At 42.3% G+C, this 51,859-nt stretch overlaps 1 protein-coding gene across 1 annotated transcript; it reads right to left on the bottom strand.

Moving 5' to 3' along the window:
• Positions 1-1,414: 1,414 nt before the first annotated feature.
• LOC127014477 (lutropin-choriogonadotropic hormone receptor) lies at positions 1,415-27,009 on the bottom strand. The gene is made up of 11 exons (XM_050893889.1): positions 26,831-27,009; positions 19,302-19,373; positions 16,328-16,402; positions 14,366-14,440; positions 13,737-13,811; positions 13,564-13,641; positions 10,775-10,843; positions 10,023-10,097; positions 8,629-8,814; positions 5,907-5,987; positions 1,415-2,679 (listed from the first exon to the last, which is right to left on the bottom strand). The coding sequence occupies exons 1-11, from the start codon at positions 27,007-27,009 to the stop codon at positions 1,521-1,523; spliced, it is 2,124 nt and encodes a 707-aa protein (XP_050749846.1). The 3' UTR covers positions 1,415-1,520.
• Between the last annotated feature and the right edge of the window lie 24,850 nt (positions 27,010-51,859).

Below are 51,859 nucleotides of genomic sequence, written 5' to 3'. Positions count from 1 at the left end.
TTTGCTTTACCTTCTGTGAACCATAAACTGCCACATGTAGGTCTCGTGCTACCATATTGGTTTGATGAAACGCAAGCACTCACGTGTTCCTCCCGTCAGAGGCAATGTAACCAACCTGTCAAGAATAAGCAACCTAAGAAGAGGCTTGATCTGCAGTCCACAGCTTTTGCATCTGTTTTTGCCCCCAGGACTGTGAACTTTCCAATAACTAAGCCACTCATTTTCAGAAGACCGGGCAGAGCAGAACGTAACCTCCCTAGGATGTGCCTGGGGCAGACTCCCGCAGGGATCCTGCCTGGCATTCAATGCAATCTGCAGCTTGTCACCCAGTACAGATTGTTTGGCCCATACAATGCAGGTAAGAGCTTATACATCTGAATCTCCAACTTCAGTACAGCGTGGCGTTGGCTCATGGGCAAGTGAACTGTGTAAGGGTGACAGCTTATTTGCTGCAATAACAAAGGAATGCTCAATTCTTACTTAAATTAGGAACGCAGCCACAATTCTGGATCTCCTTAGCATCAGGCAATGCATGGTGAAAGAAAAGATAGATTTTTATGGGAAAACAGTCACTAAAAAGTAACTACTCTGCTTTGTCAGCTGGGAATGGAGTTGGACTGTGAGTGCTGAGGAGTCCCCAGTACATCCTGAATGCCACTGGCACTGCTGATGCCAGAGTGGGCAGACCAAAATAATTCATGAGACTGTCCCTGGAGAGAAAACAAGGCAGCACTTACTTGCCTGTGCAGGAAGCAGCTATCCTGCTGCTGAGAGGGAGCCTTTACAGCTTATGTGATTTGTGTGTGTGCACATACGATACACAAAATACAGTCCTCTGTGCAGCAGGTGGGGTTTTACAGCTGTTGCATTTCCTGTGTTTTCCAGATCATACATGGCTGTGTATGGGTTAATTTTTTTAAGTAAATTACCTACCAGCTCAGACTAAGATCTAATGTAAACTGCAAAATTGCTAGTAACAAAGGTTCAGCAGGTCAACTCTTCTCCTTGGTGACATCTTTACAACCTACCACTTGACTGCTTTTCTTTAACCGGGTGTAGGTGGCTGTGTAATTGGAAGTTTCTGTTGATGAAATGAAGGGAGGCATCTAGTTTAGTGCCCCTTTCTTTAACCCAACAATGCCAGCACAGCTGATAGAAATGGAAAAAGAAGGCATGAAAGGTAGCAGACAGGCTTTAAATACTCCAGGGAAGCAGATCTGGAGAACAAGGAGCCAGACTGCAATCACTGCAGTACCTGTTAACTTCAGGAGCACCTTGACTCCTCCTGGGCTCCTCTGGTTCCCCCCAAAGAAGAGTTTTGCCTAATTGTCACCTTCCACGCCTATCGCTACAAAAAGAGAAAAGGGAAAATATCACTTTGACCGTCAGAACAGTTACGCTGCATTATCGATTGGCATTTTTATTTATTGTGAAACGTTCAAGGTATTATAAAATAATCCCTAGTCACTAGAATAATTACAACTGGCCTTGCAAAGTGCCGCATCTATTGGCACTCCGGTTTAATTTTCGTTGTAACATGTCTTGTCTCGTACTGCAGGATATGGCTTCTCTAACGCCGACAACAGCAGCAGCGCTTGCGAGGCTTTGCTGGGGGCTGTGGCTGAGCTGCCGTTCTTGCAGTTGGAGGTATAAGCAGAGAAATAGTTCATCCTGTAAAGCTCTGCTCGGCTCTTACAGCAACCAAGCTTGCTCATCAGCAGAAAGAAATCCCTTCGAAATGCTTTGGTGAAGATTGCGTAGAGAAACGGGTTTGCACAGGAGTTGACAGGGTAAAATAAAACCAGCAAGATCTTGGAGTTTGTCACTGTGATGAGAGGTACTTTAAAGGCAGCGGATATGGCAAAAAAGGAGATGGGGGCCATGCAGGTAAAATCTGTGAAGATCAGTATCGCCATTCTCTTGGCGACCTTGGTATCTTTATTGGCAGCTACTAGCTCTGGATTCTGAACAGCTATGTAAATCTTAATGTAGCAAGCACAAATGACAATGAAGGCGACAACATTTAGCACTAAGATCAGCAGTATGTAGGCTTGGGAAAGACCTGTTTCAATATCCATGGGTAAACAAATGCTGACCTTCATGTAACTGCTGACCCCTAAGAGAGGCAGCACTGCTATTAAAATGGAGAATATCCAGCCACCGAGCATGATCGGTACGGCATGCCTCAGTCGTAGCTTTCGATCCAGCTGCATGGCATAGGTGATCGTATGCCACCTTTCTATAGTGATCACTGTTAGCGTGTACACTGAGAGCTCACTTGCAAACACGGTGAAAAAGCCGGCGGTACTGCAGCCGCTGCCTGTTTGCCAGTCTATTGCGTGGTTGTAGTACTGACCGCTTGTCTGGGCGTCAACAGAAGCAATGAGCAGCAGATAAAGTCCCATGCAAAAATCAGCAAAGGAGAGGTTGCACATGAGGAAGCGAGGAACAGTGAGCTTGTAATGGCTAGTTATGAGAACGAGGAGTACAGTGAAATTGCCAGCAATGGCAAGGATGTTTATAAACCAGATCAGGACTCTGAGAAAGCTGTATCCCAGGATGTCTTCGCAAGGATTAAATGCATCTGGTTCCGGAGTGCATGTGAGTATTTTAGGCTGACAAAAGTCATACTCAAAGTCGAAGCCGGTCATTTCACTGTCATCGAAAATGGCTGAGTAGCTGTAAGGAGAGGTTTCTTCATCTGTTGCAAATGGGTACATGTTCTTTTCTGCTGACCACAGCGATGTGTTGTAAGAGTCGTCTCTGTTAACAATTAAAAAAACCAACCCCCCACAAATAGCAGTGAACTATTTGTTACATGCTGCTTGCACTGTTTTGTAAAATACAACAGATAACAGTTGTTTTAAAACAGCTGCTTCCTACATGTGGTTCTACATGGTGTTTACATATAATGAAGCCTTGTAAGGATGCCTTTTGTTTGGGTAGCAGCCTTGGAGAGCAGCAGACATAGTCACATTCATGGGAATGCTTTCTTATACAACTTACTTATTTGTAAGTACTTTATCTTGATTGCTTTGTAAGTGAGCCATCGTCCTCATGCTGCCAGTAGACTGCAGTTCAACCTACAGTAACGCTCAAGTTGGTGGATTATAGGTTTGATGCATATAGGTTTATCAGACAGTCATAGAAGCCAAACTAAAATAACCTAAGGATTTTAACTGTGCACCCTTACCTCCCTTAGGAAATGCGCTTACCGAACAAAGTCCTGAGACTACATATGACTTGAAGTGCTGAGGAATTTGATGTAAGCAGTATTATAAAGTGAGGAGTAGAAGTGCATGGTTAACTAGATAATGCTGATGGCTAGGAATATATTAAGTTTAGACTGGACCCAATGCCTAATTATAGATGTTTTAGGTGTTTAAAATAGACCTCTCTAATCTCTAGGTCATCAATAGTGTGGGGATAAGCCTACCAAAGATGAAACATTTTAAAAGCAAACGCTGTCTCTTCTGATTCCCTGCCAGAACAGGTACCTATTTCACAACTACACAATCATCCTGACCATGGGTGTTTGGTGGGCAAACACTCACTCCACAGTGTGAGACCTAGAAAGCATCTCTTTTGAGGACAACTGTTCCGAAAACTGGTAGCTTTGGGATAACTTCAATACACACGTAAACTTTCACATCTACCAAAGCATGTACATTACACTATTTTTCTGGAGCAGGGTCTTAACTGGCAAATGAAGCTGAGCTGCTTTTCAGCTATTCCTCTTGGGCAAATAACTTCCCAGTCTTGTTATCCTAACTCTTCTCTCCTTACATGAAAAACTGCCCAATGTCTTGCTTTTACTTGCCTGGCTTAAATGGGAAGAGCAGAGAATATGTTTGACTCTATTTATTAATAAAAAATGATTGTGATTTCCTGAGAGGCCATGTAAACATGCTGCCATGTGCAAGCTGGCTTTTTTTTCTAATAAAAGCTTGGGACTTTCAGCCGATTTCTGCTGTAGTTCCCTGTCCTGGTTTCGGCTGGGACAGAGTTAACTTTCTTTTTAGTAGCTGGTACAGTGCTGTGTTTTGGATTTAGTGTGAAAATAATGTTGATAACACTCTGATGTTTTAGTTGTTGCTAAGTAGCGCTTATCTTAAGCCAAGGACTTTTCAGTTTCCCGTGCTCTGCCAGCAAGCAGGTGTGCAAGAAGCTGGGAGGGAGCACAGCCGGGGCAGCTGACCTGAACTAGCCAAAGGGGTATTCCATACCATGGAACGTCATGCCCAGTATATAAACAGGGGGCAGTTGGCCGGGAGGCACGGATCGCGGTTCGGGAACTAACTGGGCATGGGTCAGCGGGTGGTGAGCAATTGCATTGTGTATCACTGGTTTTTTTTCTTCCCCCTCCCTTCCTTTTTTTGTTATATTCCTTTTCATTACTATTATTATTATATTTCATTATTACTATTGTTAGTATTATATTTTACTTTAGTTATTAAACTGTTCTTATCTCAACCCACAAGTTTTACTTTTTTTTTTTTTTTTTTCCCCCCTTTCCTCTTCCTCACCCCACTGTGAGGGGGCAGGGGGAAACAGCTGCGTGGTGCTGAGTTGCTGGCTGGGGTTAAACCACGACATTCCCAAACTTTGCAACTTGCAGCCGTTCAGCCCATGATTCATGACCTTACTTCCATTTGCTTAATGTAAGACTGGGCAGACTACTTAATGCACAGTAGGAGTGCAACAGATGCTAATCGGAAGCAGGGGGATTACTCTGGCATAGGCACTGGTGATTTGTGTGATCATATTCCTCACTGGCGTGTCACTTCACTTGCCTTTATAATGTGATCTAATGCTCTGGGTTTACCTCCTTGCCTCACCTTGTGTCTCCCCAAAGCCAATTGCCTGATAAAGGCAATATATTCTTGGTCTTGTTGACTGCCTGGACTTTGCCTTTTTGTAGTCCTGAAGTGCTTCAGTTTTGCAGTTAGGAGTGGACAGGACTGACTAAGCGAGGCACTCAAAGATGCTGCAGGCAGGCAGCAAATGAGAAGTGGTGACAAGAGAATCAAGGCAGCTGTTTCTTTACAAAAGGCCGAATAAAACCAAAGGGCAAGCGTAGGAGGCCTCACCAACTAGCAAACAAGATAATGTCCAAGGAAGTCAGTATCCCAATGAATCAGTTGCATTTCAGCTGTATTTAGCTGTTGGAATTTTGTGGCCATAACCTTGTTTCTTCTAGACTTTACAATGCTCTGACCCCATGTCAGGGCTGATGAGAAGTCCCGAGGTCTCCCATTTAGCTGTAGAGGGATGAATAGTAGGAAATCCTTAAACTTCTCCATTAAATAGTGGTTTAGAGCCTGTGTCATCCAGCATGGCCAACATAACAGTTTTGATGTTAGCCTTTCTCCTTATCCCACTGAACACTGTCAAACAGAACTGTGATGATGTGGAAAGAAACATTTAGAAGAGGTAAAGCAACTGCATGGGGTCATCACACTTCTAACTCAGGGACTCTATTTCTACCATGGAAAACTACTGACATACAGATTTCTAATTATCCTTTCTATAGGCAAAAAAAATGTTAACAGTAGCAGCTCTTCTTTGAATCACACAAAAAACTGCAGTTATCTCAGGGCATGAAAAGTCTCCATGTAGGCCATTAACTTTCTTAAATATTTAATCACTGTTTTGAAAGTCTTTCAAGAATTCAGAAGAGAAGCTGGAGTGAGTAAAGCTCATGAAATTATGGTTTTTTTTCCTTTCCTTTTGAACATCAAAGTCACAAATATTGGTTTAATGATAGTAAAATTACCACTGTGCAACTTGTAAGGGTGACTGAATTGGCAGCAAAAGACATGCTGTTCTGGAAAAAACACATGAACAGCAGGAGGGGGAGGTCCATACTTGCTACTTCCAGTATCTGTATGCAGAGAAGTACTTACAACACTTCATTAGTTGGTTTCCTCATGGTGCTTTCACACTCTTTGGAGAAGTTGTCAAAAATGGAAAGCAAGGAATTTTGTCTGAAAGAAGGATGAAAAGAAAGTTGAGTTTCAGTCTGTATTTTGGCCAAATTCTCATCTTCTCTGCAAGTGATCTTCACAGACACGTAAGGTAAGCTAGAGTTGGCCTCATGGCAGTGTGAACGTTCATGTAGACCTCTGGAAGTGGGGAGGAGAAGGCTTCAAATATTGCGACAGTAGGCAGTACCTCATGGGGGTACAAGGATAGTCTTTCAGCTCCGTTATTGTTTATGATGTATTTTTTATAGTGAAATAACTTGAGCTGGAATTAAAAGATGTGTTTTGCCTTATGAAATATTGTGTTGAAGTGGGCCAGATTCGCCACCAGTATGAACAGTAGCAGTTATGCTGGCTTTTAGAGAAGTGCTTGTTAAGAAATGCTGGGAAGCTGGCCTGATACTCTATTTTAAAAACTGTTTGGGATCTGGAGGTAGACTTTACCTGCTGGAAGTAAAGCAATTTGAAAAGTACAAGTTGAAAGATGACATATTTGGCAAAATCTCTGGTTTTGAGGCTTTGAAAGTATGGGTCAGGTACTCTACCAGTGTGAATGGAAATGGCTTTGTCTGACCTCATTGCTGCGACAGTAGAAAGAGCCAGCAAAACCACTAAGCTCTTCTGTGTACTCTTAAGAGATTCAGACACCTGGAAGCTTATATAAAGTTTTATATATAATGAGAGAAATAAGATACCAATCTAAGCCCCTATGTGATGCTTATAAATAATAGAATGGCAACAGAAGTTGTTTTTTCTTGTAACTTTTTGAAGATGTGGTATAACCTGCTTTTTTGGTTTTTTCCCCCCCCACATTCAGGCCAGTGGAAGAAAGTCTAGGGAACTGAATGCTACCTTCCACCTCTCTTACACGGCTCAGGGAATGAGCACACCACAACTGTACCCCAGAAATCTCAAGAATATTTAGTCTGAGGACTTTATGTCCCTAATGTCTGTGATGCTGACTTAAGTGAACCTGCTTGCCCAGTCAGAGGTATGTAAGACCGTGTCACCATATGTCACTGATCAGAGAGTGCAGTCTATAGGTGCTAAGGAATGGAATATGGGGCAGGGGTAGTGAAAACTAGGTGGGATGACTGTATGTAGAGTACAGGACAACAGAAGGGGGTAGAAGGAGACAGAAACAGGCTGCAGTTGCGTGACCATGAGAATACATAACCACGCAAAGACTCTTCCCTGTGTAACCTGGGAAGGTCTTGGGAGGTCTCAGTCTCCGTGGTCTTCTGCTGTCATCAGTAGATGGCAAGGAAAACAGCCAGAGATCTGCCTCTCATTCCTTGGTAGTAGCTGGTCATGTGGAAGATAACAGCCTGTTGCTTGTACAGGTTTTTCCAGCAGCCAGGGCTGTGCAGATAGGTAACGTATCACCACTGCTCTGAACCCTGCTGATGCTCCAGTTAGGAGGGCAGTCTAGTTTCCTGATTTGCAGTTGTTTTTTTTTTTTTTTCCCAGTTTACTAAGAAAACAGTCACTAAATATAAGAAAGTGACTTACTAAAGCACCCCTGTTTTTATAAAGCATGATCGGGTTGCAAAGTCAAGGACCTGAAAATTAATACAATATCAGAAACGTAGTTATCTTCATCAGAATGAATGAAATATTATTTTTTTGTCCCAGAATTGCTTCTGCATTCAATACACTCAGAGACTTGATCTGGGACTGAATCAGAGTTCGGTAGCAATGGAAACCCTTGACTGTAGAATCTTTGCTCTATTCTTGCAGAAGCAGGAACCACTTAGTAAAATGAAGTAGGCAGACAAAGCATAGTATCACCCCTAATTTTACCCTAAAGAATTGCGTTCTACTCCTGCCTTTGCAACACAGTCCTGATGCGATGGCATCCAAGTCACACAGATCAGGCTTCTCACAAATGACTGCTCAGTACATCTTTTCTGTAGCCTTCATTTGAGACAGACAAGGAGTGAGGCATCCTCATAGCTTCAGCTACACTCATTTGGAGTTGCTTTGGCTGCCTAAAGCCAACCGAGGGTTGATTTCTTTGAAACAAAAATGCTGAAAAATTAGCTCCAGTTATCTCAGATTGACTGCCCCGAATTAGCAGATGCAAAGCTCTCACTGCGCCATGGTTTCCAGTTGTGGGGAGAACGATACTGTCTCTTGTTATCCGAAATGACTGGAACTAAACTGGGTAACCTCCTTCTGTAGGCTTGCATCAGGTCCTTATTTCAGTGGGTAATTGAAAGCCTGCCTTTTCTACTAGGTCATCATATCACCTGCATTAAATAAGCTACATAGCTAAAGGCTACAGGGGGTTCTTTTTTTTTTTTTTTAGGGCAACATGCTGTTGATGGAGATCTATCTTCCATGTGCCAGTAGGCTTTTTAATTGAGATACCAAGAAAAATATAAGCTTTAAGCAAGTTAGAATAATGTTCCTGCTGGCAGATCCTGGGCACAGGATGGGATCCATTTCTGTTCTAAAATAAATGGAGATAATTGTCCTGGCTTTAGCAGAGATCTGTTGTTTCATGTGAGGCCTTGCTACATACCACAGCTTCCTTGTAACTGGAATAAGGATAATCAAACCTCGTGAGCTGAATAAAGCAGAATTGCCATTTTGGAGCTTCTGAAGTACTGAAATACAATAATGTGCTATTCGGACTTACTTTTCTGTCCTTAGATTTCGAAAAGCACAGCAGTGGCTGGGATACGTTAGAGCAGCTTCTAGAAGACTGCTGAATTTATCCAGCGGTGGCAGTCTCTTTAACGAGTAAGATGACGTTGCATTTAAGACTTGAATGGCCTCGAGCCCATAACTAGGCAGGGACTCCAGTGCTGTTGAAGAAATATCCCTGTGAAATAAAGAGCATTCTCGTTTCTTTTCATGCATATAAAAATACCGCCAAAGCACGACGGTAGGTAACAGCAACTCGATTTTTCACAAAGGTCTAAATCTGCAAAGCCACTTCAGCACCTGATACCCAGCTCAGAAACATGGTCTGTGAAACTACAGAGCAGCGGGGTAAGAGCATCCCCGTGGCCCAGGAGCCCCAGTGAGGCAAGGAGCTCACTTTGTGCTGGGGAAACCGAAACTCACTGCTCCAGGGGCTGTGCCCTGACCTCTCTGTTTGAAAGCCACTGTGCATGGAGTGAGGGATGGCTCTTTAGGCCAGAGAAAGGGAGAGAAAGTGGGCGAATGTGACTCTCCAGCCAGCTAACAGGTAGGACACCCTCCTGGCTCTCTGCTTGGCTCTGAAGGGCTGTTCTAGGTGTTTTAATTAAATGGTTATTAATTAAAACACATAAAAGAATCCATCATTCTTGCCAAGACAAACTTAAGCAGTTTGGCTTAGAGTAACTTCAGAGGGGCTGTCTGTGTGAGGAAAGGCCATCAACGTGACTATGGATTTTCAGAGTCAGGCCATTAAACAGGGGAAAAAAGGCTACAATTGTGAAAGTGATATTAGTAATGCGATGTAAAGTGCCAATAAAAGGAACAAAATGGCACGTGCGACACAGAGTACTATTTACAGAACCACCCATTGTGTTTTATTGCATGGAGTTACAGCCAGCGCCTCCTTCCAGTAAGTACTTGATTAATAAGGCATGAGGATGATGATAATGTGTTTTATTCAGCACAGGCTTATAGCATGCAATCAGCTAGTTCACTTTTATAACCAAATTCTAAAATAATACACTGTAAAAACATACTCATCCTACCAAAAGACAAGTTAGTTTGCAATGTCAGAATATAAGGCACAGGAATAGGATCAGGGGGATCTGACACAAATAAAGCAAAGGCCGAAACATCTAAGAAGCGGAGGTCAATGCCAATGCTCGAACTGGCTGAAATGCATTTGTCAAGGTGCAAACCGAGCCTTCCACCCTGTAATTTCATGGCATCTCATTGACATGTTTCCATTTTACAAGCAGAGGGTAAGAGATCAAGTCTCCTTCCACACTCAAAGCCTGTGTTTGCTGAGATGACGCAGCCCATGTAGCACAGCGCAGTTCCCGTGGGACACCTATAAACCCAGGCAATGGAGTGGTGGATACTTACAGGACATCTGGCCCTGTGGCCCCTCTCAGAGCGTCGTTGTGTATCCACCTGAGGTTCTTATTGTCCTTCAGGATTCTGTGGAATCAAACATTAACTCTCTTTACATCTGTGTTTTAAACTAATCCTCTTTTGGTTTCTTCTTCTTGTCTATTTCAATCCTTTCTCCCACCACAACGGTTATTGTTGCAATATCTGGCCTGGGAGTGCTTGTATTTCTCATGCGACCTTCCCCTCCACTGATGCCATCAGATCATTATCATCTACACTTAATTCTGATCATTTCCAACTTCTGACTTAAACCAGGAACAACCAGTCTGGTTCCTTCACTGCAGTAGCAGTGTACAAAAATGCAGCAAAAGTTTTGCCCAAACCAAGAGGCTAGTCCCAGAGCATATGAGAGTGATTTAAAAACTATTGATGTTTCCAGACATAAAATCTATGTTCCTCAGTTTGGGCTACAGTTTCAAGCTTTGCACTATTGCTGCTAAGTTTAAGAATTTATTAAATTTTATTAAAAATGATGAGCTTTTCTCATTAAAACTGCAGCATTCTAAAGGATGGTGTTTCAGGAAAAGCAGTAAGTGCTGCAGGATTAACAACTGAGTTGCGGTGACACTGAAACACACAGTTTTCCAATGGGTATCAGGAAATGCAAGACATAGCCCGTTAAGCTGAAGGAAGAGCCTTTGACTGTATTTGAACTATTATTTACTGTTTAAAAACAATACTGAGGAGGGGAAACATATACTCACAATTGATTCAGCTTTGTCCCATTGAAGGCATGACTGTGGATATCTTCAAATCCATTTTTATACAATTTGCTGGGGATTAAAAAAAACATGTAAGGGAAAAAGTTTTGGAAAAGACAAGATTATGTTATGTGTTACAGGTTTCAAATCTTAATGCTGCATTCACTTTAATGATTAGAGGGTCTGCTTATAAAGAACAAAGGTAACTATTGCATGACATATGTTAACTCTAAAATTAAGATAAAATTGCAGCTTAAATTCCCTAAGCACCTTCCTGTTTAGCTGTTGAAGAGAACTTTGGCTTGCGTACGGATCCTCCCCGCTTCAAGGGGCTCACCTGTGCCTACCTTGGGCTGAGATCCAGGAACAAGACATTAGTCTAGGTAAGCTCCTGGCACACAGACAACAACCTGGAGGCAAAAGACCTGGATTTTGTGGTGTCAGCACGTGTAAATGGAAGACTGCAAGGGTTAGAGAAGTGTCAGATGGAAAGCAACGCTAAAGCCCAGAGGGTGCTGCTGGATTGCAGATCCTCTGATGACAGACAAATCCTCCAGCAGCCCAAGAGACAGCTTTGCAGAGAGGCAGGGGTGAGTTGTGCATCATCCAGTGGTCAGTGAGCTATCGGCTCCTCCAAAGTACTGCTGCCAGGCTTGATTTGTGCTGTGGAAACCTTGCTGTTCCCTGTGCTGCACAGGAACACTTGGTGCTACCCTGGGTTCTTGATTCCCCACCCTGGGGCCAGATACCTACAGGCTGGGCTCTGCTGCACCTGAAGTCCAGCTCTTTTCCTTCATTAGGAGATCTAACCTATGGGTCTGATTTCACTGAGAAAAATCCATTTGTGATATTAAGTTCATGTTTCCAATATAATTTCAATATAATAATTTGTATATAGTATTTTTTCTTTAATATTAAGCTCTAATAGAAAATTTGGTGCAGTTTATAAATTAAACAAAATTTCTGTTGTTCCTTTTCCACTTGTTTTTGGGAGAGCAGAAACTGGGGCTGTGGAACCTGCTCCCAAGAAAAGCTGAAGTGTGGGGAGCGCCTGGCTGCATGTGATAGGAGAAGGGGCTCTATCTCAGCACAATGCTAAAATTAGTGATTTCCTTAAAAACCACAATATGTAGGATTGATTTCCCCATCCACATGAAACTCTGTTGGAAAGACTAAATTAGCTATTTGTAGTGTGAAGTATTACTGCAGGCTGACTTTACACCTTCATAGATTACTTGTGTTTCACCAGACCATGCTGCAACAACAGGAATTACTTCAGCTAATTACAGTTAACTGCACGGGGTGGAGTTACTGTGTAGCTCTACAATTAGGAAGCTGCTGATAAGATAATTCTATTCTTCTTGTGGGGAGATCCCTATCACAAAAGGATGGGAGAAAAGTGATCGTTGGCTGTTTCCTGACTGACTTGGACTCCCTCCCATTTAATACACTTTAGGGTTACAGTAAAAATTTTAAGCACCTTTCTCCATCTCTTGTATGTTCATCTTCTTGCACCATTAACAGAATCATAATTTTGCTGAAGTTATTTTGAGAACTTGTTGGTAGGAAAAAGGCTCATAAGACGAACTGATGCCCTAATCTAAGCAATTGCTCCTCTTTAACATCGTGTAGGAGTAGTCTTCAGTCACATTTATGCTCAGTTCCTCTAATGGTTTCAGAAGGTATTGGTCAATTTATAAAATCTGTGTCAAAGTTACTGTCATGCCAGCACATCAGCCTGATGAAGGGCCCAATCCAGTCAACTGCAGTTCTTGCTCATGTGCACAGCTCATTTGCAGGTGCAAATATTCATGGAGTTCTGTGCGGGGGTTTTGGTACACGCTCGTCTCAAGGCAAGGCTCCCCATTTGGATGTGTACTGCATTTTGAAAATCAGCCTGGTCCGAAAAGGTTGGCTTTACTGGCCTCCAAACTGGTGTTTGTGGCTACAACACAAAGTAGGTGGCCTGTTGCTGCCCTCTATTGCTCGGCTGGTCCTTCCTCCGGAGACCTGTATTTCGGCCACGTCCTGCAGAGAGGCTCAGTCTGTGATTTTTCCTATTTCAGCACTTCTTTGTGGAAGTTTTTGTGAGGACAAGGCTGCTGCGAAATCCATACATGATTCTTGCTGTGCTGGCAGATGACACCTCACCTTGGCTTTCTGCTGCTTTTTGAGTTCCTTGGGTGGGGCATCTCACTTAGCATCAAACCCACCCGTCTCACAGATGGCTGCAGCAAGGAATCCACAGTTTGCTAAGAGGAAAGTCTTGGGTGTGGAGACTTATGGGAATCAACGTAAGCTGAGTCAAAAGAAATCAGGGTAAGAACAAGCAGTGGTACTTCGTACCAATTTCTTCTCTCCCTCCTCTTCAGAGGGACCCTGTGCAGCTGAAGCTCAGCAGCGTTAGATCAGTAGTATCAGCCTGGTCGGTCCCTGAAAGCACTATTTCAAGAAACTGCATCCTTGAGGGAAGAAGAGAGACTTTGGCCTCTGGAGCAGCTTTTGGAGTTTATGTTCTGTTGATGGTATTTTTAAAATAACGTTGCATGGAAGATGAGGATTTGGATTCCTCCTCCTATTTTCTTTCCTAAGTGAAGTTAGCTTTTGAATAAACCCCTGCTCTTCAGCTTGAAAAACACTCCTCTATTTCCTAAGCATTTCAAATTTAACTCACAATACAGACATATATTGTATGGGGCTTAATTTCAAGATTTTTATAAAGTCAACCTGCTTTCCTCAAGCAGAAGTGTAATCCTTGTAGAAGGAACTGGAGCTAGGATTATTTTACTCACAGTGTCAGCGATTCATTGTTCATCCCCTGGAAAGCATTTTGTGGTATAGTTGTCATACGCAAGTTATCACAGAGCTCCCTTTGGGAGGGGGGAAAAAAAAAGGTATTTTTGTCAGTGATCCAGGAACAAGATGGAAAAGACTTACAGCTGGGTTAGGTTGGGTCTCTACTTACAAAATAAAATGAGCTTCTAATGAGAAGATCTGTGTCAGGTCTGGAAACTGTCTTATTCCGGTGTTACAAATGCTCCTAGAGAAAAGCATAATTCCTACTTACAGGAGAAAAGATTACCAGAGTGGATGTAACAAGAAGCCAACTCGATAGGTACGAGTTTAACAATGCATGAAAAGGTGACATATATCATAACTTTTAATTAGTCTCCAATTGCGTTTGTAAAACCTGTAAAAAATAAGTTTTGTAACATCCTCAAGCAGTGTCCTGGAGAAGCAGCATATGTTCTCTCTACATTAAGCACAAGGAAGAGATTTTAGTTACCCCTTTTGCATAGTACCTTGTCAATCTGAAAGTTTTATTCTAGAAATAAGCACTTAGCAGAACTAATTTGCAGGCTTTACTACTGTTTTGTCCATTACTGCCCTGCCCTGGGTTACTTTATTTTCTTGCCTATTGAAAGACCTCACTATTGGTTAAGTGCACATTAAAGCTACTGTAAATGATGTATGTACTTCTAGTGTACTGTAATGCAGGAAAAACTTTTTTTCCTTATACTCCTTTCTGTAATTTGTCTCCTCCTTTAGAGAAAGGAAAAAAGCAAACAGAAAAGAAACAGAACTCTTTCTTACAAGTATTTTAGCCTTGGAAGGTTTCTGAACGCTCCGTCCTCGATGTGCAACAGATTTTTCGTGTTCAGGATTAATCTGTAATGAGGGAAAAATATTTCAGTATTATAATTGTTATACATTTGGGAGGGTCCTGAATTTTGCTTGTGATTGACCTTGTCAGAAAAAAGTCAAGTGCAGAATATGGCAGAAGGCTCTCCTGCTGTGAACAAACTTTCTACAAATATACCACGAGTGCATTTCGAAGCACTATTGGTAATAAAAATGGCCTGTAATTGTTAGGTAGCCGACAAGAGATAACAGCTCCTGAATTCTCACAGTTCACTGAGCTGAGATGATCTGGCTTGGATATCCTGGTCACTGGCGGGAGTTAGCATTTTGCTGTCGTCTGCCGGTTCTTTGGGATATGCGTTCTGGGGTGGTGGCGTGCCTAACGCAGTGAGCTTCTGCTTTACCGCAGGGGTTCAGGGGCATGAGCATGCTGCAGTCACAATGACTGTGCCTCCAACAGGTGGTCTTGGAGGTCGGGCTGAGCAAGGAGCCCGAGCTCTGTGCATGTGTGTGTGTGCCTGGTCCGTGCCCCGCAATCAGATCCCTTTGCATCATCCCGTGTTTCCATTCTATTACTGATGCTCTGCCTAGCCATGAAAGGCAGTTCCTCAGATGGTTTAACCCCTTAGAGCACCATGGACTTCCTTAGAGCAGTGGCTAGTAGCACCAGACGCCTGCTTAGATCTGCAGAAACTGGGAGATGGAGATATGTGTGTGAGAAATACTGTTTGCTAGTGGTCGCTCAAAAAATGGGCAGACCCTCTCAATCAAGGAGCACTTTCTGCAGCTATATTATGTCGTAAACCTATGTTTGCATAAAAGCCCAATAGCTGTAGCCCAGCTCCCTCCCTATGCATGATTTACAAAATTCAAAGGTTTTAGCATATGAAATTGCAACAAGAGTTCAAATTCAAGAATGCCATTGAACCCACCTGCCCTGATCTTGTGGTCTTGAGTGCAGCTTGGGACATCAAGCCCTTGCAATGTGAGGCATGTAGAGCATTCAAGATTCAAACACGTTTTCTTGCTAGCCTCTTTAATGGTCTTGCTTAGCTTTTTGGTTTTGGAAGACAGGAAAATGACAAGCTATCCATAAACTGTAGGTGAATGCATGGGGTCAAATCTTTTATTCCTTCCCTAAACCCACCATTGATTCTAGTGGAAGTTGGACCCAATCAGAGGTGGACAAATCTGTTATCTCTTGCCTATGTGAGTAACTGGCTTCAATGGAGTTCACATATAAGGAAAAAAAAAAAGAGATGGATTTGTCCTCACTCAGTTGCACCACTTTTAAGCCACTCGCTGATCATGCTATGTGAAAAAGGCAGTAATGAGATATTGAATCAGATTTATAGTTTCCAATTTCACTAAACATTTCAGAGCATTCTCCTAGTCATTGCTTTTAACTCACTCTCTCTCTCAGATGCCTGTGCTATGCAGGTCAAGTTTAAAATCAGTACATATTCGGTTTGAGTAATATTTTAGCGCTCAAAAGAAGAGCTATGCATACTAAGCAGCTGTATTTAAATACTGCAGGGCTTTGAAAACCACATCTTCAAAAAAGAAGATTTTTCTCATCTGTTGTCATCTCAAATTATTTCCCCGCTTAGAAAGCTTGACAGTGCCGGCAGAAGTAGACACAGAGCTCTGCTCCTGCCATTGAACCCACTGAAAGCAGTGGGACTTTCTACGCATGGATGTCTTTGCATGATTTAGATCTCCAAGGCTAGACCTTACAGACTGCTCACTATTTTATATGGTACTTTGAAGAGAAATGTTTCTCATCATAGATCTAATCCAAAGCCAACCAAGGTAACAGAGAAAGATTTGGTCCAAGAATACTTCTCTGCAGACTGTCTACTCCTTGATGATCCTAAATCATGACATGGATGCCTTTTTCTAACTGATGCTTACATTTCAGACAAAGTGGGAAGGCTGTCAAATGCGCTCGCTTCTATTCTCTCCAGGGAGTCGCTCTGAGAGATTTCACTATAATGAAAAAGGCAGACACAAAGCAATACATTAACAGAAAAGATACCAGAAATCAGCTTTCCACTTTGTATTTCCCTCTTTTATACATAGTTGTTCAAACCCCCCTACCAACTCTTGTTTGGCAGCAGTGTCCATGCCTCACCTCAGACACCCTGAGAGCCCATGCCAGTAGGGTTTGAGAGAGACCAGCCTTTTGCTGTCTTGGCAAAAGGGAATGCCAACCCTTTGGAATAAGTATCTCTGTAACAGCCAATCTCCATTTGCTCAGTAAATTGTAGGTAAGGTAGCAACTAAGGGCCAGAACTAATGTAAACAGAGTCAGCCCAAGCCTGTGAACCTTTTGCTCCTATCGTTGGTCTTGCTTAGTGAATTTATTTGCACGGGCAAGGATGTAGATAATGTTCACGGTGCTTCATACACTATTATTAAGTCAGGATGATGGTCATCTAATCCACAGATGTAGAAATACACAAATATGCATTCAGTGTACTTAATGAATAATTTCTTGATTTAAATGCCATTTTCATTACATGCATGCAAACTGAAAGGAAGTGGTTCTTTTTCATCATTACACCAACCAACATGACTGGTTTTGTAGGCACTGTTGGATTTTGAGGTACTGATGCTCCTATTCCGCACATATACTTAAGAATAACCAATGCTGAATATAGAGAAAAAAAATCCACTCATTTGATGCTTGTTAAATGCCTGCTAGATTAAGATTTATGAGGCTACACAAAATTGACTCCTAAAAGTAAGTAAAGTAGTACATATTGATGCATATACAGGGGAAAGGTCTTCAAAACAGTGTTTTCTCTCAACAGAATTGACTGGAAGGGCACACAAACTAAACCTAAGATTATACACTGTCAAGAAAAAAAAAATATTTTCTAAACAACTGGAACGCATCTACAAAATCAGAGTCAGTATTGTCACAGTCCTGAGAGTTATCTTATTTCCATTACAATTACGAGAAAACAATTCCTGTTGGTGTTGATATAAAAACCCTTAGACCAGAATGAATTTTTTCATTTGTAGTGGCAAAGGGGGATGCACATTAGACATCATATATTAAACATGTATGTATTTCTCACAGAAATATTCATGATATTTTCCATAATCAGAATTCAGTGAGATGATTGCTATTTTTGGTATTGCACTAGTTACTCATAAATGAAAGATGGATGTAGAACAAGTGGCCTGCTGGGTGCCTGATCCTCAGAGACTCATGGGCTGGGAGGGATCAGTGCCTGCTCGCAGAAGTTGAAGACTCTTTCAGGTCTGGGGTCTGAAACATGGTCCTTCCATGGGATCCCTCCTGTCTGCCACTGGCTTACCATTTACATATGTTCGAATGACTTATGGCAGTGAGAATAATTTATCATCTGATTTGCAGATGGTGATGAGTTGCCAAATAGATGATTTAGAGATTTATAATTTAAAAATATGCATTTTTCAAAGGAACACTAAATCTCAGTAAAATTATGAAATGTTCTATAGATTCACTTCAGACAAATACATCGATTTCTATCCTGTTAATTTGGAGAGATACATTAAAAGGACAAAAAGAAATCAATTAAATTCTCTCTGTGGAAGGGAAAATGTCAATGAAAAAAACATGCTCTGTGAAGAATAGGATATGCATACAGTTTGGGAAAGTTTAGCCTCAAATCATACAGGCAGGAGAAACTTTGTAGATTTAAAGTTGGTCTCCCATCTGAAAATGGTAAGTTCTCTTTAATCATTCAGATGCAAGTGAATGCAAGAATACAGCGCCATTGGATTGTACTATAATACTTTATTGCAGTGGAATATATGCAGCAGAGTTTAGCTTACTTTCTACTTGCTAGAGCTACAGGAACACACAAGTTTATAATTAGGCCAAAATTGTTTAATGAATGAGCACTAAAAGCTAAGCTAGTCCAGTTCAGTCTATTCAGGCACTTGCATTACCCTCATCCTTCAAGTCTTTGCCTTCAAGAATGCACCACGAAAGGGTTTCCTACTTTCTCTTTTTGTTTCCTTGAAAATAAATTATGTAACATCTAATATATATTTTAATATATGAAGCACTATGTGCTTTTCATAGGTGAAGAGAAGCATAAAAAGTGCACCTTGAAAAGAAAGTGGCATCATTTGTGCTGCTGCTTAGGTTCTGGGGGAGGTCATTCCCCTGTTCTGCCTTGCACTGGTGTGTCATCAACTTTGTCCTTTAGAGACCACTCAATGCAGATAAAATAAAAGATAATAAATAATGGAGAACCAAGCCTGCCATCTTTCAGCTGGAATAACAACAGAAATAATGGCAAAAGTGGTCAGATGAGCCTTATGGTCTGAGACCTTGATATAAAATAGGTACAAAGCCAAGGGAGGGGAAGCAACACAGACCCGGTGTGCAAAATTACAGCACTTGTAAACTGAAAGATCCAAGAAAGGGTTCAGTCCTACTGATCCCCTGCCAAGCTTATCTCTTGGTGCAAAACGCCAAAGAAATATCTTATTTGGGTGCTACATAAATGTATAATCACAGAATGCCATAGCTATCACGGGAGTGATAACATTTTATGATAGAAATCTATATCTCCTCTGCCAATCAAAAGCACCTATCATCAGTTATTAAGCTGTATCCAGTTCTCTCCAACATGATTAATATTTCATTGTATGATCTGTTAAACAACTGTTGAAAATCATACCTTTTCAAAGAATCTTTTATATACTGCTTATAAGAAAAGAAATGCTATGTTTATCCTTCCCCAGTGGGGTTTTTTCACCAATAGTATGTTTTAGCAACACATTTTCATGTTATTGTAAAAAGATGTTATTTGGGATGGAGGTTTATGATAGAATTTCTAGCAAGAAACTAAGGAAAAGCCTATGAAAAATTTTGTCAACTTACATGATGAAGGCATCTCTAAGCCCTTCAAATGCGTGTGATGGGATTACTTTTACAGGCAGGTGAGTAAATGATCTGAAAAAAGAAGAGAGGGAGGAAAGGATTGTAAGGCATGGGGTTTCCTTGTTTACAGATTGTACCATTATTGTGGGCAGAAAACCAAAAAAGCATAAAGCCACTTTATTTCGCCTGCAGTTCTCCGTACCTCTGGGGCCTGATCCATTTACCATTGATCTCAGTTAAATGGAATTCAAAGGATATTGGGTCAGTTCCTCAACAGCATAAATTTGAGACTAATCACCATCAAATCAATAATAATCATAACCTATTAAGTAAATTTATAGTCTGATGGAAGTGGTCTGCTACATTCACAGTCAAAGGAAGCTATAGGCTATTTAAAGTTAGTTCCTCAGAAAAAGTGGCTTTCATGTAAAGCTTTTTCTCTATAAAACAGTATCTTTGCATTCTCTGGACCACGTTCTTTCAGCAGTATCCCTGTAATGTTGCAGCATGGCACCCTGAATTCACTGGCAATGCTCTGGCTGCGTACAAGCGTAGAAGAGATCCAAATCTGGCCTGATGTGGTGGATTTTTGGTTTTATTTCTGTGGGTTTTTGGTTTTTTTTAATAATAAATTGCATCAGTGTGGTTAGTTGATTAAAAGCAAGTGTATATTTTCCTTTTTAATTTTTTAATTACTCTGACTGAGAAGTTAATCATAATGTGGGAGAAAGATCTGCATTTTACCATTCTACTCCACATCTGAATCACAGGACTTTTACCAGCCAATTTATCTAGCCATGACCACACTCTCCCTGACAATGGCCATAGGAAAATATTTAACATATTTCAAGATGTTATCTCTGTGCAAACAGATAATTGCTCTATTTTGCTTTTTAATTACAAATATCTAGTCAGAGACATTTGTTTCCCATCCTTAAAAACCGTCTCTCAAGTTTTTTGACTGAAATGTTTCTGTGCTATTCATAAAACCTGCTTTTTTTCTTTGTTGTCATAATCTTGTATATGAAGACAATTAAAAATATTTATCAACTTTTACATATATGTATATTTTATATATATACACACACGTCGTGTCCATACAATATAGTGGCAGGCTGTCACACATATGTATGTCTTGGCGTTAGCAGATGTACTCAGGAGCCTGGCAGTCAATTCCTAGCTATGTTCCAAACAGTCTGTATGATCTTTGGCAAATAATTTCGTTTCCTTGCACCTTGTCTCCCTGTCAGTAAACTGGGAATAACAATGCTTCCCTACCTAATAGGGATGTTGTAAGGATATATATGGTTTTGACGCCACTGTGATTGGGTCATACCGGTCTCTACATGGATGCTGGCATGTTGTGTTGTGTGTGAGGTTTGGTTAAATCAGAAATGAAAATAAGTAAAAGTCATGTGTCTTGAAAAATGTATTTGCCCCTGCGGGGACAGAAGGGTAGAGATAATCCTGTAGTAGGGCTCAATAGTCTGAGCCAAAAGGAAAACAACTTCAGGAAGAAGTAAAAAGTAGAAGCTGAGAAATTCCTGCTCTATAACCCTGGCAGCAGGAACCTCTTCATAACTGCACCATCAGCTGGGGCTGCTTGCAAAAGAAAACATACCTTTTGTGAAACTGTTTGCAAAAAATATTATCATTTACAGAAGAAATAGAAATGTGCCTCAAAGTGCAAAAAATAAAAGCAGATCTTGGCTTTTAAATACATCAAAATCTTCAGCCAAAGAACCTCCTACCTCCCTGAGATGTGCCGGTGAGCAGTGTGGTTGTTGTAAATTCCTGTAATGCATAGCTCGGAGTGACCCGCTCCCCCTGCCTGCAGAAAACCTTTGGCAATGGTGCGCCGAGCTTAGCCACCTCAGCTATGCGATTAAATTTAAGTGGGATGACCCAGCACCTTTAATACGTACTGTAGTTAAACTGCATGATGGCACTTAATCCATTCTGTATTTCAACTTCATTGGTTTTTGTTTTTTAACGCTCCTGAGTTCACCTTGATAGCTGGAACTGTGAACTCATCTGCGTTGACATTACCTCGTCCCATTAAGCATCTCACAAAACAGCAAGAACAAAGGAAAAAGGCAATTCATAATCAGCCTTCTCTCTTAATCCTCAAAATACTGGTGTAGCACGCATAGACAGGTCCACATCAATAAAGACATCTTAAATTCACCAAAAAGGTGAATGTTCCCATCCCTATTCTTGTCCGCTTTACCTTTGTGGTTTGTATCTCAAACTCTGCCTGTGTTAAAGGGAAACATGTTCATTTAGATGTCTCTTTCTCCACTCACAACATTTTGAACAAGATCCTTTAGCTTGCAAAGCACAATCCAGCCTGTGTATATGTATAAGCATTTAGGTTAATTGAGTTTTGAACTGCTTGTTGCAGGCTTAATTCTTTCCAAAGTGCCGAGTAAAGCGAGGCTTTATCGTATGTGTTGAAGTCTCTGCTGTTGAACATGACTGATGTCTTTGATAGCACACAATGAAACTCAAGCAGGTACTGACAGGAATTAAATATTGATTTCTTTCTGATAGCACTCAGATTGTGACACTCAGATGTGACCAGTTATTCACCTCTCAGAGCTGAGGAAGCTTTTGACAAAAAAAAGTACGTACAAACTGGGTTTTACAAAGCTACAAAGCTTTTATATGTCTAACTTGCCCATGCTACTAGCCTGACTTCTATAGCTCATGAAAGGAGGGACACATTCATCTTTAATACAAGTTACCAATACCGGTTTGAAAGAGTGTTGTTAGTTAAAGGATGAACTTCTGCACTTTTAAGAAAAACTGTAATGTTTCTTTCATAGTTAATACATCACAACTTGTATGCTTCTACTGACTCCTGCCATTCAGCAGCTGACAATACTGTGGCTCCAGATAATTGCGGGACTTTTCATCCTTGGAGAAATGATGGACAGAAAGGAGTGGGGAGCCAGCCAGCCTTCTTGGCATTCACCAGCCCTTAGCGTTTCTATAAATCAAGCTTGGTTTTCAAGGTACATCATTCTAGGCAGTAAGGTTTCAAATGGCCAGGCTAAATACATGTAAGACTATCCAAGAACATTGGGAGACACAGGAACAGCACCTAGATTGACCAAATCCTGTCCTTGCCTGGTAGCTAAAATACTGTCCTTCTCTCTTCAGCTAGCATTTATTTCCTCTATTTTTGTTTTGAAATAATCATAAATTTAGAGTGGATTTTTCACAGGGATGGTTATCTTCCTGTTACTAGGATTACTGGGGCCAGTAGGACCACAAGAGCAAACCACCTTCTGCTTCCCCTGTTGTGAATGTATAGATGGAACAGTAAGAGCTCTTCAGAAAATGTTCATGGGGTGGTCTGTCCCAAGGATACAGTGACATAAAACCACTACCGTCCTTTTTTTTGCATCTGGAATATAGCACAGACAACTTGACTCAACTTGACAACAATTTTTATCTGCTAAAAGATAAGCTTTGCTCCTGCACTACCACATAGACTCAAGCTCCAAGAGAAGCTTTTGAGAGGTCTAGATGCCCAAAGACCTCAGGACCACTCGCAGTCCTGTTGATGAGGAATCAAAGCCCAAGCCCACTCACACCACTGGAGAAAATCTCTGTATTACAGAATTCACCTTTTGCAAAAAGTGATTATTTGAACAGATAATAAATAAAAAAAAAGAACACAGGCCCTATAGCAATAGGTATGAATGTGTTACTGTAGCTGGGTTGGCTGTTGTATTTTAGTGTGTCTCTATTTTATAGGATTACTCATATTTCTAATGCCCAAAAGGTGATTGCATAAGGTGGACTCTTGCTAGGAGTGGCAAACATTTTATTCTGTGGTGTCCTTGGACTTACCTCAGAAGGATTGGGAATATTGACTGAAACTAAGACTGAAACCCCACCATTTTCCTAGGATTTTTATCAGCTTCTGGGGGCAATGTAAAGTGTTGGCATGATTTTTAAAGCCCTGTATATTGAGCATTATCTACCTGAAATGCGAACTATGATGCTGGATATATCACACAAGCAGCCAAAGAGTACTTTCCGCTAGGTGATGATGGGTGATGATACATTATCTCGTATGAAAGAGACTCTGGCCCTGAAACTGAATCCCTCTGTCAATTCAAGAGAGCGAAATATGCCCTTAGTGAAGACATGGTAGAACTGTCTACTTGTTCAGGCTTTTGCCACAAAGTTTTGGATTTGGTGCCTGGTAATTTGGTGCCTAATCACGTGCCACTCACCGTACTGCAGAAGCCCTGTATACAGGGGCACACACTCAGGCACAGCAAAGTGAACCTCACTCTGAAATGAGGTTTTGGAAGGGGCAGAAAGGTATTAGGTATCCAATGCCCATTACTGTACAGCTGGAGTTGGGTGCCTATCCATTTAGACTTTGCTAAAAACCCCAAAAGTACATACGAGACTTCAAAAGAAGGAAAATCATGTTTTGTTTCAAAATATAATGGTGTATTAAAGATTATTTTTCTGCTGAGACTAAGAAGATGCATAGCTGCTATAGCCAAAATGGCATACAAAGGTGTCTAGATAATGGAGTTTCTATAGTGTTTGTGTAATGTCCAAATTAAAAACAGGAGCCTGAGAAAAATATGGTCAATTCAGGACTGTATAAAACACATCATTCTTCAACCTGTCGGAAGTCTAATCATTTTGAAAACTCTTCCAGCAATAATATGACATGGCAAGAATAACTTGGGTAACAAAAAATGGCTGAAATTTCCCTACAGGATATATACTTGGGATATAACAAATTATCAAAAGTAGATTTGGAAGCGCAGCTCATTACAGCATCAGGGCTCGAAGTACTTAGGTATAGCTGGAGTTACATATTGGTGTTTATTTTCTTGACTGACCATACTAGTAAGAAGGACTTTACTGAGGTCTGGTTTCTGTGTTATAGTGGCACCAGTGGAAGGACGTGGGCACCCCAGGAACTGTGTTGGAACAATCTGGAGCAGCATTTTTTTCCCAAATTATTAGTGCGTTTGCAAGCACTACACTGCAATTCCTCTGGCGCACACAGGTACAGATGTGACTCTGAAGGGACAAAAGTAACTTTCTCTTGCTTTGTCTCTCATACACAGAGCTGTGCAGGCGGAGAAGAAAGCTAAAAAGATTGGTAAAGTATGGAAAGAGAGGGAGTCAGTACTCACAAAGCTGGAAAAGTTTTGAGCAAGAGAGGGGAAAGAGTAAGAGAGGGGAAGACAACAGCTAAGCAGATAAGAAGACACTAGTATGAAAATCAAAGGAAGAGGTGAAAGGAAAGTAAAAGAGGTTGAATAAGAACTGAAAAAAAGAGCAAGAATACGTGTACACCTGTAGGGTTAGAGACTACGTTCATCAGTACAGCTTTGTAACTGTATGATGAATGTAAGCTTTCTATTAAAAAAACAAAAAATACAAAGAAATAGTTCCAGGTTCAATATAAATCAGGTTGGACGTGGCCTGGAAGTAGAAGGAGCTGGACATGTCTGCAAATGCAGACTGAAAGACAGGGATTTCTTTGACATCTGAGTGTAAATATTTTTTCTGTAGGAGTATTGAGCGGAATCTTGATTGAACTCTTTTCTGACTGTAAAGTTGGTTCCTACAGCCAGCCTAACTGCTGGACTTTGTGTATAATCATAAAGATTAAATGTTATATTAAAGGCTGAAGGGAAAAATTCTTCTCTTATTTTTACCCATCATCTAGCCCTGTTGATCTGAGTGAAGCATAACTGGCAGCAGCCATAAGCCCATTATCTGTCTTAACGTGATCATTGAGGTTGGGATGTGGTTTCTTCTTGGGCTGATAGATGGAAAAAGGAAAAATAAAATAAACCAAAAAAAGAAAGAAAAAATCACATAAGTTTAGAGCTTTTGATAACTTCTCTTGGCTGTGATGTGCATTGTCCTAACAAACACGATAAATCCCTGCAAAAACTAACCTCCCCATTTGTTTCTGCTGCTGCAGGGATCCTTCATGTGACCGATCCACTGCCGGCTCTGCATGTGGTACAAACACCAGGGAAGAAACATGCTTGTTGCAATAACTATGGAGAGTCTCCCCAGTCATCCATGGGCTCTGCTTTCTCTGACACTAAGGTAACAGAGGGAAATGGGGAGGAAACAAATTCAGGACAGAGATTTTTCTAAAAACTGACTTTGGAGGAATGATTCGCATGGCTCAAGATTAATACAAATTAGTATTTCTTGCTCCTATCAATTCTCGAGCTAGGGAGAAAGAAAAGAGGAGATCAGGGATAGTATCATCCCTGGGGAATTTCAAGAGCATGTTAAATTTACAAACAAATCAGATGAAAATGGAAAACACAGGCTTTGTTACCAACAGGGGCATAATAAGAAAACCCCAGCTCAATTCATGCACAGATAACCAAGGGATCCTAGAAACGGCAACTATGCTATCTGTTGGTCGTCTAATCCCATATTTTGACGCCACGATTGTTTAGATCAGTGCTGTAATTGAGCCCGTAAACAACACAACAACACTTGAATACCTATGTATATCAAGTATTTGATATAGATCATGAGCTTGGAGTATGGTGTGGGAGTTGGGTAAGGGAATGCCTGTGATTCCCTGTTGTTATAATTTAATCCTAATTCCGAGAGGAGCATTAGGCAGAAAGGTATGATGGACCACGCTACAGAGGTCCAAACAGCTGTCAAAACTCACAGCAGCTTTTTTACTACCAGAGAGGGAAAAAATATTAGCCACTAACTTGTCAATGAGTTGGACCTTGAAAAGAGGCAACGAGCACGGCTAAGAGGATTTTGATGCTTTAATATAGGGGTCATTGAATTGCACAAGCTTTGGGAGAAGAGGTTGTGAGAAGTCAGTCAGATTTGTGAAAGAAAAAACAAACAAACCCCAGAACTGACATAAGGTTTAAGACCAAATATCAACCTTTTAATCAGGTTTCTTTAAAGCTAACTATGCCACTACACATGTTCTTGAAATAGGAAAGGCAGCTTTTGCCTCCTGCCACGGTGAGAGAGGACAGAAAGTTCAGACAACTGTACCACTTCTTTCTGTCATTGAGGCTGGTGGCATACGGCATGCAGTTTTGAGAGTGCGACATTTTGCCCATTGAGAAAACGTCCCGAAAGGATGTGCACCTTCTTCCTAAGGAGAAAACTCTGCCTCCGGGTTCTCGCCAGGCTTTCAATGCTCAGGCGGCGCACGGCAAGCTTCAAAACCCAAGTAAAACTTCAGGCCCAAGTACACCACCAGATCTGCTCACCGATGCCCAAAAACTACCGCCCCGCCGGGAGAGCGCACGGCCGGCGCTCCTCAACGCGCAGGGGCGATGGGAAAGGCGCCGCTGTTCCGCGGGGCGCGTACTCCCTCCCGACCCGCGGAGCAGGCGCGCACCCTCGCCGCGGGGCTTCCCCCGCGCCCCGGCCCCCCCGCCCGCTCCCCCTCGCATGGGGCGAAGCGGTAACAGCAGCCATCCCCCCCACCCCCGCCGCCTCCGCCGTCCAAGGCGCCCCGCGGTACTTACGCGCGGGCGGGCGCGGGGAGCGCCCCCTGCGGCGGCGGCGGCGGCGGCGGGCAGCGCAGGGCGGCCTGGCTGCAGGCGCAGCGGGGCGGGCAGCGGCCGCCCGCCGCGGCGGGCAGGAGCGGCGGCGGCAGCAGCAGCAGCAGCAGCAGCAGCAGGAGGGGCAGCAGCGTGGGCACCATGGCCGGCGGCGCCTCGCCTCTGGCTTCTCGCCTCTGGCCGCCCGCGGGCCGCGGCCGGCGCCCCCCGGCTCCTCCCGCCCCCGCCCCGGGGCGGGCTCGCCGCCCTCAGCCCTCCGCCCCGGGGGAGCCGCACCCCGGCCCCCGGGGCTTTCCTTCCTCAGCGTGCTGTTAGTGGTAAAGTTGGATGCAAAGCCTGCGGGTGGCAAGCGGAAGCTTTCGTTTGATTTTTCGTGAGTTCTGTGACCAGCTCAGGCCCCAGGGTCCCCTCTTAGGAGGACTGGGAGCACAAGTGATGCTCTCCATTCCTAGAGGTGTCACTTGGCCAGTGGTGTCGGTGCAAAGCACGCACTCAACTCTGCATCAGACTGCATTGTGTGAAAGCTGAGATGGTGGAAGTGTGGGCCCTGAAAACTCCCATTTGTCTGGCTATTAGCTGCTTTGAGAATTTGTGTCTGGGGGAAAATATGTCGCAGTTCCCTTAACGGGGTAAAAGCTTATTGTGCAGATATAGCAGCCTCGTTAGTGGATGGGAATGGTTGGGATACAAATGTCCCTGTCAAACGCTCTCTTATGGCTCCACGCACAGTTACTGTATCGCTGATGAAGGATTGTAATTTGCCTGCTGTGTCATCAAAGAGAGGCATTTCAGGGTGCGCGACTTATTACTTTATGATCAATTATACCCTTTGCGTGGAAGAAGTAATCATGTTCTCAGGACTACTTATCTTCACAAAGGTCCATTCATTTTGTAAGGGACTGTTTTCCACGTAACTATCATTATTGCTGCCGTTGTTATTTATTACTACAACTATACCTTCTAGAAGCTATAGTTAGAAATCAGGACCCTATTTATGGTGAGCGATGGAGCAAACCACCAAAAAAGATAATCGCTCCCCAGAGCAGGATTTGCAAACTAAGTAGAAGTGTATGGGTACATAATCAAAAGCTACCTCTGTCTTCAAGTGTATCCAGGAAAACGTCAAAGAGTAAAGGAGGGAATGACCCAGCACAACATGGGTTTTGCCTGAGACGATTCTTCCAGTTGTTGCTTTGAACTCATGGAATCAAATAATAAAGCCTTTTACAGGTTTCGGTGTTTAGGACTAAAATGTGCGACAGGAATGCGGCATGTGAGACGTGCCGGGTCCAGGGGCATCTCTGTATTCCCAGCGGGGGCTAGGAGGTGGAGATAGCAAGTGCTAAGCAACTCCCCTGGACTGGCCTCAACAGCATGACCAGTGTCCATCTGGATCGGGAACTGGAACCAAATCTTGCGCAGGAGGGTAGGATGGCAAAGCCCTGCTTTGTTGTCCCTCTCGAGAGCGCTACCATCCTCTCAACCTTCTTCCTTCAGCATCATCCGCTCCACTTTAACTGATAGTGATGTTAGCTTTTATTCTGACCTTGCAATGGTTATGAGGTGCACTCCATCACTTTATTCTGCTATGCTTGGCATACCCTTTTTCTCCACCACTACAGCAGGGTTATTCTGATGGATGGTCTACCTAATTCCAGCTAGCATGTGCCTTTATATTGATCTGTCCCCCTCCTCCCCACCTCCCCATCACCTTTGAAATCAAGGAAAGTGATGGGGTTGTGAAAGCGAGGGACCAACTGAACCGTGCCAGCTGACAAACGTAGGATAACATTGTGCCCTTGCTGGTGGCCTGCTGAAGACCTGCTCATGTGAAGTGCAGTTTCCTTGAGGTCTGTCCGTATGGTACTGCTGACCCTTTCCCAACATTCAGCTGCTGGTGTCATGAGCAGTAGCAGGTTTCTGGGGTCCTGCAGCTTGGTTTCCTATGGGAGGAGCAATCAGTGAGGAAAAATCTGGGTATATTCTTGTGTTATTTACACGTGTTCATATACATTGATTTCGGAAGGAGACAGCCAGAGGGCAAGCAAGAAAGTCCGTTCTCGAGACTCCTCCTGCCAAGCCGCTGGTTCCCAAGGAGCACTTTCGTTCCTGAATCGGCTGCATGCACGCTTTACGCCAGGAAGCAAACTCGCTGCTGCCAGATAGCTTGTCTGTCCACAAAGCTGCCTATACTCCCACAGTCAGGCAAAACAGTGCATCTTAAAAAAAAAAAAAATATTAAAAAGAAAATTCGTTTGACAAGCCATCTTGGAAGAGTATGGGGAGCAGCACCGCCAAGTGACACCTGCTGTCACTCTTTGCCTGGCAGGTGCCACGGGTTGCCCCCATTATCTGCAACATTTGGTGGTCTGCAGGATTTCGCTGATGCTCAGATGCTTTCGAGGATATTATTAACAAGGGTGTTGGAGCAGCGTGTGGTGTTTGAGGACATGACTACTCTTCTCAGTGCAGTGCCTGCCAGGAGCGCCGGGGCGGTGGCACTGCTCTGCCTGTGTCACGCACAGGCGGCTGGTCGCGCCTGGGGGGGCACGGCACTGCCAACGGCCCCTGTGGCCTTCTGGGCTTGCTGCGCTCCGGTCAGGTTGTGATGGCGAATTGTACGGATGGCCTGAACTAGCTTAGATCTAGCCATTTTGGGTAAAGGTAGTTTGCTAGGCAGTGGTGGTTGCGGGGCAGTATTCAGCCTGCCGTGAGATGCGTGCTGCAGTTGTACTGGAGCCGGCTAGCTCAAGCTAGTTTGGGTATGAGCTGCAGTCTCATCTTTGGCAGCAAGGCCAACATGCCACAGGCTATAGGGGCATTTCTCTTTCCTTACCTGCTTGGCTTTTGCCTTCAGTATTTTGACCTCCAAGTAAAGTGCCAGCGGCTGTGAGGTGTTTTGTGACTTCAGGCTCACCAAGGGCTGGATTTGTGCTGATAACAAGACATACTAGATCTCTGAGCCTTCCCTTCCCCCTTTCAGCAAGTTTGTCAGAGGACAGGAGAGTGTCGCAATTAGCCATGTAATTATAAATCAGTTTGTTATTTATGCGCCTTTATGCTCATATGTGTACAGAGTATATATCTTGCGATCAACTGCAAAAACCATTTAATAATTTGTCACAATCATACATCCTTAATTGCATTCAGCCCATTGATCTGCATTCAGCCCACTAATTCACCTAGACTGTCATAGGGAATCTTGTACATGTTGTAGGGTGAAGCAAATTTACCCCCCCGAAAGTGCACCTATCACTGAAAATCCCTCCCCAGAAACTATCATTGAAAGATGTTAGCTGTATATATAAAAACATTTTGATGCTGTATTATTTTTAACATACCTAGATTAGAATTGTAAGCAAAAAACTTTATTTCTGATGGAAAGACATGATCATTAGGCAGTCTTGCACATCTGGTCCTGAGTTAACATCTATCCAAAATGAAGTAGTAATTATGCATAAGTATACGCATATATGCACATGGTGTTAACCTAAATTCACAGATGCAGGAGTAACAGCAGTTCATATACAGAGGAGCCTTATACAGCTCTGTAACTACACATACAAGTAGTTTTACACCTACATTCATACACAGCTATATAATCATAATGAATGGCACTACATATATTTTACAGTTCAGGGAACCATCTTTATTCTGGCAGTACTTAAGCGGGAGCTTAACTTTGATGGGTTGAAGTTTCACTGAAGTCGCAGGGAATTAAAGATATGCCTGATGTTATTCTTCTGCTCGAGCGCCGGCATATGCAGGGATTGCTTTACACGTGTTGGAGTGCTTTCCTGAATCCTTGCCTCAAGGCCACTGGGCAGAAGTGTACGTGAGCCCTTCTGCACGCAGAAATTGCAGGAGTGATAACAGCCGCCGGGGCTGCAGCTGTAGGTTGTAGGTTTGTTCTGCATGGGCGAAAAATGTAAACAGGAAAACCCTGCAGTCCTTACTCCATCGGATCTCCCACTGATCTGAAATGTGGGGTTGATGGAGCAAGGACTGAGAGATCTGGCTCGGAGGAGCTGGTACAAGGTTTCTGACTCTGACATCTAACAGCAGGGCTGCAACCTGTCGGCCCACTTTGCTCGGGAGCAACCCAGAACTTGCAGTCATTGTAGACCCAGTTTAGGCCAGTTATTCTAATTTACTATCTATCCCTCTCTTTCTCCATTTGTTAACCTTAACATGCCTTTTTACAGTTCCTTGGAGAAGTAGTGCCAGTGGAATACTCGTGTGTAGAAAAAATTGCTTTTGAGATACAGAACACAGCTAATTACAGCGTTAAAATCAGCTGAATGCCCTTAACAGAGTCCGAGGGGGGAAATCATAGTGCAGCATCTGCTACAACATATGCTTTTCTAGTTTCCGGAAGATAACAGTGGGCATGTATGCTGCCATGGATTGTGCTTTCTGCCTGAAGAGCAGAGCAGCCCACAGATGCTCCAGTATTTCTTCCACCTGAACTCCGTTAGAAATGTCTGATGCTGCATACGTCTGTCATGATGAATTATGCTTTCTTGGCGTCAGACTCCTTCATGCAGACAGACTTAAAATGATGCAATGGTAATTTATATCCCATTGTTCCTGAGTGCATACTTCATCCTAAGGGTAGGTGTCGTACCAAGAGCGGTGTAGAGGTAACAGGCAGTATGGCATCGCACGAGTTTGTGCTCAGCTCTGAGGTGCTTCTCATTGTTCACTGAATTACCGTATAAAACAAATGAACTGCTTCTTTCTGTGTGGGTTTTTTTTTCACTGTGGTATTGGAAAACTGAAGTGCTCTTCTGTGTACTGTTTAGTGAACTAAACCTAAAATGGCTCATTATTGTCTATCCTATAGATTAACTTTGCCTTGTCCAAAACATCCCAGAATAGTTGTTGTAGCCCTGCTAAAATACTGCTCAACATGCTGAATTATGGTAATTACAGTTGAATTAGAGCTGACAATGATTGAGCCAGCTTAGTCAAATACTGCTTCAAATTTAACACAAACCTTCTGCTCCTTTCTATTACTTTATTTTTTTATCACATTTTTAACGTTTCACTGTCTTTTACCTTAACCAGGCCCAGAACTCCAAAAAGAAATGCATTGGTAAAGACATTATTAAAAAATCTCACTATAGTCACAAAGCAGCAAGTAGTAACTAACTTTGGACCACATCCATCCTCCTAAGTACCGATTAATAGGAGAGTTTGTTTATAGAATGCGGGTCTCTCTTATTTAGCAAATTACTTAATTATTGATTCTCTCTTCTCAGTTTGTTTGGCAGTCTTGCACTATGATCTGTGGCAGCACCTGACAAAAAAAAATTTATTAAATTCTTGGGAAGGGCTTTGGCCAGGGCATATAAACCTGTGATTTACCTCCAGTAGAGCCCAGAGGAAGGATGCTGAGAGAGAAAGAAGCCTGTAGCTCCTCCATAAGCAATTGGAAAAGAGTCTGGCTCTGGTCATGTGTTTGTACGACTGTAACTCTGACCCAGCGCTTTACTGTGCATGCTTTCAACGTAGTGCTAGAGCTGTTGGTTCTTTATGAATATGATGTCGTATGGTTAGTGCACGCACCTTTATGAATTAGAGGACTGTGACCATCTTGTGAGTGTTACGTGTCCTTATGTGGAGGCTGTGAGTGCAATGGGGAGTTAACCCTGGGATCTCGGTGGTGGGACCAGAGCTGCCATGGAGGGTAAGAGTAAATTAGGGGAGCTGAGGGAGTGGAGGTTTTTCTTACTTGGGCCATAGTATTAGTTCTCTGACTGATGCATCAGTTACGTCTTACTTATTTATAACTGTACATGAGCATACGTTTGCAGGTGTTAAATGAGGCTAGTGGGGCTCCTTGTTTGCAGGAACGCCTGCGTGCCTGGAAGGGGCACTGAGCTGAAAAGGCAGGCCGTGAATTTATACATGTACCCGTTATACAGCAAAAGCCTAAAGGCTGGATAAGGTTTGAAGTAGGATGAGTTGTAAGCTTTATTCACTAGATGGCAAAACCCCTGGTCTTTGATCCAGTAATCCGTATGTCAGTTGGATCATAAATCCAATAATTAAGTACAGTGTAGTTTTTCAGTCCCTCTTCCGAACACTTTCTTTCACATTCTTATTTATCTTTTGGCTGTTGTCTCAAAATGTCAAAAGAGGGTGGTACAGCCATTCGCAATCAGGTCTGAGCCTGATTCCTCTGTCACTTTTAGCATGTATTATGCACTGATTTAGAAACTATTTTAAAATACATTAAAGCCATCATGAGAAATGAAGGAAGCCTTGCACTTCTGAGTGCATGTTTGATGCTTACCTCGTTGAATTCAGGAAGAAGGGGTTATTAAAGACATAAAAGCTATCTCTTTACCAGGAGCTTAAAAACACTCCAAGGGAAACAAAATCTGTTGTGCTTAGCTGCTGTAATTTAAGAGCCAAATCCTGCTCTCATTTATAACGGCATAAATTTGAATTTGATTGAGCTCTGGATTAACATCACTGCAAATGAGATCAAAATGTGACTTCAGAAGTTCATAAGGTAAGAAGCAGTTTTGCACCTGACCTCGTTCATTTTAACTATGTGTATGCTCTTACCAACTCTGTGCTTTGGCATGTCACCCTGCAAAAAAAAAAATCTATGGCACATTTGCTCTTTTTTTAATGGTCCTAGTCAGAAAGGGTATTTTTGATTCTAACGCTAGATGTGGCCAGATTGGTAAAGTTCCACTGGGGTTTCTACACTTTGCCATTCCCATGATGTTTGAATACTGCGTGAAAAAATAATGGCATGCTGCCTAGATCCTGAGATTTTGGTTCAAGTATTTCATGGACTTTCAGGTTCAAAAGGGCTGCAACTACATCGAGTTTCACTTGCTACATAATGCAGGCCAGCTTGTGTGATTCTGACAATGCAGAGATGGATAGGAGAGAGTCTAAAAAGACTGCAGTAATTTCAATAATTAAATATTGGTTTAATAGTTAATACAAGTTCATTATATAAAAATGATAGCTCACAATCTGTTGATAAAAAATCAGAACTGCCCATACTATATTGATTAAAAAAATACTATTTTTTTGGTAAACATTATGAAGTGGATTGGAAAGCAGTTAATACTTTTTTTTCTTGGAGTTCATTAAAGTAGAAGTTCTTGAATTAGACAAATATATGTAGACTTATAAGGGAAAATAATTCCAAATCTTAGCGTTCATTTAAAAAAGGAATAGTGTTAGCCATCCTCAGCTTGTTCACTTTCTTACCTCTTCCACTGACATCCAGTAGGGTTACATTATTTCAAGGTCAGTATTTCCTAGGGTGATTCTCTCCAAGGGTGCAGGACGTTGTGTAATTGGCCATTGGTCAGAAAATGCGTTAATACTGATAAAGCATGTAGGAATGTTTTCTGCTTGTCCTTACATGACTTACAAAGTATACAGCTTTTTTTTTTTCCCAACTCAACATCAAATTAATGGAGTTTGTCAGCTGCTTAGGTAATGAGCTAGAGCAGACATTATGTTTTTGGAGGAGATGCGTGTGTGTTGCATTATGAGGCCAAAATCCAGAAAGATGAATGTTTTCAACCATCTTGACAACCAGACTATCTCCCTGAATATACAGTGCCTAGTAGCCTTAAAGAAAGATTATTTTGTAAAACCTTTTAATGATTACTGGCAGAAATACAAGAAAAATGAAAGACATTTTGATTTACACCAACATGAAGTGAGATCAGAATCAAGTTCTAAATGACAGACACTTTCAGTTTATTTGTGATTAACCTCATACTCCTCTTTTTTTTTCTCGGTAGTGCTTCACTGGTGTGGATAAGGAATTAGTGCAATGCTTGGCAACAGGCCCAGGAAGTGACTGACCCCAATTCTTCCATGTCTTACCTGGGGTTCAGCTGTGACGTGTTTTTGCAAAAGCCAATAGTATGACCTGAGGTTGAAGAGCTGGAGCCGATACCAAACTTCTCTGCCTAGCTTTTACCTATCCAACCACTGCAGCAGCATCCGTCTCCAAAGTTTGGTCTGTAAGCTTCTTGTAGAGCTCATGGAAGAAATTAGACACCTCCAAAAAAGCGATCCCAAATTATGCAAACTGTATAAAGAGCCATCCAGAGCAAGCCAGGGTGCTCTGGGCAGAGGCATGAATATGAAGCCCAGCTCACACTAGAGCGGGGTTCCTGGAGGCAAACAGCTGCATCCGTTCAGGATCCAGAGTAGCAAATCCCTACATCTATCATTTGGGAGGAAGAAACCCTTGCAAACTCGTTCTTGTCTTTTAAAGAGTTTCCACAGGGGGAAGAAATGCTGCTGCCTATAAGTGGAAGGGAGCCTGGGTCTGGCCCCTTTCCTGCTCTAAGTATTTGTGCCTCCCACCTTCCAGATGAGTGGTGCAGCTCTTGGTTGGGGCTTAAGCACCTATAAGCTGCTGCCTTGCATAAAGAAAGGTAAGAGGTAATTTTTCTTCTGTGGTTTAGGTTGCCATAACTTTTGCCTGCTCTTATTTTTCTCTGTATTTTCTGATTCAGATTAGCTGAGGAGTCTTTGCTGATGTGGTGTTATTGCCATTCCCTGTATTTATTATTGCTAACGTCCTTCTAAGATCTGTAGTCCGCCAGTTATCTCTGGAACACTTCTCTGCAAGTTTTTTGTGTGGCTGAAAGGGGAATTCTAGGTATTTGTTGATTTAAGGATGAAAAAAGCTTTCACTTAAATCCCTGCGCTCTCTTCTCCAGCTGACTTCACTGTTTCCTTTAGTTTCTCAGTTTGCACACTTGGAAGTCAGGACTTGTGGTATGGACCTTCTTTCCTTCCTCTAGGTTAGCGCCAAATGAGAGCCTGATCACTTGCTCCAGGGCTATGTTCTGTGAATGACCCTCACAGAACTGCCTCCCCTAATTAGCAGGGAGATGGCGTGCCAGGTAGGTGCTGCGTGGGCATCCAAAGGGTTTCGATTCTCAGCCCCTTGGAAGGCAATGGAAAAACTTGCCTGGTACAAGCTTGCTGTAGCCGTAGAGTAATATGGTAACAGCTCCTTAATTAGCTCTTTACTGGCATTGGTACTATTCCCAAAATATTTGTGTTTACTAGATATCTGCTAGAAAGCTAGGGCAAGCTGCTTGATGTTGGTGTTTGAAGGGGGTGTTTGAAGGGTGGCGAGTGCCCAGCTGGAAGGGCGGTGGGTGCCACTAGAGGGTGCTCGGGCCGTGGGAGTCACCACCCCACTCCCAGGCACAGCAGATGCCACAAGGTCACAAGGCGCTTGACTACTTATTTTCTCGTCAGGCTACACTCTTACTTGTTCTTCCACTAAGTCTAGCCTGCTGTGGATGAAAGGAACTTTTTTTCAGGCTCATCGGGGCCAGAGTCTTCTTTGAATACCAGCCAAAAAAGGATAAAAGCGAGTCCTTGGGTGATGGCTCGCATCACCAAAGCCCAGTGAAGTGGGGAAGGGCCACAGATGACATCTTGGTGCAGCATTTCTGAATATTTATTTATTTATTTATTTGTTTGTTTGGATTGGGATTCATTGTCTACTTTTATGTATCAATTTGGGATGTCCCACTGCCCTTCTTGATCTCTCTTCTCCCATGTACAACCTCTCAGGTACACCTTCTCTGATGTGCCCCAGATCCTGTTTCTTGGCCTCCTCTGAGTTGTAAGAAGTAACTGTTCCCCTCCCAAAGGCGATCCTTGCATTTGTGCCAGCAAAGCTTGCCTTGGCACGCTTCAGCTCGGTCCAGTCTTGTTGTTCCTCCCCTGGCCCTGCCAGCCCAAGATGCCCAGAAGAGCAGGTCTCTGAGGCCAGTGGGGCTCTCCCAGTATGCTCGCTGCCTGGCCAGCTGCAATTGGGCGCTGCTACCCCACATCCTTGGCATCCATAGGTGTTTTTTTCTCAGTATTTCCAGCTCCTGCACAGCCTCCTTTCTTATTCCTTTCAGTGCTAGTTTCCTCTGCCTGTGCTCACCTACCTTCCTCTACCTTGACACACAAGCCCAAGAAGCCAAGGGCAGCGCCAGCTGTAGGTCTGATGCAGTCCTGCCGTGCCTCTTGCTGGCTCACCCTTGCACAGATGAAGCATGTGTGGGTGTGAAGGGGAACTGGAAAGAGCTCTGGCTTAGCCAGCCAGCAGTTGCTGCATGCCCAGATCACACAGCAAGTGCCCTTTAGCTCAACTCTCCTGTCTCCACCTCGTTCCTTTTGGCTCAGAATAAGTGTTGGACTGTACATGTGGCTGCCAGAGAGGAGAGCATTTTCCAGATAAAAAATGAAGGAGAAGAATATGGACGAGAGAAATATCAGAAAGACATTTCATGGAGCTTTCCCTTTTTCTCCTTGCTTTCTTAGGTGTGTTATGTCCCTTCCCAAGGGCAGGCTGGCCACAGGATCCTAATCTTTCTTTGCTGTCATGAGGGCACCTCTTCGTGTGGCTGCTGAATATGGGGCCAGGTGATATCAGTGTGGAATGCTGGTTGCTTTAAGCCTATACTTTGGCTGCTTTGGGTTAAAATAAACAGGAACGGGGTGCACTGCTTGTGAGTTCTTATCTAATTGCTGCAGCCCCGCAGATGAAATTCATTCAACACATCTCTTGTTTGTGAAAAAAGTAGAGGTCAAGATAGTCCCTTTTCACACCTTTCCTCATTATTTTTGAGTTGTGTGTTGTTTAGATGAGTAACTGAGAAACTGCAAAAAAAAGTAGTGAATAGTCTCTTAAAAAAAAAAAAGCTTTGTTGCTTTGATCTTAAATAAATAAATAAATAAATGATTGACCAAATCCTAAAAGACGGAGAAAGCATTCAATACTCCTTATGTATCCATGAGCCCTTTGTACAGATTTGTATTCTGCTAAAGTGAGTAAGGGGCTCAGAATGAAAATAAATGTGAATAATTTGTGATGAATAAAAACTAAAGGAGAGGAGTGATTTCAATTCTAAACTATTTAAATTTATGAATATTTGCTAAGAGAGGAGTACTGTACCAACGAGAAATGATTGCCTTTTTTATTCATCCCTGATGTCTGGGATGTCTTTCAGTTATTGAAATTGCATGGATGTGAGCAATCTCATGAAAAACAAGTTCAGTGCGCTCACAGGACTGAAGTTAGTTAAATGTATTAATCCCACTGAGTTTAAGGGGATGAATGGTGTAAGTACAGCTACTTCTGTGTCTGTGGATCCATGGAGTAATAGATCCTGTCTTGCAAAGATCTGCTAAAGAAGTGAATACTTGCTGAAGCTGCTACATGAGGTGGGTGTATCTCTCATCTTCCATCTCCCCAGATGAAGCAGTCAAATCCAACTTTTATAACCCAGTCCATTTGTCTAAGTTCAGTCACTCCAAGTTCATATAGCTGTGGCAGGGTGGAACTTGTCCCAGGGTGTAGTCATACATCACTCTTTAGATGTGATTTTACTTCTATATAATAACTGACACAATTTAAATGTGCGAAAGAAACCTGTTTGAATTACGGGTGGTCAAGGAAACTTCCTTTTGAGCAGTCACTTTTTCAGAGAGTACTGGTTTAATCACCAGGCTTGGTGCCAACCCATATCTAACCAGATTGTCCTCATGCCAAAGTCAAGGCAGATGGCTTGTGAGAAACGGCTTGCAGGAACGGAAAAGAACAGCAGGAAGTTTTCACTGGTTTGGAAAGGCTCAGTCTTGATTCAGAAATTGTGTTCCAGAAGAGAAGCACAAGCTGCTTTGGGAGAGGAAGATAGGTCTGAGGCTCTCCCGTCCACTCTGCCTAATGCCTTGGGGTGTCATGGGAGAGCTGCACCTCAACACAGGGGACCCAAATGTGGTATTGTTTCACTTGTTCTGCATACCAAAGGTGCAAAGGGAAGACCCTTCTGTCATCTCTCAAATTCAGGTAATGTAGACCTAACTTGATCCATTTCCCAAAGAACCATTTCATGGGAGAGCATAATTAGTGTAGATGATGAGTCATTACAGATGGCAGTATGGTCAAATCTGTGGATTGACTGGAGGATGTAACTCCTTGTACGTCCAGTCATGGTCTGACTGTGATGAGTGAGAGGCACCTGAAAAAATGCCAAGCGTAGTTCGTTCTCACTGACATCAACAGCATTTGATAGGCCAAGATAGAGGTTTATCTGAAACGGAAGAATTTTTTGAAGTCCCATAACAGTTAAAGTACATCAAATGAAAATTAGGTCTAAATTCAATACCTAATTTCCCCTGCCCTTTCTTCACTCATCAACCCTGAAACTGTACAATAACGTACTAACTCTGGCTTGGGGCCAGTCTTTAGATATGTTTAGCTTTTCAAAGAGTGAGAAATGCACAGGGCAGAAATGTGAAGACATGACGTAAAATATGAATAACTAACTTCTAATAACTTGCACCATTCACTGTCTCTAAATGATGTTTGTGATCCTGTTGCCATTCAAATCAGCAGTCACAGGACTGACAGTAAGGATCCCATTTCCATAGCTAGAACAGCACGGTGTTCCTGAAAATAGCTCTTCCAAATGTGGATCTACTGTTTCCACAATGCTATTGGGATAAATCCAACATCGCCAATGCCTAAATAGATGGCAAAACAATAGCAAACTTTACATAGTGCTTTTACATTTAGTACTTCTAGTACTTTCCAGTCCTTAAAGCATCCCTCTTCGTAGGACAGTGTTATTGAAAATGAAGAGCTGAGACATCTAGAAGCCAAGTCACTTGTCAAAGGCACACAGGGAATTCAAGTTATGATGATTTAATCACTGGTCATTCCTTCCTTCTTTTACAGGGGTAAATAGTGATTTCTGGGTGAGCTGGTACTTTGGGTGCTCAACTCTCCACCTGCAGGCCCAGATATGATTCAACAAGGAGCACATCAACAGCTGAATCTGCTGCAGTCCATTTAAGTCTTCAGAGTAGCCCATTGATTCGTCTGGTTCTCACATACTCAACTTCCCAGTTTGCTTTCTGGATTAAGAACCTGGTATTTAGATAATCTCCAATAATTTCCTCCCCAGTAGGTCATGTTCTCAAATCCCTACTTGACGACATTGATATTTGTGTTTTTGCACAGGCAAAACATCCACTGACGCAAAGAAAGCATGTGCCCAAATAAGCTTAAAGGAGTGGCCAACTCTGAATATTTGTCTACAGTAGTAATTTCTTGCAAACTATCTTCTGTCTGTACATCTGCATATTCTGTAAGGAATAATTCTGCACCTTAGCATCCTCAGTTGTCTTAAGTGAGTTTGCTTCACACTTTCAACTGAAATACTTTGGAGTTAAGGCAAAAGTGAGATCACGCTTATACACTATGATGTAGTGTTACTACTCTTGCAGTAAGAAAAACTCAACACAGTGATCTTGTGAGACAACGTTTATGATGTATCTAAATTTAAATACATCTAAATCTATTCTAAATTCTGCTAAGGGGGAAGTTGTGATTTCTTGTGTCTCCTTGACTTACTTGATTTTTTCCTTTTGCCTTCAGATCTTGTCATAATATGGAAGTTGCAAATGAAGGCACAAGTTTAACAGTTTTGTCTTTTTAGATTTTTTTTTTTTGCATAGATACACCACACTGTAACATGCCTTAATTAATGGAAAGCAAGAATGGATCGCATAAACTCCTGATGAATATTGTCTTAGCAAATTAAATCTGATTTACTCCTTTAAGCCAAAGAAATATTTGCATAGCTAATGAAACTGATTAACTTAGAATTAATTTGCAATGTTTAGTCATACAGCTTAAAACTAAAGTAATGTTAGTAATGTGTTGATTATTATTAGTACTCAAGATAATCAGGCTTGCTAGATGATTAAATGTAAATACATAGTAAAAAAATTGGTTCAGGTTAACAAACAGTTTCAAATAGGAAAATACCCCATGATGATAAAGTGAAATCAAGGAGTGTTAATTGTACAAGCAGAAGTTAAGAAGTGTGGGGAAAGCACAAGTTCCCTCTTGTCTGCTGAAAGCCGGTGAAAAGCTGCTTCTTTTTAACTTCCCTTTGATTTGCTAATGATTTCTTTGTGATCTGTGTTACACTTGTGCCTGGGAACAGTCAGTATGGGCCACGGACCCAACGTACCCAAGTGCTGTACAAACAGATCTCGGTGAGCTCGTGGAAGTGTGGACGGGAACTAATGGGTAGAGGCATCGGGCAGAGGAGATCATTTGTGGGTCAGTGCCTATGTGCATGGACAGCAGGGACCTTGGTTCACCAGCAGCTTAACCATAGCTGTGACTTTTTTTAGTTTAGTTCTGCAAGCCTTGTAGAGAAGTTTTGGGATGGGGTTGCAAGGAGGACCATGTAGTGACTTTCGGAGATGTATAGGAAATTCCCTCATTAAGACAAGGTTAAACCTTCCATAAACCATGGAAGTTGCGTACTTAAAAATGAAGTGGTCGTGGTGCTAAGAGGTGGTATCACTGACTTGTAAGGATGCAGAGCTTGCCGGTCAGTAACCTAAAAGAGATAGTAGATAAATAACCTCGGCGTAGGAAGCAAAGAGCATGGAAAGCAAAGACAAGCAGTTAGCGTTTAATAGGATAGAGAGGCACCTCATAAAGTACCTGTTCTTATCCCGTTGTCTGGAGGCTCAATCAGTCTCTAGAGTAACTGAGGACAGCTAAGGGATGGTCCGCGTTATACCATTTTTGGGGGTTTTCATGGGGTTTCTCTGAAGTTTGGAGTCACTGCACCTCTGTGGCGGCATTCTGTGCTCAGCCAGTGCATCCCACCGGATGGTGCTGGGGATGGCGGGGCACAGCTACCTGTCCTAGCGCAATCTGGGGACTCCCTGAGCCACACGTACCCTCCTGCCCTGGTGCGGCAGGCTGGCCCATGTCTGTGGGCATGGGGTAAGGGAGGCAAAGGCAGAAAAAAGAATCTGGCCGTTAGGTTTCTGGGTGTCTGAGTTTAACCTCAACCTGTAAATCCGATTTTTATCTTCAAATAAATAGGTTTCATGGCATGTAAAAAGGGTAAAATTCTGGCTGTAAATCTGATCTTTAGGTTCTTACTTTACAGTGCTGTTTATTGCATAAAATTGCCTATTTAAACAGGGGGATTTTTGTGCTTCGAATTTTCATAGTGTGAGAGTCAGATTAGTTGACTAGACAATTTCTTCACTCGGTTACACTAATGTAAATGCCAATTAAATGAATGTACAAATTTGTTTGCATACAGCTGTGAGCAGAATTTGACCCAGAGAATCATCAGTTCACTCCACATTGGCCCACTCTTATGTTTTGTCTGTGAATTAGGAAAAGAAGTATAAATCAAATCAACTTTTCATCTGTCAAGAAGAGGCCTGGGATTGTGTTGTCTGAAGCCTTGTCAGTAGGAGTTGCTTTTCTGTGCGAGTTTTCTCAGACTGTTTCTCAGGATGGAGGGTCCACAGAGCTTATAAACAAGAAAGACAACATTGGAGGAAGGCAGGTGTCCTCTTCTGGGTCTGATAAAGATGCTAGCTTTGGCCACCTGACTGATGTGGCCAATGTGCTGGAGTCTACAGCTCATGCTGGTCACACAGTGTAAAAGATCATGTGAACTTTCCTCATCCACTTCCCTGTGAAGTCTGTAGTAAGCTTTACCTACGTGGCCAAAGAAAAACCAATGGTCATATGATCTTTTTTGCTTCAGAAGGTGAGGTGGAAACCTGCAGGAGAAGGGTAGCAACAAGCACATGGTGATGCAGACATGGTAGTCGTTTGCACTCTCCATCTGTTTCTCTGCTGCTAAACTACTTGCTTCATGTACTGTTACATCTCCTCATTGTGTCTCCTTAATGCTTTAGCAGCTGGGTCTCATCCCTCCGTGACTCTTGCCTTCCCACTGTCTGAAGATGTGTGTGGTGTGGATGGTTTTTTTTTTCTTTTTTCTCTCCTCCCTTCATATCACTAGATTTTGGTTCAGATCATTTTGACCTAATTCTCTCCTTTGACTCCTTAACACGAAGTTTTGCAATGCCTGTGGGTTATAATCCTATCTCTGTTATGACTGGCGAAGTCTCTTGATAGCCACAAGAAAAAGGCTAAATTTAACTAAATTCTGAGCAACCATTCTTGCACAATACCACAGTGCACTGCCACTCCTTCTCATATCTTGGGAGCCCTTCCCTATAGGATAGCATCCCTATTTCCCCATAATTCACTAGGATCCATGGCTGCCAGTAGGTAAACAGCATAAACATGAGTTTTCTAGACTCAACAGTAATGTTATGCAGCTCTGTCATCTCTGTAACTTAGCAGGAGCTGTGGTCCCTTCCGTATCATATAGATACGCTTCTTGCTCCGTATATCATCCTTTAGAGGTGACAGCGCTATCTTCCCAGATAATGTGAATGCATTCATGAGATGTTTCAGGAACTGATGTTTCTGTTTGCTGTGGTTTTTTTATGTAAGTAAAAAGTAACTTGTAGCCGAATAAGGAGAAGGAGGCGCATCCTGGTGTGAAGGCAGATGACCCAGATTGTGTGGGCATGCCGCGTGGCTCTGCCAGATGCTTCAGTGTGGTCGTCTTTGAATCTGTCATCTGAATTCTTCCTCTTTGTCAAATGATGGTAATACCTCTTCCTTTGTGCCATCCATTTCAGGATTTTTATGTTATGTTTTTTAAAATAGCTACCGCGACGATGCCCTGGCCTCTGCTTGGATATTCTAGGAGCTGCTGTAATAAAATAACGTGGCTTTTGTATATCATGTCATAAGTCCCACCAGCTTCTCTATGTCCAGGGGCTTCACTGAGGGCTATGGGGAGGGCTAGGGGTAAAGGGGTGTCAGTAGACACCTGTGAGCCCTGGAGGGGTACCACGTGTGGTAACCCCACTCTGTGGAAGGATATCATATTTGTAATATTGTCCAAATGCTATCACGATATATAACCCACATGTACACACATGTATTTAGCTCCCAAGGGGCATTCAGGTTTTACTTGTTCCAGTAAAGATTAAGAGGAACTACAATGAAATTGATTTAATTCAGGGCAGAATCAGGCCCACTGCCAGGTTCAACGTATTGTCATATTCAGGATAACTCTACGTACTGATAATGTTATTAGAAAGAACCTCCTCTATTGCCTCCGTTACTGCACAAAAGATCTAACCTTATACTGTGTTTAATGCAAGAGAACAATGTTTATAACATGAGACTTTCCTGCTTGTAATGTAATAGTATTCTTGGTCAGCATCTCTTGATGTTTTACAACCAAATTGTAAGTCCATTTAAGTGATTTATTGCACCACAGCCTGGATAGTAAGCACAGGTAAACAGGTTCTCTGGGAAGATTTAAACTGGGAGGACAGTCACCGTAAAGTCTAACAGAAATTCATTGCACTTCACAGATGGAACAGATAAAAAAAAAAAAAAAGTCCATAACTACAGACAGCAGGGAAAGAAAATCTTAAATTATCAAGATGCAATGAAATCCTGTTGCAGGGTGCCATACAAACGTCTTGGAAAAAAAATTTAATTGATTCTCTAAAAGAGTAGATGAAAACTGGGCTTGGTGACCAGCTATTTTAAAAAGCTTCCCAGACTACCTGTCCCCAGCAGGCCAGCTTAGGAAGCCGGTGCAGTTATGTTTGGGTGGACAGTGAAAGGGGACTGACTGTAATGACGTTTTGTGTTGCCAAAACCTGACACTGATCTGCAGACTGAGGAGCGTGTGTTCTGATAGTCCCAAGCAGTTAAAAATCACGTAAGCTTTCCTGCAAATCACTCCACCATGAAAAGGAGTAAATGCCAGGATTTTTTAATTTGTTTTCTATTCTTTAGCTTTTAGGGTTTGCTTTCTCCCTGCTCTCCCAACTCTTCTCTCTGACCATGAGGTCTAAAGGCTTATTTTGTAAACGGCAAGTTGAAAAACACATCAGCTATTGAAAGATTTGCCATTTATTCAATCAAGATGACAACACTAAATTGAAAAGGAACAACAACAAAAGTCACTGGCAACGAGCATGGATAGGAAATTTAGAGCAAGTGATAGTTTTCAGAGCTCTAATATGCCAACAAAGTACAGAAAAGCAGGGCAGAGCCAGCAGAGAGGCTCGGAGCTGGAGGGAAGGAGCATCTGTGAAATGGCTGTCAAACCTACAAGTTTTTGAAAGAAATTTTTGGACGTTTGGGGAGTGTTACAGTCAGTAAAGCTTTGCCAGTTAATGCTGGCTCAAGATCTTAGTTGTACTCCGTAATTAGGAGTCCCTTTGCTTAATAAGGAGCTCTTCTTACAGACTCGCTAAGCTGCAGCAGTGAACTTGCTCTTGATGCAGGTTTGTTGTGGTAGCCAGGACTAACTCACTGGAGTCAATGAAGTTGGTGTCTAAAATCAGTGCCATATCTGACTCGGAGCTGTTGGCTTCATCCTCCGGTTTTGTTGCAAGCCAGATTTTGAGGGACAGGGAAATGGAACAACATGCTTAACATAATAAGGTTAAAAAAAAAAAAATCTTTGTCTTTAATCCTGAAGATTTTGTGGTTTTACTATTTTGCCTATTAACCACTGAAGCCACCCCAATAGCATTGTTCTTGCAGGGAATTGCAATAGCCTGCCTAGATATATTGTGTTTAAAGGAGAAACTGTGCTTCACAGGCAGAATTTAACAGCTACCTTCCAGCTTTGATTTTTCTCTGGGAATATAGGAACTGAAGTGCCACCTGCTATCAGTTTTCCCTCATCCTTTATACAAGCCCACATCGAGTCCTTTCTTTGTAAAGGCTTGTCTCTAACTTAGTAACTGCTTACGCAGGGAGGAAATGAGAGGCTGAAATCTTTTCTTGCTTCGTGACCCCATCACTTGCCTAAAAAGAAAGAAAAATGATTTGGTGTCTCTCTTTCATCCTTCTTCTTGCAATACCCAGACAATAGATGGGCATGTTTTGTTGAGTTCTGGACAGATTTTACCCACTGTGAAAATGTATATAATGCTCAAAGAGATCATGTAAACAACTATACTGACAACTGTGTTAAATGGTGCCTGAATTCTGACTGTCAGCTGGTTGGGTATTGACTTTGTGTAAATAAATAGAAGGCTCTTTCCAAAACCTGCCTGTCAGTTGTCTATAGTGCACAGTTCCCTCTGCTGCAGGGGTTGTTACGTGGACATCCATTACACAGGCCACATAGGAATTCAGACTAGATATTCCTATCATCGCATTTGTTTTCCTTATTTATATGAAGGTTTATAACTGATTCTGTGTTAGGAGTGAGTTGCTTTACTTGGATGCTATGAGCAGGGCTTGCCCTCATCCATCTATGCACCAGAGCAGATCAGAGATGGCCTTTACGTTAGCTGGTAGCATGCCTGTGCTCAGAAAACAAGCGAAAAATAGCATGGCAACAACTTGGAAGCAGAAATCTGAGTAGCTAGAATTTTACTCCCTGGTTTGCTTTTGGCCGTTTGGCACATCTGCAGCTTTCTTGCAAGTCAAGTGTATTATCGTCAAAATGGGGACAGGCAGAGGTCTACTTTAAAACTTGACTCCTTATACCCAAGTCATAAAAGACCTCCTAAGAAGTGTAGTTGTACTTCACAGTAAAGTCATTTTATGTTGCCAAATGTGAAGAGATCTTTGACGTAACTGACAGTTTAGATCTGTGTTTGTATGTGTGCAAAAAAAGGCCTTGAGCACAGAATAGGTAACAACGAAGAATAATTAAAAATTGCAATCTATAGAAATTTGTAATTTTCAGTTAAAATCAATTGGATTTTCATTTCGGATGTTTATTATTCATAATGAAATAGACAGATTTATGCCCTCACTAAAGATCCATATACCAATCATGAACCACCTGCTAATACCCACTACCTGAAACCCATGGCACATCAAAACAGTGCATCGTTTTGAAGTCTGCAGTAAGCGCATGCATTTGCTTGGCTGTGCTTACTTCCAAGGGAATGTGCTGCAGGGACAGATGAGAAAGTTCTGATTTTACTGCTGCAGGCAAATACAATTTGTGAAGGGCACAAAAATTAACTGGCAAAGAAGGCTGAGACACTATATCTTTCCCTACTGAAGAGGAATGTAAAATTTCGTGCTTGTGTTTGTATGCTTTGTAGATGTGGAGGTTTTGTTTGCTAAAATTTAAGAAAGATAAGACAGTAGTTGAGAGCTGATGTGGTTGGATCTTGTTTCTACAAAGTTGTTGATTTTCTTAATGCAGTAAAAGTTATATTATCATCCCACGGTTGTTCATTTTTGGTAGTCCAGATCTTTAGCATTGTAGAGGTTAGATGGTTTTCAGTGAGGAAAGGTGGCTAATGACTGCAGTGACTGGTCAGATAGGGACTGTAAATTGTTGATAAAAATGCTCCTTGCCTGCCGGGTGAGCAAGGTGCTTGCCTGTGCTGGCTTCACAGTGCCCGCAGCTCCTGCCCAAGGACTGCAGCCCGTAACCCTCCTCCCCCTCCACTTGGTAGGATGGAGGGTGGCAGGGCTGTTTTCTTCCTGTATGGTGGTTTTGGTAAAGACACAGAGAGCATCTTTTTCCAAGCTGCTTTCTGCCTTACTTTCACCATTTCCTTCCCATTCATGACCCTTTTCTTCCAGGGTAGCATACATGGAGCTGTGCTTTGCAAAAATGGTCTCACGTGTACAGGACTTCCATATTTTGTCCTTTTTGGGCAGCTGAAGCATGCAGGGGCAAGGTTTACTTACCACTTGTACAGAAAACATGTAGAATTCACTGCTGCAGGAATTGTCTGAAGTCAGATTTAAGAAAAAGAATAAATCCTGAATATTCGATGCCCATAATGTGGTGGTCATTTCCACATGCGGGAGTTGGACTGGGAGAGTAACAGTTCATATTTCAACCTGTAAAGTGATGTGCTTTGGCAGCACAGCTAGGTGAGTGGAATACACGGTTGATGTATTACATCAGGTTTATGCTTATTTCATGCCAGTGTCCCTCTGAGGATATCCAGAGCACTGTTCTTGCTCAATAACAAAGGGTGTAGCAAGAGAACCTGGTCCCTTACAAGTGGTACTCACTTTGCTTTTCAGCATTTTACCATTTCTACTGCTAAGGGCAGGATAGTGGATGAAAGAGTTCAGCAAACCCTATTTCTCATTGATGTCTTCTCTAAGTAATCATAGCGTTTCAGTTTGATTTACCGTATTTTTTTTTTCCCCAAAAAAGATTATAAACTAGGGAGCATATTGACTGGAAGAAAATAGCTGCTAATCTTCTGAAACTAATGTTTAATCAGTGATGGAAAGAAAGAAAGTAACTAAAAAGCTTCATCTAGCTAATTAAATAAAGCTGGTTATTCTGCTGGAAACAGTTAATGAACCTTAAGTAATATAATTATTTTCAGAATATTAAAGCAGGAAAAAAGTGATTACTTATTTAAGACTAAATAATTACAATGTATTCTTCACTACAAAAGGTTGTAGATGCCAAAGACTAAATAACCACTATGCTTCTGATTCTCCATAAAAGGGTATTTTGCATGAGTTATTACATTTGATATCTAGCTTGTACTGAATTTTCTTCTTTAAGATAATCTCCAATGATCTCTAAGGGAATTTGCCTCCCTCGATGCCTCTTATTATTCTCATTTTTAGGGACTTGCAGTATTTGATTGCCCTTAAAATCAGCTGTGATTGTATTAACTGTGCAGAAGGGATGAAGTGCAATGATTCTGATCACAGCAGTAACAACTCTGAGCTAAGACCTGCAGTCTGCTCCACTGCTGAAACGCCGCTGGGGCAAAGGAGTTTGGCCTCATGGGCTGAAATCCCTCCTCTCGCCTGGAGTTCAGCTTGTCTCTGAAATTTTGCACATCTCTTCTCTATTGAGGTTACAGACAAACGGGAATTTCTCTAAGAATGGCAGGCTGTAGCCTAATTACCCCTGCAAATGCTGGGAGCTTCCATTTATGGGAGCAGAGTCTGCTTAATGCTGGGCGCTTTGGAAAATCCTACCTGGCTCTGTCCTAATAATCACTGTAATTTTTTTCCTCTTAGCATCTGAAAGCTAGCACATGAGGTGGTTAAAAAAACCAAAACACCAAAACCCCTGAGCTGGGAGGGAAGCTCTTGGAGAGCTGCTATCCCAGTCAGCTCCAGATGAATGACTTTTATTTGAGGCACATCCCAGAGGAAGGGACAGTGCAGAACAGCCTGTCCTAGGAGGCATCCCTGAAGGAAAGTGTTAGTGTGGCTGCTCTTGCTCCCCTGCTAACGCTGGCATTGTTACACCCGTTGCTGTCCTCCTCACTGATTTAAGAGCCACCCCTGCTCGCTGCCTGGAGGCAGGTAGAGCTCAGTCCCTGCACCACCCTGGTGATGTGTTTTGCTGTCTTGTAAAGGCTCTTTGGTGAGGTGGAAAGGCTCCCTAGTCCTCCAGCTCCCCCCTGTTCATCTCTGCAGTGGTCAAGCTCAGTTTGGGGAGAAAAAAAACCCAAAAAACTGTGTCTGTTGGGAGGGAAAAGGACTGGATTTCCACCTGCCTCCCTAAGCCTGACTCAGCGCCCTTTCCCGTCCAAGGACATCAGATGAGAACCGAAAAGAGCAAAACACATCCTCTTGTTTTCACTCCTTTCACTTATCTGAGTTATATTCAGCACCCCATACCACACACACTCTCACTGAATACTCCTTTCACTTTGCCAAGAGCAACCATCCTAAATGTGGATCTGGCTCCTATGATCATTGAAATAAACATCTCAGCCATTTAAAATTATATCTTACACTTGAGAGAGACATGCTGAGGACATAGAGAAACAATAGACTTAATTAGGCTTTTAAAATGTGACACATCTATTATATGTTCCATTACTGCTTTAAAAAAGTCTCTGTTTCTGTATAATAAATCTTGCTATAGTACTACCATTTAATTAAATGGGTGTCAGCACTGGGAACAATTAAAATAAGTTTATGCACTTTCAGGGAAACCCTATAGCAAGATGTGCAAAATAGCATACAATAAAATGAAAAATTAAACCCTTAGTGGGTTTGAGCTGCTGCATATAAGAAATTTGATAAAAAGCATTTCAAGCAAGTAGGCAATTTGACAGTGTAGCAAGTAGTCTGTTCTGCCTCAAAGGTACCAGCCCATGTCCCCTGGATTTTTGCCATTGGCAAAAGACCCCAGATGGATGTATGCATTAATACTAATAAGTGAAATTCATCCCTGAGGAAAAAAGCCTTCTTTAAAGCCCCAAATAGGAGTGAATTGGAGTGAATTTCACCCAGCAGAAAGTATGCATAAATAGGGGAAAAAAATCTCTCTCTATTCTGAATAGTCTCTGAGCAGTCTCAATCAAGAGTCTCCCTGCTTGCGGGATTTAGTGTCTGATATCTGAAGGCCAATTTGATTTTAGGATATAGTTTGTATAGTAACATATGTAAGCAAACAGTGACGCTTTCCTAACTAGAACACGATATATACATTTTATTGCATATTAAAACCCATTTCAACATTGCATTCAACACAGAGTTTTTACTGTGTTTTCCCCACTCTGCTTCAGTATAAATAAGCAGCCTTGAAACGAACATCAAAACTAAATGGCATTGAATATAATGAAACAACATTGAGTCTAATGAAGCAGAATTGCTATGTAAACAGGGATGCTTTTATCTCATTGGAATTTTTATGTCCTTGCATGTCTCTCAGCTACATTTTTGTAATCTGATTCTTAGGAAATGTCTGGTATCTCTTCGTGATTGTTAACAGAGACCAAGACAGTGCTGTAACGTGTGCTTAACAGAGTGGTGTAAAGTAATACTGAGTTTGCTGTTTTAGAAGCAAAATGTTCATCGTCCTCACCTTATTACAGGGGGTTGGCTGTAAGACTTGGTAACCTTGAAATGCCAATAGGTCTCCTAAGAAGAACGGGTTGCACACAGCCAAGGTTTGGGTGATAGTGTCGCTTGGAAGCTCCCTGCCTGTGAGCATGCGAGCCCTTTCATTGTCTTTTAATGTCTTTGTCCAGGTACCAGCAGCAATAACACAAGCAATAACAGCAAACCTCATAAAACTTTCTTTGGCCTGAGAACCATGCCAAAAGAAGAGTTTTCACTTTCCTGCTGTAATGTAAGCCATACCAGGATGCTAGCTAACCTTCCTCTGCTGGGAAGGGTGAAAAACCCAGCCACTGCCTGTGCATCTGCTCTTTGTCACCTTGGGCTGGTGTAGGAGCTCTGAGAAAGTTCATGGTTCTTCCACTGCAAAGAAAAATAACTAGTAAAGACCTTCCTCAAATATACATTTTATTATCACCTTCTTTTGACTCCATACTCCTAAGTCATACACTTAAATATATTTGGCTTCCACCTGAACATCTTCTTCCACTTCCTCACCGATGTGTGCTTTTTGCCTTTTCAGACAACAGCTCAAAGTTTAGCCTTTCAAGTTAATGTGCTGCACCCCCTTATATAGGAATGGGGTTGAGCAGAAGCACATGAATAAATGCTGCTATTCAGCAGTGTTGAATGTGGAAGTATTTCTGATAGTACACTGATATACAAGGCCCTTTCAAATTCTCCACAGCCCACTTGAACTTAAAAACAGATGATGGCGAGGTAAATTAATGTTTTTTTGTCTGAAACGTAGTCACTGGAAGAAATGGAAGGAAACCACTGTGATACCTATCGCTGTAAACTGTCCTGTTCTCCTAATAGCTTCTTCATCTAAAAAACCATCAACACTGCCAAATCTTGCAGCTGTGGTGCTGTTCTTAAACCTCTTGCTCCTGGAAGTTTGTGGTTTTGGGTTTTTTTTTAACCGAGAATTTCTGTTTCACTAAAAATTCTTTCTAGACCTTCAACCCATTGCATTTCTCTGTGCGCTGCCTTTTAATGGGCACAGTGCACAGAAGAGCTATGGCATGAGATTTTCTATATCTATACATTTATAAAGGCTGAGGACTCGGACTTGGGTCTTAAAGCGCATTCCTCAGCAGCCAGGTATTGCATCAGCTCTGCTTAAGAAATATGCATCGATTAGCTGGGCCTTCTATTCCTCTCCCATGGGTTGTTGAGTCTGTAATCAGAAATTTAGGGGAATGGCTAGCTGGCTCAAC

The sequence above is a fragment of the Gymnogyps californianus genome, chromosome 3, assembly GCF_018139145.2.
Source record: "Gymnogyps californianus isolate 813 chromosome 3, ASM1813914v2, whole genome shotgun sequence".
In the NCBI taxonomy this organism is placed as follows: domain Eukaryota; kingdom Metazoa; phylum Chordata; class Aves; order Accipitriformes; family Cathartidae; genus Gymnogyps; species Gymnogyps californianus.
Note: the sequence above shows the minus strand (reverse complement) of the source record. Positions and strands in the feature narration are given on the sequence as shown.

Excerpts from the sequence above, each read along its gene's own strand:
- LOC127014477 (XM_050893889.1), bottom strand. The coding sequence starts at position 27,009 with ATGGTGCCCACGCTGCTGCCCCTCCTGCTGCTGCTGCTGCTGCTGCTG. Across the intron at positions 14,441-16,327 it reads CTTCCCACTTTGTCTGAAAT|ATTAATCCTGAACACGAAAA; the intron begins GTAAGCATCAGT and ends CCCTCATTACAG. Across the intron at positions 13,642-13,736 it reads TTAGAAGCTCATTTTATTTT|GGAGCTCTGTGATAACTTGC; the intron begins GTAAGTAGAGAC and ends CCCCTCCCAAAG.